Consider the following 70,821-nt stretch of genomic DNA (forward strand, 5'->3'; position numbering starts at 1 on the left):
CCCTCCCAAAGCCTGCATCTCATCCTCTGTGTGTCCTCCAGGGGAGACAACTTCTCCTTCTAACATATGGAGGCTGAAAGGAAGAAGTGCAAAAGTTGAGGTATCTTTGGCTGGCACATGATATTTGTACCTTTCTGAGGACTGCAGGGGACTCAGCTGAGAACATAGCAACTCAGTGCATGAATCAGGCCTCATCTCTTCATCTTATAGTGGTTGGGGCTTCCTGATACCAAACTCTGTCTGCGTTGTCACAGCTGGCAGGTGCCTCCAACCCAGCTGTCCTGTTGCTCACTGTTCAGGGCTGTGTCTCCCCAAGGTGTAACACATCACATACATGGCAAGAATATGGTCTGTTTATTTGGTCTTATTCACTATGTTGTAACCTGGGGGGTTGGTGGGGAAGAGAAGGGGCAGCTGGGGTGGGGAGAGTGTGGGGAAGTTGTGCAAACGGATAAACCAGTGCTACAGACCCACAAGAGTCTTTCAAGCCAGCAGAAGTAAAAAGCGCGGAGACTGCCACAAAGTACTGAGCTCCAGAATGCTGGAGCCATCGCTCTCCTGTGTGCTGGGCAGAGTCTGGCATCGGGATGGGGCCGGAATCTGTAGCCAAAAACATCACAGAGCTCATGAAAACATCTCAGCTATTTTCTTGCTCTCCCTCCCTCTGTCCTGGTGGTAGTGGGAGAACGAAAGGGCAGGGTCCCAGCTAGAAAGCTCCCACTCTCTCATCAGGTTCTAGCCAGCTTTGCCTCTCATCCTGAAGCCTCTCTCCTGAAGCATCTCTCCTCCCTCTCCTGCCTTGAGTTGAAGGGGAAAGGCAAGTGGGTACAACAGGAGGAGTAAAGGAAACCTGGGGGAGAAGCTGGTGCCTGCCAATGAACAGCAACATAAAACCCCCTGGAGGTCAGCGGGGCCTGGTAAGAGGAAGGGCCATTAGGCAACTACTACGAATAAGGAACAGCTTTTTTTTTGCCCCCCCCCTTTTTTTTTTCCTTTTTTCTTTTTTCCTTAGACAAGGGCTGTGGCTTCACAGCTCTCATAGCAGGTCATCCCCAGGGCAGCTTGGACACAGTTCCCTCTATGGCAGAAGGTGACAGACAGTTCTCTGTGAGGGGAGAGGTGGAAAATCCTGAGCCACCATGCACCAGGAGGTGAGGGGAAAACCTGTCCATGGGCAGGCAGCAAGGAGGGGAACATGGTTCAGGGATCCACATGCTCCACCATACCATGTCCAGTCCTTTCCCCAGGCAGGACTGCTGCCTCTCCCTCTCTGAGGCTGACCCATCCCACCAGGCACAGCAGGTCATAGAAACCCAGTGGCTGCGATGTTTCGGGAGCAGGAAAGGGCCACTGGTGTCACTCCCCAGGATCCTTTCAGACTTACTTGCCTAGAGGAGGCTGCACACTCGTTTCTTTGTCCGGGTGGGCTGTGGACAGAGGACTGCTCGGATGGCCTCGTCAAACACTGTCTTGAGGCCACGCTGCGTCAAAGCCGAACATTCGAGGTATTTCACAGAGTCTGTTGGGAGGAAAGCAGGTGGTGTAATGAGGAGGAAGGGAACTGGGGTAGGCAGTTGGGGTACCCATGCGTCTGCTGCAGAGGGTCCTCAGAAGAGAAACACACAGGAGGAATACTACAGATCACATCAAGCAGGAAGAGATGCATGTGCCTATACCACTGGTAGGTTTCTGGCTCACATCATCTTACAGCCACAACACCCTCCTTCCCCAGTGCCTGTTTTACAGTGTCCTGAAACATATACACACCACCTAAACACTCCCTCGGTCTCATCTTGAGATGAAGTCTTGAGTCTTCTCAGGGTTTGAGTGTCAAGCACATTTGGTGGCATCTCAAATCATGCAGCACCTCCCTTTTGGGACTCTGCACCTCTAAATTCTCAGAAACCTTGTGCTGAAGAGCAAGGCACTTGGATCTTGCCTGAATTGAATAAACACGGCTCAGGTGTTGAGCATTATCAGGACACACTTCACTCATCCAGGCAGTCTTGACTTCAGGGCAAAGCTTGCCAGCTGTATGAGACCAGGGTTTACCTGTTCTCCACCCTTGTAGCCAGAGCAGAGCCATTGTGTGAGGCTGGCTTTGTTCCCTGGTCAGGTATCCTCTCCGCTGAATTCCTGATGGAAAACTTTTCCCTCAAGCTGTGTTTCCCATCCCCTGTGCTGCCTCTGTGTGCTACATCTGAGAAGACAGATTACCTGGAACGGGCATTTGTGCTTGTCGCACAATACAGGAGAGAGCTGATGCCCCTGAGGTGAATAGTGGGGTGAGACATGAGTACCCGGGGTCGTGTGTACAAGCCCCAGCAGTCAGAGGCAGGACGGGAAGCTGCAGTTGCAATTCTTCCTGAGAGATGTTAGAAAACTCACTCTTCCGCCTCTTTCCGGATGTGGAGGAGAGGCCTCTGCCCACAGAGCAGCTGCGGCTTTCACAGAAGAGTATTGGCCCAGATAGAAAGAGCAGAGTAAAAGGGAAGGGGAATATACAAGCGTATATTTGTGTGTGTGTATGTGGTGGATGGTGGCCAAAGAGAGGCAGAAAACAGAGGCTTGAGGGTTTGAGTCTTCCTCAAGGAACAGGTCTCCTTCCTGACCCTCCTCAAGTGCACTTTGTTCCACAAATCTTGAAGTGTCTCCCTGTGTCCCTCACTGTGAGATACCTCTAAGAAAGCCTCATTAGGTTGAAGGGAAGACCATATCTTATGCTTCTTGCCTTCCACTAGGTCCAAGATGTAGTCCCAAGCACGTACCGATTTCCTTGGCCAGTGCAAGGCCCTGAGGATATGTAATGGGCGACAACTTCTTCTCCTTCAGCTTCTCAATGGTGTCCTTGTCATCACGAAGATCCAGCTTTGTGCCCACAAGGATGATGGGCGTGCTAGGGCAGTGGTGCCGCACTTCGGGGAACCACTAGCAAGGGAGCAAAATGGCAAAGATGTGAGGAAAGGTCACACATATGGGCATGCATGAGAGAAACAAAGAGGCATCCCTGAAAAAATGTCAGCAAGATAGCTAGCACCATCAATCTCACCCTCCTCAACCTCTAAGGACCAGGATACTTCTGTCTCACCTTAGCACGGACGTTTTCGTAAGATGCCGGGCTGACAAGGGAGAAGCAGATCAGGAAGACGTCCTGTAGGCATACAACCATGGTGCAGAGTTAGGATGAGAGTGTGGGGTTGCATGACAGGAGGCAGGGAAGGGAGAGAATAGCTGGCTGAGCAGCATCTTCCCTCTGCAGCAGAGGGTCATGCTGGGGAAAGCTGTCTGTCACAGTGTAACACAGTCCTGACTGCTGCCAGTTGCCTCTAGAGGAAAGAAGGATGTTTGCTCCCCTGACTCATGGTAACCATAGCCACCATTATCAGAAGAGCCAAATGTTTAACTGTGAGGATGGGGTTTTTGTGGTAGGCACACTCATCCTCATGGGAAATGGCCTGACAGCATCCTGCTCATTTCTCACAGAACACCAGGGAGCTATCAGGCCAGAACAATTTTGCCTGGTGTTGAGACAGAGCTTGGCTCAGCCCAAAAAGCGCACACGCAGGATGCAAATGAGGTGGAGTTTTGGTTATCCACGTAAGCAATTCTCCTGGGCATGGTAGAATTTAGACCTCCATTAAAAACCAAACCAGCTCTTCAGCGTTACATTTATTTCATCTGACTTCACCCAGCTAAAACAAGGGTGTCAGGCCCAAGCTATCAGTTTCTATACTTCTACAACTATCAGAGGCAAGTACCTTGGATTACATCCAAGTACCTTGGAAACAGTTCCCCCACCTATCCTTGGTATATGTCCCAGAGTCGGTGCAAGCATGTTGCTGAGAAATGTGACTGCTTGTTACGAACTGTAGAAGGAGCCTAGGCAAGCACCCTGTGCCAAGTATCTGACCCTTAGGTGGCTGAACCTAGCTGAAACAAGTAGTATCCTCAGTTCCCAGCCCTTTTGCTTGCAATGGCAACCTTCAGACCAACACCTGAGGCAGCAGAGTCTTTCTGAGCTTACCAAGAGCCTGCTTGGAACAGCGTCTGCTAGGAAAGGTGATTTTGAAACCCTGAAATCACTTCATTAACATGTTGAAAAAGTGGTAAATACAGTATGTGAGGAGAGGTATCCACTTGTTCTGCTAGAGGTGTGGGCTTAGTTGAGGCATCAGTAGATCAAATATGTGTCCACACATCAGATCTCTTTTAAAGGCAGAAGCCAGAATAGTGGGGTTCACAGAAATGTGGGAAGCTCCTGCCGTGGATCCTAAATTCCGTGAGCCACTTTAGCTTCGCGAGAGTGGGGCGTTTTTTGTTTGTTGTTTTTTTTTGTTTGGTTGATTGGTTGCTTTTTAATTTGGTTGTTTTTTTGTTTGGTTGGTTGTTGTTGGGGGAGGTGTTTGGGGATTTTGGTTGTTTGTTTTTTGGTGTGTGGGTTGGTTTTTTTTGTTTGTTTGTTTGTTTTCTGGTTTTTGGTTTTTTTTTTGCCAGGGCTAGGTAATGCATCTGTCCCACACTGGAATCAGTGTCAGCTGGGCTCATAAGTATCTTCGAAGATCTCAGTTTTCTTGCTAAGTTATCCCCATAATAAAGTTTAGATAGAGGTCAAAAATACCCTTAGATGTCTTTTACTTTTCGAGTTTCAGCACACTGGTATACCAACAAAGGTATTCTCAGTAAACTAAAGAGAAAGGAGGGAACAGCCCTGTCACTGTGTTATGGCAAATGTTGATTTTGCAGTGGGGGAAGGAGGCACATCTGAGGGAGGAACAGTGACCCACCGTCTGCGGGTAAGAAAGCGGCCTCAGCCTGTCATAGTCCTCTTGTCCAGCAGTATCCCACAGCCCCAGGTTCACAGGCTTGCTGTCAACCATCACGTTGGCAGAATAGTTATCAAACCTGAAATGCAGAGACAAGCCATGGCTCAAAATGGAGAAGAGGGAGCCTTTCTAGTAGTGTAGGGGACATTCACTAGGTACACTCCAGAGCAAAGCGATTCCTTTTCTCAGCTCACCTGGGTGATGCTGGTTTCCTGTGGATCTCCACCTTACAGAGTTCCCACTCCACATCAACCTCCTCCCCATCACCCAGCTGTCCTGGACAGGTACCTGGCTGCAGCTCCACCTTTGCCACCTTGTGTGCAGATCCATAAATCCTTCAGTTTCCCACTTCTTTCCACAGTATCCTTCCCACAACTGTGTCTGCTCTAGCCCCGCCCCTCTTTCTTTTGTGGTCTAAACACCAGCTTTCTTCTTAAAAGTGAAGAAACTATGTTTATGTATCTTCCTCAGAGCCTTGCAACAGCCCTCCTCAACACCCCGGCTGAAATGGAGGCCAATATGCCAAGGTGTGTCCCCTTACTCTTTCTCAACCAGCATGAAATATTTAAGAACAGCTGTCAGGATCGCATGCTTGGGAGCAAAGGCTTAAAGGAAAATAAGGATATTAAATCAATAGAGATGTTCCTCCTTTCATCCTAGAAAATTTCCTTTCCTGTTCCTTTTGTATTTTTTTTTTTTTCAGGCTAAGGTGAGGGAAACCAACGATAGGAAGGAACCAATGCAAAGACCTTGTGCATGTGCTCATGGCATACACTGCCATTGTAAGATACGCCATGCAGTCCAGGGCCACAAAATGGCCTCCCTTTCACATGTCCGGACACAGGTCTCAAACAGGAGAAATGGTGTGTGACACACAAAATGGGTGGCCATTTTACTGCTACATGCTAGGAAGGGATGACGCCTTTCCACAAACCAGCTTCTGAGAAGAAGTGGGTTACTGCTGCTGAAACCATCTTTTTTGCAACATGCATTGCAAATAGGTTTGGAGAAAACAGCGAGGCTCTGGGGTTTTCCTGTACCTGTCCTTCCCAGGGAATCTGAACCTGAGCTGGCAGTCTGATACACTGTGCCTAGCTCCTTTTCCCACCTTAGGGAGCACGTAGTTGTATTCCACAGCACAGTGATGTAGTATGAGTTCATGTGGTGTGCATCCCCAAACATATCCCCATGCACTGCAGGGAGACAAGTGCATCTGACCACTCATACTAAAGCAGCTCTAAGCTCCCTCCTTATTTCGACAGTTTGCAGGTCTTTCCCAGCCTCACGCATACATGTTCTGGATTCCATAGTGCTTCTACTGTGACATTGAACCGAATCTTGCACTCTTACCATCAGGGTTATTGGTACCAAGTCAAATGACAGTGGGTACCTTGGACAAGGAAGGAAGTGGGAACTCCTGTCCAGCCAATGGCCTTCTCTAGGGTCTGGCCCAGGTTTTGTAGCCTGATGCTGGGTTGTTTTGCCTAGCAGGACTCCATCTACTGTTTGCAAACTTTGCTGGCAGATAGACCCTTGGCTTGTTTTCTGTCTCCCAAATATCCCATTTTAACTAGGGTTTTATAAAGCCACTTGTGCTTCTGATGAAAGATGACAGATCCAAAGTGTAGAGGCACCTTCGATGGTTTGGCAGCCTCTGCCAAACCTGGCAGAGGCTTCCTCTGCTGGCATGGAGATTGAAACCCTGCCTTCAGAGTGCGCAACAAGGGGTTTCTGCATGCCTTTGCATGCTGCTTTCCATGCCTCCCACCCATCCCAGCACCTGTTTACGTATCACTCACACAGTGGGGATGTATTCTCCTGGGAAGGCATTGGTGGTGTAGCTGATAAGGAGACAAGTTTTCCCCACAGCTCTGGAAGAGAAATAAAAAATAGCAGGAAGTCATGGTAGTGCAGGTAGGCTTGCTAGGGTGAGATGGGGATGGGGTAATTCTTCCACACCTCTAACCTAGCCCTGCCAAGAGACTCCTGGAAGCAGGAGCACATTTGCAGGACCAAACAGCACATAACCATAAGTTAGACAACTGGCAGGAAGAAAGACAGGATGTCACCCAGAAGTGTTTGTTTTCGTCGAGCACAAAGGCTTGTTTTTGCAGTCTGGTACAGAGATCACTCAGCTAAAACACATCCACTCTGAGATGGAGGTAAGGACCCATTTTCCGGTGTGTGCATAGTGCTGTAGGCTCACAGCCGGGGTAGGTGTATTGATTCGGTTGCCATGACAAAGCAACCCAGCCAGATACAGCCCCTGAACACCAGCACTCCTGTGGCCAGGGGCTGGTAGCACCTTTTCTGGACTTAGTCACAGCACCTTCCAGTCTTGATTGTCTGTGGTGAGCTGCAGCAGCATCTGCAGAGAGAGCCATATGCAAGCAGCAAGATTTCTCTCCTCATGGGTAACAGATGCTGCTGGTGGGGTTTCTGAGCTAGAAGATGGTGTTTCCTTTCTCCTCAGTCTTCCCCACACCCATACTGCAGCCAGGGTGAGCAAAAATAAGCCAGGGTAGCAGCACAGTCCAGACGGCAGGGGGAGTATTGGTGTGAGGGAGGTGGGAAAGGGGGTAGTCAGGCTATCACGGGGAGGAAAAGGTGTTGTGGGCAAGGCAAAAGTTGTGATGAGGGAAAGAAGAAGAAGAGAGAAACTGGAAGAAGACAAAGCAGCCAGGACAGGTGTGGAAAGGAGAATCCTTCTCCTACTGGGCTGCTGTTTCTCAGGTCTGTGTGGCCTGGGAGGGTCTGGCCATACTTCTGTTACAGTGTGTGTGTAATGGAGGTGGTGAGAGCAACCTGCTGCCTCAGCCTATGAGCACAGCGGCAGGGTGAAGGAGACACCTTTCCTGGGGGGAAGGCTGGAATCCTGCTGCTGGGGACACTCTGACCATCTCAGCCGTCTTCACCCTGGTCACAAGGCACCTGCCTCGGTCACCGCACTGTGGAGCAGCTGAGGAGGAAACTGAGCTCTTCAGTGTACTCTGACACTTGTTTCTTCCTTCTGCCACCTCTCTGTCTTAGATCCTCCTTCCTCAGTCCCTTCTCTTTCCCCAGCTCCCTTGCTTCCCTCTTATAATAGAGATGTTGAGGGATGGCTGTGGAGGCTCCCTGAAGTTCTACAGGAGATCTACAGGGCTGCAGGGTGGCTAGTCGTGGAAGTAGGGGTGGTTCTGAATAAGTGTGGCTAATAGAGAGGAGCAGTAAGGGTCAGTGAAGGAATGAAGGTTACGGCAAAGCTATTGAAAGATGTGGTGAGGTTAGTGACACCGTGAGTTTCCTGGGAGTGAACGCAGGGAGTGTTAAGAGGTCAGCAATGCATGGTGGGAAGGGCTATGGGACCAGAAGGAGGCTATGGGGGAACACGAGGAGCTTAGCATAGCAATAACAGAAGGTCCTGTAGTCAGTAAGGTCGAGCAGAGGGAGGGTGACATGGCTGATATGGCTGGGAGGGTTGTGAAGGGGGGTAAACCAAGAGCTTGAAGTGATGGGGGAATGACTGGACCACTATTGTGTTGCAAGATGATGAGAGGGGAGGCTCAGTGTACAGAGAAGCAAAATGACAGGGCAGAGGACATTTAACAGGAGTTGCAGTCAGAGGGGTTGAGAGCAGGATGTGTTGTGGGGTAAGCCACAATATGAGGGGAATGCTGCCTTAAGGGGGGTTACAGAGTTGGTGCAATGTCTGAGGGGAAAACTGGGGGAGTTAACAAGGCAACAGATAGATGCCCAGTGAAGTTGTCCATCCAGCTCTAGCTTGCAGCCTCCAGGGGACTTTTCTTAGAGGTAACAGTGGTATTTTAGGGCTCTGTCCTTCCTTGTCCCTTTCCCCATCCCTGAGAATATGTCTGACATGTACTGTTGTGTTTGCAGACATCTTCTTCCCCAGGCGAGTTTTGAAGGAGGAAGTGACTGTGGGGAGCAGGGCTGCTGCAAATGTCTTTTCATCTGCTACCTGATAGCTGCCCCAGATAACATTATGGCCAGATCCCAGCTGGGAAGTGAATTAACCTACTTCATGCCAAATGTGGACTCTCCTTCCCTCACTTCCCCACATCTACTCATCCCGCAGGACAAGAGAAGGCCTTGTCTACCCCATCCCTCCTGCCCCCAGCAGCACTGGCTGCTTCCTTGTTGATGGTTTAGATCAGGCCATTTCCAGGGATCATGGGACAGAGGCAGTGATGCCATCATATTGTAAAAACAAGGTTGTGTTACCCCCTGCTCCCAAACTGGCATATACTTGTGCCTATCTCAGTGGAAAGAGCTTCTCCTCCTTGTGCCCACGGAAACCCCTTGCCAAACAATGTCCCCCACACTCCAGTACAGAGAAAATGTGCTTAGAAAAGCTGAACACAGAGATACTGGAGGACACCTCATCAGGATCACAGTGCTGTGCCCTCTCTCTGTCAGCTCTAGTGAGCAGGTGGCTTTCAAGGAGCCGTTCACCTGCAGGAGAGTGCTCACACCTTTTGTGTTTTAAATCTAACTCCTGCCTACAGGTTGCATTGTTGAATCTGGCAGCAACACCACCGCCTTCTGTGCGCGGGACAGATCTGGTCCACTTTCCATGCCTCTTTTGCAGATGCCCTCCAAAATGCCCTCTTTCACACCCTCCCCCGGGGGAGGGAAGAGCAAGGGAGGAAAAGAACACAGTCTGCAGAAGGTTAGAAGCAAAGCTGGGCAAGTTCCCTGAAGCAGCCACCTTCTTTCTCACCCCTTGTCACCACCCATCCCTCCCCGCATCCACAGCAAAGCAGCGGGGTACCTACCCATCTCCCACCACGACACACTTGATGGCTTGCATGTCTCTGGACCCGTGGTGGAGGACAGCGCCTGGGGCAAAGGAAAGTCAGGCCAAGGCAAACAGCGGGGAGAGATGGGCAAATTGGGGTATCAGTCCTCGTGCTGCCGTGAGCAGCAGGTTACAGGAAGGGAGGAAGTGGAAGAGGGAACTTCAGTCACACAACCACCCTCCGGTCCCTCCTCCCCTCCCACCGCAGCAGCAGCTCTGCGGCCAGGCCGTTAGCTGAAGGCGGGGCGTGCATGACTTCACGATTGGGATAATGACTGCTGTAATTATTTTTATTTCTCTCTGCATGTGTTTCACCCCCTCCCTTCCCATCCAATCCCAGTGAATGGCTGGGGGCACCAAACTGCATTTACAAGGAGCTGAATAAGGGTTAGAAGAAGGGAGTGAGGAAGTGGAGTGGTAGGTTACCCCTTTCCTTCTTAATCACCCAAACTTTGGAGGAGGTGTAAACAGGCAGGGGTATCTGAAGTGGGATGAGGCGGAGGATGAATGGCAATGAAGATTTTTCAAGTCTCTCCAGTGCCCCTGAGCATCAATGACAGAATGTCACAGGGAACAATGTGGAGGCTGAACAGGGAAGTTAAGCAGCCTCTGGGAAGCAGCAGCCACCCCGTGGCCCATTCTGTCCCTCCTCTCTTGTGGTGATAATGTCCTGCTACGCTTCCCCACTTGCTCAGATTACCAGTATTATACAAAGAAGCATTGTGGGAATCTGTGTGTTCACCATCGAGGGATGCAATGAACAGTTTTCTCTCCACTATAAGAGCCAAGGCTAGTGGATGGGAGGAGCCCCTGCAAACCAGCTTCTCCCTGTCCACTCTCTTCCTTACCTCTATGCAAAAGTAGCCAGTGAGGGCTGCTGCCAGACCTCTTCCATCTTGTCTTCAGAAGATAAGAGTTTTAGAGCTAAGTAACAAGGAGAAGGAAGTAATGACCCTAAGACAGAAGAATCAAGGAGCAGAAAGATCCCAGGAGCCTCTACTCCTTCCTTTCCCTGCTCAAAATGGGGGTCTGTCTCCTCTTCCTTCTCCTCCCATGCAACGCTAAGCCTGTAAAAGTGCATATGTGTGTGCACATCTGTGTGCTCCAGCCTGAACTGATAAGTAGGTGGGCCAGAGATGCATTTTATAGAAGGGATGTAGTGACACAGAATTAACTGGAATTTCCAGGCTTTGTCAGGGGGCCAGTTAGACCAAGAACAGTGGGTTTTCAGCTGGGATGTTCCTGAAGGAAGGAAGTTTAAGGGAAAGTGTTTCTCCAAAGGTTGGTGACCTTTGTACTGATGCAGCCATGGGAGGCTGTTGCAGCTGACCTGCTCAGGAGGATGCTTTTCCATCCATCACTCAGCACTGGCTGCAACCCAGAAACCTTCAGCTGTGGAATGTTTCCAAGTCTTGCAGCTATTTCAGAAGCACAAAGGGACCAGCTGTACTAGGTGTTCCCTCTGTGGGTGGTAGGGAAGGGAAAGGAGGGAAACCCACTGGCTCCTCTGCAAGCAAGAGCAGGAACGGGCCATAGAAATACAGGTCAGAGAAGGACAGAAGGGAGAGTGACCAAGGCTGCTAACACAAGAGCAGCAGCAGCAACTGGAAAGGGCAGTCAGGTGCAAAATATAGTGGACCAGAAGGTAGGGACTCACTCGGAAGAGAAGGCAGGTTTATCTGGCTCTAGAGAATGCTACTAGTGGATGGAGAAGAAACGTTACAGCTCCCTGGGCAACCGGACACATTGAGAGCTCTCTGTGGTAGACATGGGGGTGATGAGTGAGGCCCCAGGGAGCTGGAGCTGGCAGGGTCCTGAGGGATTCAGGGAGCTCTAGGTTGGGCAGCCAGCCTGGCACAGGCAAACAGGTAACTAACCCCTTTCTGGGCATTGGTAAAACCGCATTTGGAATCAGCTTCTCCAAAGGAACATTTCTGTTTTTACCAGATCTTTTGTCTGAAGGATTCCAATAACCCTTATGTGCCTGGGGAGATGCAGGGCAGGAAGAAACAGAGAGTGAACACCCAGGGTGGGAAGGATGAGGATGATAAGAAAAGATCTGGAGAGAGCTGGAGAATACATTGGGTCTTACCTGGGTCAAAGTAACAGTCATGTGAGGATACTGGGGCTGGGGATGGGATTCAGACTAAGGGAGACTGGTTGGAAAGCTGGTCGGTGGCTTGGTAGGAAATGGTGGCAGGGACAAACAAGAACCACTGACCTGCTGAATGCCAATGCATCCTTTTGTCCTTGTAGTCTGTCATATGGTCTTGTAAGACTGGCAGCATGGAAGGGCATGTGGAAGAAGACAAGTTAAATCAGTCAGGGAGGAGTTACTGTTGTTGGGACCCCATGTCCAGGTGAGCCCCGTGTCAAAGCCATTGTAGTTCTGTATGGCCAACAATGAGCTGTGGAATTCCTGGCAAGGAGGTATATATCTCATCTCCCTTCTGGGCAAGTTACTTTTGAAAGATAATTGCCTGTTACTGCTATGGATAGTTAATTCTTGTCCAAGTCAGTGGGCTGTGCTGTGAATCCATAAACATTCCTTCTCTGTCAGTACTTCTGTAGAGGGAAGATAGGGATCTATAGAAAGGCCTCTAGGGGTTTTCTTTCCATCATATTTAAATTATTAAAAATGGGATATTGCGTTCTAGTAACACATACTGTAATCGCTTTAAGAACAACTGGCACCTTCCAAATTAAAACCTCTTGGTTGAGCATGCTGCAGGAAAAGGAAGGAAACTGCAGAAAATAGGCTCATAACTCTTAACTGAGCACATACTGAAGTGTGGCTGCTTTGATGTCCTCTCACACCACCAAGAGGTGCTCTTGACATGAGTTTCCTTCTGCATGTGCAGTGGCGCTGGAGGAAGGCAGGCACCCATCTGGGTGGTGTTTCTTGTTCCCTTTGCTGAATTTAAGGAAGATACTAGTGGGAAAGAATTGCTCAGTGAGACAGTTTTGCTCTGAGAGACTTCCAGGGCCCTGGGCTGGGTCACCTCCAAGTAACCCATCTGTGCTGGGTTTGCACAGCACTCATGTGGGAGAGTGGGCAAAGGTGGAAATGTGATACCATTTTTCCCCCCACAAGAATCCAAAGCAGTGAAGAATGTGGGTAACTCCATCTCTCTCCCTCTTTCTGTGAGGTTCTGCTCCCTTAGGAAGGGTGGGAAAAGTGTGAGAGGGCTCTTTGAGAAACGATATTTGCACTTCACAGCCCTGCACAGGGGGGCAGAAGCTGGGCAGGAGCTGAGCAGGAGGCTTGTCCTTCAGCACAATCAGGTATCAGAGGGAATCCTTTCCTGGAGGGAACATGAGGTTCATTTCTTTGGACACTCAGTGCATGGCCACAGCTGGTATTCTCATTACCCTGGGCCCTGCCAGGATTTATTATATGTGAGCTATTGCTCAGGCAGTCCTGAGTGGCCATGAGAACTTCTTTGTGTATGCTGGGCCCCCACCAGGGAAGAGAGTCATTTGCTTCAGCCTGGCTGGGCTGCAAACTGTCCCTGTTTGCTATATTCCTCTTTTGTTTCTTTCCACTTCCCCATTCACACAGCTTTGTCCCATCTGCCCTCTGCTTTTAGTTCTTACTTTGCTGCTTCTCTTCTCCGAAACTCCCACTCCTCCCTGTTACTGTCCCCCTCACCCCTCACTGCTGTTGTTTCTTGCTGTCTGACACCCTTGGCTGAAAATCTCACCCTCAGATCACAACTGAAGTGGGGCAATGCACCTCAAGCCATGACGTTCTGCAGTCCCTGTTAGAGACGTTGTGGAGTTGCTTCATAGAGGGTCTTTTTTTTCACATGGCCAACCTAGGGCTTCTCTAGCCTAAATTTACTCTGTCAAGCAAAAGCTGGGAAAAAAATGAAGTTTCCAAACCAGCCTCACTGAACAGAAACTACCTACATTTACAACATGACTCAAAAGCAACTCAAATTGCTTTTACTCAGCTCAACTCAGCTCAACTAATGTTTACTTAGTCTTGGATTTGTCTGGCTCATGAGCTTACCTAGAGACCAGGCCTATTGCAATCAGGGGCAAGTGGTCCATTCCTAATACATTGTACCATGGAGGCTCGTCTATTTTCAGGCTGTAATTGCTCTGAGTCTTTCCAGTTTGGGGCAAAATAATGGGTCCAGTGCTCCTATCTGGAGCACTGAAAGAGGTTTACCTCTTGCACCTCTTTTCCACTACGCACACAGGTAAGCAGAAGACCATGGCATAAGCCTTTGGGCATCAAGTTCTTTGTGATGGCTGATTCACACTTGCACTTCCCTCAGAGAAGAAGTTGCTCACAGGCTCTAAATCATACTGGTTTTTTATGGCTTGGTCTTATCTTCTTCTCTGCACTTCTGCAAGTCCCCAGTGATTCTGATATCGGTTTCCATTCTTACAGCCATTTTGTTCTCAGTCAGCGACAAACCCCATCTTGCAGATACCAGTCTGTTACTTAATGGTGATAAATATAGATCAATATCTGATTGTGCATTCTTTCCTGCTAGGTTCTCAGATGGTTCAACAACATTTTTCACCTATCTATTGTAGAATGAAGGTAACAGGGACTAGAGATTACATGTGCAAATTCTAGATTGAGTATCAACTGCTTGACTCGGCACTCATACAGGCCAGCAGTCTTCATACATTATCAGATGTTAGATATACTAAGTGTTGTAAAAGCAGATCTAATACATATCTTTGCCTGGTAAACTGTGGTATCTTCTAGGAAGGCTGTAGCAGGGAAGTGAAAAAAGCTGTTTAGAGTACTGAGGAAATGATCTATAGTTACTTTGTTTTACAAGCCTAATATTTCCTGAACTACCAAAGTAAAATATTTTGCGATTTTTTGTTGTTGTTTTGGTTTGGGTGTGTGTGTGTTTGTTTGTTTGTTTTTTCCCAAAAGCATACAGTTTCATTTTTGCTGCACTTCTGAGTCCAACAAAAAAATCCCTCTGGCTCTTCATTCAAGTTTATCAGACGCTGAGTGGCTCTTCTGTAATCTTTATAGCAGCGGCGTTTCTTGTTTGTTTATTTTGTTGTTGGTTGTGGCCTTTTATAATCACCATCTTTCTATGTTTAAAATAAAATCCAGTTCCTTGAATTAGTAAAAGCAGCTGAAAATAGCCTATTCCAGGTACTCTGCACCAGTAGCATTACTTACTGCCTGCATGTTTGCACCCTGAGCTATTGCTTTGGCTGTCACAGTCTGCATTTCTCCTCACACTGGACAAGGATTATTTTATTTTAATTGTTACATTAAAAATTCTGTTATTGTATTTGCTCTACTGCTGTTCTACCTTGCATCAAAATACTGCCTGCACAGCTCATAATCCCCACATTATTGTGCAAGAAGTGTTATGCTCTCTCCATACATACTGCAATCCCTAAACCAACACGAATGGCAGCTGAAACCTCCTGAAAGAGCCATTGAATTTGTACAAACCTTAACTTCATCTCTCTGTGGATAGTTATAGGAACCCAGTTGACATGATCAGCACTGAGAAATATTTGGCATTGGCTTTGTCCCTTTGAAAGTAGTAGGAAATGCTTATACTTCCTTTGTACTTACACGATCATTTTAAGCCTATATCAACTAGCAGAAAAGGGCATCCATGGTGTTGGTTTGATATTTTCCTTTGTGACCAGCAGAACTGCAGATATTTTCAGGTCCAATTTAAATCTCTGTTTACAGACAGGGAGCATTCTTGGAGAAAAAAAAAAAAAAGGAGTCACAGGGGAGAGGAGTCACAGGGAGCAGCCTGGAGTACTGATCTGCAGCAGTCTGCCCAATCTGGCCATGCTTGATGAGATAAGGACTGGTGGTCCAGCCTGGGTGCCCACATTACACACACTCCTGCCTGTTGCCCAGCCTGAGCTACTCACAGCTGGGAAGGATGTGCAGTGGCAGCAGCAATTACGGGATCTAACTCCAGTTCTGTATCAGAAATGCTGATTTCCAGGGATCTGGTTCTTCCTGTCCCAACAATTCTGGAGGTACAGGAGAATCGCTGTACCTATGGGGTGGTGGATATGAAGAGGAGTGCTGTGAGGGACAAAAAGAGCCAAATCCCACCCCAATCCAAAGCAAGACACATATGACCTGTCACAGCCTGCTTCACTTACCCTGATATTATGTAGGCCGCTCAACGCCCTCTCCCACCCAGTCATCTTGTTCCCTTGTTGACAACTCTTCTTGCATAGCTCAGAGAACTTTGTTTGCACCTCTGAGCCAGGAATGTCTTGGAGCAAGGATTGGCCATTCTCATCTTTACTCTTTGCTTTGTTGGAATAACCTCTATCACCTAGAAAATGTTCTTCCTCCAGTCTCTTGCTTTTCCAAGGAGTGCATTGCTTGATGAGACATGGCCTTGATCTAACCTGGGTTGTTCTTTTCCAAGATGTTACTGCAGTCATCATAGTGGGTTTTTTAATATATAGACCACAGTTTTCTCTAGAAGAAGGAAGATGCCAGAACCAGTGCCTAAAACAAGAGTCAGTCCCCTGAATGTAGGTATCTTCTAGCATAAGTTGACTTTTGCTGCATGTCAAATTCTTTTTCTTAGTCTGTATTTGACCTAAGACGTATCCATGCTGGCCTTGTTGACAACAATTTTCATGCCCTGACCTCAGAACATGTGTTACTTACCTTAAGGGCATATCCAGAGGCATTGCTGGCTAGGATAGTGTTGATATCCACCTGAGTTCATGACAACTCTATATTGTCTGTCTGGGCTGCTCAAGCAAACTCATGTCTCATAATGGTCTAGGTTTCTTCAAGGGAGGAACTGGTTGTTTTGCTCCAGGGTAAGCCTAGAACCAAACTAGTTTGTGTGCCATGTGGATGAATGAGGGACTAGGGACTTGGAGAGGGAGATATACTTACCCTACACTTTGGAAAGCATGAGAGATGCTCTAGGCTTAGTTTAGTCATATGATCCTGTCTCACTTCTTGTGTACCCTCATGAAAAAATATCTCACAGGTGTTTCATTTTTACATGAAATAGACTCATGCAGTTTTTTAATGCAGCATTTCCCATATAGACTCTTCTGGTTAAAATTACTGAAAGTAAAGTTCATCAAGGCCAACCACTGTTAAAACTAAGGCTACCAGAACTAGCAGAATGCAGCTAGAGGAGTTATTAGTTAAACTGAATTAGTAGGTAAGGTTCCAAAACAGGACAGTCAGGGATTCCAAAAGAAAGGCTGTGGGAAGAAGGAAGCATCAAGAAGTAAAGAGATCAAGCAAGCATGGATTAGAGACAGAGGTACAGGTTTTGCATTGCTGCTTGTTGGGGTGGCTGAGAGTACTTCTGCAGTGCACAGAAACATCCATTTTGGTGTCTGCAGGGTGCTTGTGGTTTGACCTGCCCACAGATACATGTATAAGGAGAGCCCTGATCAAGCTGCCTATATATGTCTCCTACCCTTTAGGCAGGCAAGATCAGGTCTTTCAAGGATGTGTTTTAGGCTGGCGTATCTGCTTAATGTCAGCTGCAATACTGCTGAAACAACCTTTTTTGTTTTTCTTTTTGTGGAAAGCTATGGTGGAAGGACTGGAGGTGATAGGCTGGACCCAGTCCCAGTGCAGGAACTGGGAGACTGGGCCAGCCTAGGGCGGTGAATTCTCCTCTGGTGTGGCCCAGAAATTGAGGACAGAAATTGAGTTTACAAAGGGTGAGTTCTTGGGAAGTTGTGACCCAAAGGCAGGCGTCCGATAAATTTTAAGAATGGATGTTGGGTGTGCTGAGGGTCAGGGCAGATATGGGTGTGATGGTTTGGAATCAGTTTGCATTAATCAGTCGTGCTATCTTCTCCTTCCTTTTATCCCTCCCAAATAAGCCCCTAGCTGCTTCTTTGACAATGTTGACCCTGACCATGGAAAGAGACTGCTGAATCTTTGCCACTGTCTCTTCCTAAAGATCACAAGAGATTTCTGACCCTGCCCACAGCTCTCTGTGTAGATCCATTCTGGATTTCTGCCACACCTTGACACAATGCCTTTAAGGTCAGGATATCTCATACTCTTCATTGGAGGTTATTGGAGTGCTTGTTGCCTCCAAAACCAGCAGTGAACATATAGCATAATCACAGGTAACAGCAAGTGCAAGAGACTGAAAGGAAGCAAGGACAATCTGTGTCTTTCTATCTGAGGCTGAATGGCCCTAGAGCAATGGACCTTAGCCAGAGTATTCAGGCACATCCTACCTTACATGTCAAGCCCTTAAAGGGCCAGGCGTTCATAGAATCATAGAATAACAGGTTGGAAAGGACCACAAGAATCATCTGGTCCAACCTTTCTTGGCAAAAGCACAGTCTAGACAAGATGTCCCAGCACCCTGTCCAGCTGAATCTTGAAAGTGTCCAATGTCGGAGAACCCACACTTCCCTTGGGAGATTATTCTAATGACTGATTGTCCTCATAATGAAAAATTTCCTTCTTGTGTCCAACTGGAATATTCCAGGAGTCACTTGTACCCATTACCCCTTGTCTTTACCATGTGCCTCCTTGTAAAAAGTGAGTCTTTGTCTTCTTTGTAGCCACTCTTTAAAGACTGGAACCTGGTGATGAAGTCTCCCCTAAGCCTTCTGTTCTCAAGACTGGACAAGCCCAGTTATCTCGACCTTTTCACATATGGCAGCTTCTCAGTCCTTGGATCATCTTTGTGACCCTTCTCTGGACCCTCTCCAGCCTGTTCGCAACTTTCTGGACCCTCTCTAGCCTGTCCACAACTTTTTTGTACAGCAAGTACCAAAACTGAACAGAGTATTGAGTAGAGTAGAATAATGGCTCCTTAGTCTTTGCTGGTGATGCCCTTGTTGATGCAGCCCAGCATCCTGTTGACTGCCTTTGCCACAGCAGCAGCACGCTGTTCGCTCATATTGAGCTTCTTGTCCACCAGCACCTCCAGGTCCCTTTCCTCAGAGCTGCTCCACAGCAGGGTAGATCCAAGCCTGTGCTGCACTCCTGGATGATGTTTTCCCAGGTGCAAGACCTTATACTTCTCCTTGTTGAACTTCATAAGGTTCTTGCTAGCCTACTCTTCCAATCTATCCAGGTGGGTTACTCTCTCCAGAGGATCTCAGAACAGACTGAGTTAATGGGAAGCCTGTTCTAAACAGTGCTAAGTGTAAATAGATGCTAGCTCTGACCTGTTACACAGATGCTAGCTCTGACTGTGTAACAAGTCAGAGGGTCATTTATTTTTCTACACATGCAATGTCCTTGCAAACTCTACCATGCTGTCTCATGAAAATATGGTAGGTAGAAGTCTGGATCTGCTTTGCTTTCCTGTTCAAGGCCTGCTGTGAATACAGCAACAGGCGGGGGAGCTAAGCATATAGAGGTAGGTGTTCATGCATGGAGAGGAGCCATCCCCCTATAGCTTCAGTCCTGCTAGAGGAGGCAAGAACCCTGTTTGGGCATCACACCCGGTTTGAATTTTACCTTGAACTATTTATTCGCCATCAACAGTTCTTTCTGTCTCTGACTTGGTGCTCTTCTGCACACTCCTTTTTTCCCCACATTGGCTACATCAGGGATCTACCACATAAATCACATGTCGACCAAATTCAACTAATCCAAGGAGAAGTGTACAGCCTTCTGGGGCTGTGTGGAGCAGATGGAGGAAAAAGAGCGCCCTTCTGCCTCACAAATGAACAGAGCAGCACATGTTCCTTCCAATCTGTCCTGCCAATGCCAGCTCTCCCACTGGCAGGAGTTTTGCTAAGCCTCAAGAGAGCACTCCTCAGATTTAGGAGGTTTCCCAAGAAAAACAGTTTGTTAGCGGGAAAAAAAAGGAGTACAAGTCAGTTAGTGGTCAGCGGGGGAGAGAAAAGATGAAAAAGGCTGTCTTCTCATCTCCATTAACCACCTTCCAGTTTTGGAGTGTTCATCCCCCCCACCACTTAAAGGAAGAATCTTTCCTTTAAAATGAAACCACTTCCCGAATCGGATGGGTTTTCTGAATCAAGAAGTTCCTTTCCCCCTCCCCTCCTCCCCGGCTCTCAGAGTATCTCAGACAAAAGCCCGAGGTACAATCAGCCTCTCACTACACATTTCAGTCCCCTCGGACACGTGTGTGTTTGAAAGCTGCTGGCATGGGAATGCGTTTGTGGATTTGCGTTACAGAAGCAGGCAAGGAGCCCGCGTTAGCTGACAGCAGTATGCACACAAGGTTTCCTTCACTGATGCAAGCTGATGAGATGTGGTCGGAGGGACGAGGAGAGGAAGGGCGGAGTCACGGGGCAACCCGCCCCCCAGTGCGGCTGCGATCTTGGTCACCGGCTCCAAGTTGTTTCAGTTCTGTGAAGCATCTGAGCAAGCAGAAGGCAAGGAGGAGCACCACTTCTGTTGAAAATACATCGCGCTCTTCAGGATGGATTTTTGTGCTGCTGGTAAGCCTTGACCTTCTTGTGCCTTGTTTTCTGCGAGGGCTGTGCGCTCAGTTTGACAGGGCAGAGCACCCCACAAAATCCCAGCAGCAAGAGTGGGCGCTGCAGCTGGTGGCTGGAAGAATGAGATGGTGGAAGATCCCTGGTGGTGCAGTTAATTCTTGTCAGCCTTGAGCATTAGCCATGGTTTCCTTTTTACTTACTGACTTGTAAGCAAACTCCTTTCACATCGGGAGTAATTTTCCCACTGATCTGAATGGCCTTTGTGCTGAGAGTTTCTATTGCTGGTCATCCTGAGCTGAGCTGGAAGCTGACTCAGGTGTATCAAGTGTATATATGACACTTGGATTGAGCACCTATAAGCTTTGGCTTCTCTCCATGCAGCTCTGACATGGCTTGCAAGCTTCTCAGTGATATTTCCCTATAGCACCCAGGAGCTGGTTTGCCTTTGTTGGCCTCTCAGGCAGTTGGGTATCTCAGTGCAACATGCCTGCAAGGCTTTTGGTACTGGGGGCTCCTTTGCTTATGTCCATGTTAAAGGTAAAATACTATATTAGGGTTCTATCAACTCCAAGTGACCTGCAGGTGGGCCTGCCTGTTTCTGAAATAATCTCAAAAGGCAGATGTGGGTGGGGGGAGATAAGCCACATCTGAGGAACTGAAAGACAGCTCAGGTTTTATTTCCTACTTTGGCAGGTGATGGATAAAGAGGTTGGGATTCAGCAGGGAAAGGCATACTGCCAGACCAAACATTTCTAGCCTCTAGCTGAGGAAGCTTTGAGCATGTGTCTGATCAAAGGTGGTAGACAGGGAGACCTGAAGAGGAATGGGCTGAACAAGGGTCAGGAAGAAAAGGGATCATCTTGCAATGGCCCTGCTGTGTCTGACTGTCCTCGGAGGCTTTTGCATAGAGGATGTAGAGCACGGAGTGAAGGAAAAAATCAGTGCCCAGTTTCAGCAACTGTTCTGCACTTTTTAGCTCCTTAGGTGGGTAGACAAGGAAAGGTCACGCTCAAACTGCACCAGCCTTGCTAGTCAGTGAAACTGATGGAAACTGTGGGAGCTGAGCTCTCACCGACATCTAGCTATGCATGTTGGTGAAGGCAGACCTCTCCAGATCACCCAGCCCTCACCACCTGAAAGCAACCGTGAATAGACAGTCTGCAGGACAAGCTGGGCTGGAGAAGGGGTACTTCATGTTTTGCTGGGGTGTCCATTCCACAGAAACTGAGGCTTTCAGAACTGAAGGTCTGATGCAGTCATTCACTCAAGTTACATGTTACTGAGTTAATTATATCTTAAAAGTTACACACTGCAGTAGCATGATGAGATCCTGCTCAAGGACAATGTGGGTTTGCTCAACTCTGCATAGAGGCAGAGCCTGAAGACAGGCAATGCCTAGAGAGATACACTGGTCCTGACCTATGTCTTTGTTCAGTCCCAACCTGTCACTTCACACCTGGATGGGAAAGTGGGCTTGTTTGATGCTGCTCTAGCGTGGGAGCCAAGGCTGCCCTCAGAACACAGAATCACAGAATGGCTGGGGTTGGAAGGGATCTCTGGAGATCATAGAATCATTTTGGTTGGAAGAGACCCTCAAGATCATCTACTCCAATCCAATGCAGCTTCACAGTGAGCTTTGGAGCACTGCATGTGTTTCAAGTCTTGCAGTTGTGGCGTGATTTTCCTGAAGGTCAAAGGCGTATTTGCACCTTTTCCTGGAGCTGCTGCTTCCTGGAGATGCAGGGGTCCTGTTCGATACCTGTCTGACACAACAGTATCTATGGGGAGGCTGCTCTCCCTGCAGTAGATATTGTTTTCCAGCTTCCTTCAGAATCCTCTAGCAAATGTCTGGGTAATGCCACAGAGCCAGTATGCCAAATCCGTGAACTGGGTGTGTGAGACATGGGAGAGCAGGCTGGTTCCATGGTGTCACGTGCTAGAACACGTGGGGTGAGACCAACAGGCAAAATTGGCTGCAAGCTATCCTGATTGCTGTAAGTTGTCATGTGGGATAAGAGGACCAGGACAAAACATAAATTCTTCTTCACACCTTTCCCTCCATAGCTGGAATGTGCATATTAAACCTGTGTGAGGTCCATGTTGAATTTCTTCTGAAACAAGATGGAAGAGAATTGTGGAGCGGCTGGAGGGGGGAGAAAGATTGGGCTGGAGGGAACTCAGGAGCTGGAAGGTTTCCTGTTTTCTGCCTGGTACCAGCCTGGTACCTGCCTGGGGAGGTGATGATCTGTGCTGGAAATTACATAGAAGCCATATTAAAAAAATAATAATAATTTCAGGTGAATTCTTCCATCAGAGCACCTCATCCAGGCAGAAGGTGCCTATGAGGCTGCTCTGCTTGTGTGTTGTCATGGGTGGAGTTGGCCAAACCCTTTAGCAGCCACACTTGGAGCCTTACATTGCCTTGCAAATGGGTCAGCTGAACCTCTGCTGTTATTCTGTGGGTGAGTAGCATGTAGATGGTCCATGACAGTGTTACAGAAGCAGTTGTTCTTCATAACCTTGCCATGCTGTTTCAGCAGCCCACCCCTGCAGCTCTACTCCTTTGCTGGCCACGTGAGTACCCAGACTTTCGGGTAACTCCGACCTGCCCTCCAGACGGACAGACTGAGGGCGTAAGTCACCACAACTGCAATCGAACTCTGTGTTCTGAGTGACAGCACTATAAATACAAGCCTCATTAAGAACTGGCAGGTCTTTCCATCTGGGTCTGCCCTGAGTGTGGGGAAACAACCTCAAAAAGCAGGTGTGAGCCTCAGAAATGTGATGCTGATGTGCTTTCCTTTCAGTTTTTGGTGTCTGAAAATAAATTCCAACAGCAACTTAATGTCAGGCAGTGGAACAGGCTGCCCAGGGAAGTTGTGGAGTCACCATCCCTAGAGGGTTTTAAAGGCATATAGACACAGTTCTTAGGGACATGGTTTAGTGCTAGAGTTAGGTTATGTTTGAACTTGATGATCCCGAGGGTCTCTTCCAACCAAAGTGATTCTATGATTCTATAATTCTATGTTCTCTTTGGAAAAGATGCTAGCCGTTTTTTATGTTGTGTGTGACCTGTAAGACTCCAGTGCTGGTTTGGCTGACAGCATCGCCCTGAAACCTGATCGTGTTTTCACCAGGGTGAAATTTTCCCCTGTGCAGAGAACCCTGACCAGGGCTATGCTTCATCTGTGTCCTGACCTCGCCCTAGAGGGAAGTGGAACTTGGTGGTACTGAGGACTTTGGCAAGGCTGAAGCCGTTCCTCAGTCACCTGCTGCAGGGTTGATTTCACTTGGCCATTGGAAGCATCTGGAGCGAGCCAGGCTGTGCGTCACTTGGAGTGTCCCTCTCCTGCTGGCTGGGCTCATTCTCATCTTGGAGAGGGATGGAAAGGCAAAGCAGCCACTTCTCACTATCTCATCCACTGCTTGCTCAGCTGCCTCTGCTGCCTTCTCTGCCTTTCTGTGGATGGTTCCTCAAACAAACCTTTTGTGCTCACTACCCCTAACTGCAGACCCCAATGTGTGCAATAACATTGGTGAACAGCTTCAAAAAATCCTTGAGCAGAGCATCAGGTCTTCTGGTAGGGAAGCAGAGTAACATGCAAGCACTGACCTCAGAATTATTTTCCAAGGCAATCAGGGACTTAATCTGTTTAGGAAACCTCAGAAACCTTACAAGGACCCTCTCTGCAGCTCAAACTAATTTGCTCTGAAAGTTTAATCCATCAGTTTCTTCCTCCCAATTCCACCCTTTCTTTGTTTTTTATCCCTTGATTCCCGCCCCTTCTCCATGACTGGTATGCTTTTTCTCCCCCACCCTCCCCACACACAGTCCTTCCCACACTTTTCTCGTTCTGACACACTGCAGAGGTACACCCTTGGGAGTTGAGGTTTTCAGATATTCAGGAAGAAGGCATACTGAGTTATTTACAGACTTATTTGGGGTCATGTGGGTGAGATGGTGTCCTCTGGGAGCCTCATGCCTCTTTGAGATGCTTTAGGTTCCTTCAATAGACAAAGAACAACTGAAGCAAAGCAACCAGCCACACCACAGACTTTGCTAATGGAGGGGGAAAAGGGGTGGTTCCTCAAGTATGTCCTCCTCTGATGTTTTTGTGGAAAGAGATACAGGACAAAAGGTCTTAGTGATAATTTGTTGAGAAATCATGCTAGTGATTCCACAATTACCAGCTCCCATAGGGATGAAGGAGATAAAGCTGGGGAGACCAAGAGGCTGGCCTCATCTCCTGCAGATGTCAAAACCACAGGAGAGATGAAATAAGCTACAGGACTCAGGCAGCACTCACATATGCAGGGCTGACATTCAAGGGGAAGTCAGCAACCTGCCTAACAAGCCACAAAGCAGCTACACAGGGGTTTATTGTTGTTTCTGTTTGTTTGTTTGCTTGCTTGTGTGTTTTTTTGTGTGTTTTGGCCTCACATACAGATTTGGCTGTTGTGAATTGTGGGATGCCACAGGTTTTCCTCCTCTCTTGACTGGCTTCAGCTGTCAGACAACTTCTTTCAGCTCTTCACAAGGGCTGCTTGCAGAGCTGGGAGGTGACAGACACAGGTCCTTCCTTGTTGGCTCTTTGCCTACTGCTTTCTCCCAGAGGCTCAGCAACCTCTCCCCAGGGAATGCAATGCTTGAGAACAGCAGGAGGAGTGATGGGGAGAGGCTGCAGCCTGAGAATCACAGAATCATAGGATAGTTTGGGTTGGAAGGGACCTTCAAAGATCATCTAGTCCAACCCCCTGCAATGAGCAGGGACATTTTCAACTAGATGAGGTTGCTTGGAGCAGTAATAGGACAGACTTAGCACATTGAAACCCAAACAGCTGGGAGGATGGAGGAAAAATTAGGATTGGGGAAGGTAGGTCTCTCTGAGTTGTTGTGGTCATAACAGGAAAGAAGCACATGGACTCCTGGATGACTGTCCTTGTCCCCTTTTCCTTCTGTCTGTCTTAGCTGGTTCCTTCCCCTTTTTTCCCCATTCATATTTATAGCAGTTGTTTTGCATGTGAGATCCACACTAAGAGAATTTCCAAGGCAGCTGGTGCCACTTCCCCTTTTTCCAGGAAGACAGGACACCCAGGGAATTTTGGCTTATGAAACAGTGGAGCAGGACATCCAGCGACCTGACCTGCCTTTCCAGAGAAGCTTTGTCTCATAGTATTTAGGTGCAGCAAGTATCCTGACTGCAAGCTTTGCAGTGACCTCCCAGGAGCTCCAGTCCTCTCAGCTCACATGCCCCCTGATGTTTTTCCTGGAGCTTACCATCTACTTTATCTCCCTAGGGCTGCAGCCTCCTCCTTTTTCTTGCTGAGGAGGCTATGCCTCACCTGGATTATATTTAGCAGCAGTGCTGTCACTCTAATTCTTCTAGGTCTTTTATGAATCATTTTGTGGTCACTTTGGCTCTGCTGGTATCTGTTTGAGTTCCTGTACATTACAAGGAAGCCTACTCATATTTCTGCATTGTCTGTAGTCCACGTAACAACAGCCACCCACAGATGCTCCTTCTTCAGCAAGGCTTTCATTCCCCCGATCTTGCCTTCAGACTTGAAAAACCTCAATTCTCTCTCTTAATCCATTTCTGACTCCAGCTGCAGTGAATCAATCCATGAAGCCAATGGCTCTTCATGGGAGCTTTAAATGTAGATGAAGTATTTATGTCACAGCTTTACAGAGGTAAACGTATTGTCCATAAAGGTGCCTGACATTGAAACTGCCACAGAGCATTTGGTAAGATCTCTTCATTGTGCTTGTAGCAAGCAAAATTGGTTGAGTAGGTGGGGTGGGATGCTGCAGGGTTAGATCAGAGACTACCAGCACAGCATCTGGCTGCTAAGAGGGGTATCTGGGTCTGTGCTGCTTGCTCTGGAGCGAGAACCATTTGCAGGGCAAGACTGAGATGCAGTGGTTGCAACAGCAGGGAACGTAGATGCTGGAACACAGAAATCAGAGTTGCTGTGGCATGACCCTAGGAGAGTGTCTGAGGCAGATTTTCCTGTTATATGTTGGCCCCAGTACTATTCTCACAGGCATCTCTTCATTCTTCCAGGGTCATCTGGCTTGACTGAGGCTGAAGAGGCTGAAATAGAGACAATCAGGCAACACAGACAGGAGCTTTTGGAGGACATTAAGGTAAGTACCATCTTGTTTCTTCCGTCTGCTTAGCCTTCTCAAAAATGTTTTCGTCAAGGAGTGTCCTCGCTTAACAGTCGAGGCCATGTAGAAAAGCTTCTGCACAAGAGACACTTGATCTGGCATGATCCAACTTGAATTCTGGCCTTCAGGCTGCCCTGGCACATTTGCCACCTGTGTGCATTCAGCCTGCGGTACTCTCTGCTGCAGGAGTCATCAGCTACTGTAATGGGATATTTGAGAAAGGCTGGTCAGCTCATTAGCAGGGATGAGCTGGGATTGCATGTTTAGGATTAAGGAAATGAGTATGAGTAACCTGTACTGGCAGGGATCTGGCTTAGCATTTATGATTATTTTTAATTACTGATTACTTGCTAATGACATATCAATCCTAGTTACCTGCTGCATCCTCCTGTGTTTTTCAATATTTTATTTGGTTTGTGGATGTTCAACAACTCCTCCATGAAGGATCCTGTCTCTTTAAAGAGGTTTCATGGCAGGACTTTCCACATACATTTCTGTGATTGAACTTGCCTTTCTTCTTCCCTTTTAGCAAGCTCAAACATTTCTCCACTGACTCCTAAAACGTCTGAAAGTGGCAGATTTAAAATCAGTCAGTAATACCACATCACAGTCATGCGTGGTGCTGTACACTTTCTGTTCTGTTCTGCCTTCACCACCATGGAATGGGGGTTCCCATTTGTGGGAGCTTGTTGCACTGAATCATTGAACCTGCACTGATTTTCCCACAACATGAAGATGTCCGGATGTCTGGGGAATAGGCACAGTATTTCCTTGTGTAAAGATTTAAGCCAAATTACCTATAACTTCTCAGGCCTCCAGATACACCATCTCTGCTACAAAATCAGAATGGTATCTTGTCCTTCCTTGCAAAAAAGGTGCATGCAATGTGTATGTGCATGAGAAGCTGTGGATGCCCCCTCCCTGGAGGTGTTCAAGGCCAAGCTGGATGGGGCTTTGAGCAGCCTGGTCTAGCGAAAGATGTCCCTCCTCATGGCAGAGGGGTTGCAACTAGATGATGTTTAATGTCCTTTCCAGCCCAAACCATTCCATGATTCTCTGTGGTTTGCTTGCGTGTGATTCTTATTTCTTCAGTTTTTGGCACAGGCAATGGGCACTGTAGAAGGCAGAATATTTGAATAGGAGTACTACATCTTTTTTACCCACAACGGGCAGAGAAAAGCTGCTAGACTACACAGACCCATTCTCTAAATCTCAAAGCCGTTATCCAATGGGGTATGCATTGTCCAGCAGAGCAGAATGAGTTTAGGTGAAAGAGTACCTATAACAAAAGATGTTTTCCCAGGTGGATTTAATCAGAAAGTATCTATCAATACCCTTTAACACAAAGACTTGGGGGGATGTCTGGTGGTGAGAGAGGGAGGGTGGGTCTAGACTTTCCTGTTATACTGCCTGAAGACAGCAGTGAATAAAATAACAAAACTGATGAACATTAGAAATCCAGGGTTAAGATCATGGCTTTGTTACTTTTGTGCAATACCTAGAGCTTAGTAATGAACACTCCCAACTTTGGCAGACCGATGAAGCACAACAGAATGGAGGCCAGAGAAAAAGTGAAATCCAAAAGCTGTATTAGATCATGGATATTGACAAACTTCGAAGTTTTGCTATCTGGGTGCGTACTGTGGCCACACCCTCACTCCTTCTTGAGGCAATATCTGTCATAAAATAACCCATTTTCCCCTGCCTGTTCTGGTTTGCACAGGGAAAAATGTGGGTGATTCCTGGAAGAAAGTGGTGATACAGTCTGGCTCTGTGGGGGCCATAACTGCAGGATGTAAACAAGGAGATACAGGCATCTTGATTTCCTTGATCACACAGAATATCCAGCCAAGAAGGCCATGGCTTGTCATGGGCCTAAAGGAAACTGAATTCTACAATAATTCTGGTTTTATTTTTGTTTTTAATTTGACAATGATTACTCCTCTTTTATTCGTTCTCTCTTTTTCACCTAAAGACGGGTATCTGCTCACTGGTATTTGAATGATAGATATGTTAACTCTTGTGTTTCACACCATAGCCACTTCAGGTTCATGTTGACCTCACAGTTCCTGGTTCCACTTCCCTTTTCCTGGATGTGTGGCAGAGCTATGCAAAGTTAAAGCTGGAAGGAAATGGGCATGATGGAAGGAGCCTCACATCTGGCACTGTTTGAGGAACTGAAATCAACACTGGGGTAGAGTTATCTGACTCTCCACACTGGCTAAGCTTGATTGACAACAGACATGACAATATCCTTCTGCCCCTATCTCTCATTGTTTTCATCTGGAATCCATCAGGGTCACCCCAGAGCAGTGCCCATTTCACAGACATCCTTGATTGGTTGTGACCATCTGACCGGTCCTTTTCCTCTGATTGAGGGAAGAAGTAAGACATACTCTGTATGCATCTGCTGTTTTTCCCTCCATATCACCTTCATCCTTCTGCTATTTCTTTTGCAGAGGCTGAAGGAAGAGATTGCTGAAGTGTTTTCAGAGATTGAGTGCTTCCAAAATGCAGAGGAGAGGCAACAGGCAGACAACAATCCTGGGGAGCAGACCAGGCAAGTGGGATGAGATGGGTATTTCTTTGTTTACAAAGTCTCTGTCTTGATCTTGAGAAAACAAAAGGACTGATGGGATTTGGATCACAACAAGGACATGGAAAATAGGCCAGGAATACCCTCGTCTCCTCTGGGATTTCTCTTTATTCCTGGATAGGAATTCCTGTTCTGGAAGACATCTGTCCTTGAGATACCTGAGTTACCTTGTGAGGTAACCAAAACACGGCCCTTTATTCTAAGCTTGACTTTCCTTCTTCTTTGCAGCAAACTATCACAGAGGGATAAGCTTCTGTGCCTGGGCCGGAAGAAATTCAACATGGACCCTGCAAAGGTAGGATTTGCTCATTCCACCTATGAGGAGAAATCTGGAAGAACTTCTGTTGGCTACTGGTCCACTTGCAGCTACCCATGCCAAAGGAACTATGGCATGGGACTGTGGGGCTGGTTTCCTACCACACTAAGGGTCCAGTTAGTAGCACCTTCCTTCCTGTCCCTGAATAAAGTCTTCTGATATGATCAAGCTGTGTTGCCTCCCACCATCATGTGCCTATAGGCCATCCCATAAGATGCAATCCAAAACTAAGAGAAAAAAAGGGAGGATGGTTTAATACTGCCAGTGTGTCAAGAGAGCCCAGTCTCCTTCAGCCCAGCTCTTTTTGCCTGTGAGAGGCTAAGAATTTGCCATAGTGTGATAGAAGAGAATGAAGTAAAAAGAAGTTGAGATGTTTGAGAGTGTGTCAGGTTCATTGGCTCATTTAGAACTGAAGAAGACAAGCTGCCTCTGTCATTTGGGGTATAGTTTTTGTTTTGGTAGTACTGGTTGGATTTTGGAGTGAATCCAGGTTTTTCACTTTCTGGAACTCTGACCAGCAAGGTCCAGCCTTGATAGCTTTCAGCTCTCTGCAAAAAGCTCTAAAATTGTCATGATTAAGTAGAGAAGATGTGAGAAAGACAGTTCCCTCTTCCTTCCTCTTCAGTGGTGGGCCATTTTTTTGAGCTCTGTAAGGAAAACCACAAGCTGTGATCGAACGATTGCTCATCGTCAGCTAACCACCACAGCTAGCATCTGAGGTGGCTACTGGTCTGAGTGACAACTTTTCATGCCTCCTCCTTTGCCCCACCGAGATCCTCAAGATGCCTTTTCCCCAGTGTCCACACCACAGCTGGAGCACTTGCCAGCCCCCTGGATGTCCCTCTGACACCGGGAGCTGTCTCGGAGCAGTGATATCAGCACTTCCAGCCTGTGTGAGAGCAGCTTTCATTCTGTCTTTCCGTCTGACCTCAAAGGCCTCAAAGGCATCTGGCTGTGGCATTGAGCCATGCCGTGCAGAAATACCTGAACTAGTTCTGACCTCAAACTAGTTTAGCTTTGTTAGTTCAATGCTGATCAGCCTGGTTGAAATGTCATCCCATGTGCCTATATTATTTTTACTTTAGAATAGGCATATGCAGATCTCTGTTTATTGCTTCCCTTTTGCTACATGCTGCATAGGCTGACAGGTGCTGCAATGCAAGAAACTTTCTTTGCCCCTCCTTGCTAAGGTTACACTTCATCTATGCAATGCTGATACTTTAAATGAGTTCCTGTCTTCAAGATCTGAGAGCAAGTTCCTGAGGCTAGAAGAGGGAAGCATTAGGAATCTGGCTGAACAGAACCTTTTGGGAGAAACATATTCTTCTGGAAAATGGAGCCACATCATCGCTGCGATGCTTTACAAAATTAAATTGATCTTACTGAAATTCCGTCTGGGGAAAAAGAAAGGAAAACAGTGTGGAAAAATCTCGCAAATATTTCAATTTCTTCTTCGGAAACTGCTTTTTCTTTGGGACATTTTAGAAATAGTTTCTTATATATTACAAGGCAAAGTGAATTGATTCTGTTGAAGTAGAACATTTTGATGGATCTAAACCAATTTTCATTCCTGTATTGTATTTTGTGAGGAGAATTGCAATGTGGTCTGTAGAGTCGCAGTGGTTTTAGATATTGCTAAGAATCAGAACAAAAGCTGTGACTTTGAAATTCATGAAATTCCCTTTAAAATAGAATATCGACTCTTTTTACAGCCCAACTCAAACCCTCTGTGTTCCATAAAAACATACTCCATTCTTACTGGCTGGGGAGGATAGAGCTGAAAAGATTGCAGACTTCTCTGTTCTGTGGCATAGATGAAAATTTAGGAAAAATAACTTTGAATTGTCTCAAGCCCATAGTTCTGGCTGAGTACATTTTTATTGTCCTTTTTTTTTTTTTTCCAAACATTTGAGTTTTTTTGTTAAGTTAATTGAGAAAAAAGAGAAGACGTTTAGGGAGAGAACACTGAGATATTTGTATTGAAAATGTTAAAATGAACTATTTTGACTTTGCCTTAAATCTACTTGGCTTTTGGACTTTTAACCTACATTGTCCTTTTTTGTTTGCTTGAGTTTCCATCCCAGTGAAACATTTATCTGAATCTAGGGATGAAATGGAAGTGGGACTGATGCACTATGGTAGATTAAAAGGGATGGACTAAGGGTGGGAACATGGCTGTGGTCTCCCATTAAGGTCCTGGGGAGTAACAGAGGAGGTAGCATTATCAAAGCCAAGGAAGGCTGACATAAGGGTGTTAGGGTCCTACTTTCTTATCAACCCACAGAGATGTTTTACTTCACTGTCTTGCTTCTCCTTCCCCAGGGGATCCAGTACTTGATTGAGCATGAAGTGTTGTCCCCAGACTTGCAGGAGATCGCCAAATTCCTCCACAAGGGTGAAGGCCTGAACAAGACCGCCATTGGGGATTACCTGGGTGGTAGGTGAGCAACCCAGCCAGGATGAGGAGGCCCTTTGGAGTCCTGCCTGACCACTTTCAACTACTATTTTAGATGACCCCTGGCAGACCTCAGTCAGGTGCCAAGACTGAACATACCTCAAACTGCAGTGGGCTGGGTGGGCAGGACACTCCATCATGGGTGGGGCTTTGGAGTGTGACTAAGGCTAGCTATATGGGTTACCTGTCCCCCTGCTTGTAATGGGATCAGTCTTCCCAGCTAAGAGTATGCATCTTGGCGTCTTGTTGGTCAGAGGGAAGTGAAGGCTTAGATGGAGCCAGATGTATATCATCACACCAAGGGGCATCCAAACTAAGCAGGGTCAGAGCTCTCTTCTGACCTTTTCTCTGTCTCTCCCAGGGACCCCACAAACATTCAGATCCTCCAAGCCTTTGTGGCGTGTCACCAGTTTGCCAACCTCAACCTGGTGCAGGCACTGAGGTGAGTGAGCATGCAGGAGATGGAACAGGAGCCTGCTCAGCCACTGGGTCTTACCACCCAGGAAGGTTGTGAAGCTCTGCTGGGTGGAAATGGGTCTTCCCAAGGCCCTGCTGTATGTGTCAGCTCCAAGACTCTTGTCCTGTGAGGTGTTAACAGCTTTTCCTGGGGAAACTCTTTCATGGCCCCTTGACTGGACTTGCCATAGAGAAGCAAGTCCAGAGAAGATGGGGAAAGCAAGGTGGATCATCATGGATTTGATGCCTGAGGGGACAGGGCAAGTTATTTTTTGCACCAGGAAACGTGTCTGTCCACAGAGCCCATTATGTCAGTGACAAAATGACTCTGGTTTAGGGCATCTTGTCTTTTTATACACCAGCCTCCTGGCAGGACCCTTTCTCTTGAGGACTCTGCTGCCTTGCAGAGCACTCATTAGGAAAGAGTAGCCATGATTTCCAGGATGCTTAGTTCTGCTTCCTCCTTCAAGTATGTTTGAGACTGATAAGCCCAGGCAATTTCTAGCAAGAGGAAACCTCCTGCTTCATGCACTGTGTTCTCCCCAGCATGATGGGAATTCTTCTTTTATTTTCATGGTGCCCCATGGGTTGAAGGAAGGGATAAAATTTCCTTGCACACAATCTGACTAACTGTCTGTCGTGCTCCTCCTGATAGACAGTTCCTATGGAGCTTCCGGCTGCCTGGGGAAGCACAGAAGATTGACCGGATGATGGAGGCCTTTGCCAACTGGTACTGCAAGTGCAACCCAGGCGTATTCCAGTCAACAGGTAGTTATGGGCATAAGAAGCCCTGTAAAGCTGAACGCCACTGTTTGCTAGAGAGAGGAACTTTTCCATTCATAAACCACAGAGGGCATCACTTGGAAGTGTGGATGTTTCCCTTTAAGCTGAATGAGGCAGCCCAGTTCCTGTGAAGCTTTTCAATAGACTGATGGCCTCTAGTCCTCCTTTTGCTACTATGCTCCAACCCATCTCCATGGGCAATAGACTTGAGAAGTTCTCCCAGCCCCACATGAGGTATACATCATCACAGCAAGGATAGCACTAAGAGACACGGGTCTGTAGAAACTTTCCTGCTGGCAAAGCCATTATCAGGCCAGATCTACCCAACCTGCCCCATTGCCTTGGGAGGATGGAATCACCTCCACCATAGGAGATCAGCTCTCCTGTAGACCTGTCTGTCCCTCTTACTCCTAGCAGAGGGGACATCTCCCTTTTCCTCCTACAGTGGAGGGGATGAGGCTGCTCTCCAGTGACTGCAAACTAAGCCACCTGTTAGGGTCCAGATTGATCTACCCTCTAAAATAAGTACCACCCATCCTGGTTTTCTTTCTCATTGTCAGATACCTGTTATATACTCTCCTTCTCTATCATCATGCTTAATACCAGCCTGCACAACCCCAATGTGAAAGACAAACCTCCCTTTGAAAGGTTTGTATCCATCAACAGAGGCATTGACAATGGAGGGGACCTGCCAGAAGAGCTCTTAAAGGTAAGAAGACCTCCCATTTTCTCTGGCTTGGGGTCCACTGAGAAGTAAAGTTTCTCAGGTCTCAGTGTAATACAGACCTACTGACCTTCTGCTATACAAGGGGAAGAGCTGTGTGAGGAAAGAGAGCAGTATGTACAAAAGCAAAGCTGGAAAATGTGGAAACTGCTTTGGAGAGGGGCTGCACACGTGCTTGTTGGTGAGGACATGGAGCAAGAGAAAGAGGCTGGAGACATTTGGGGAATAGCAGTATCGGTTAAATAAAGTTTGTGTTTTTAAGTGTGTCTGTGTGAGAGAGGAACAATACTGTGAATATGTGAAAGAAGTAGACATGAGCTGCGGGTGCCTGTGTGTTGTGTAAGTATGAGGCTGTGTGAATGGGGCACGCACCTCTGTGGGAGCTAGCTGGGCGCCTGAATCTTTTGGCCATCTCTGGGAGTCCTGGCCCCTTAGGGGACTGTGTATTTCTTGTGTATCTGTGAGACAATGTCACTGTGGCCCAGATTACAAATTCTTTTCCCTTGCTCATGCCTGAATGTCTCAGCTGGCTGTAGTGTTCATGTCAGCCAGGGCACGAGTGCCTGACCTCTCTTACACCAGGATATATTTTTGAGTGGGTAGAACCAACAAGCCTCAATTGAGTACCAGGGTCTCTTCCAGCATCTGTAAAGCTCTCAGCCAGTCCATGGTGTCTCTGATCCCAGAAGATGAAGATGCAGAATTGGGGAGACAGAGACAGGGGAGGAATCCATTAGCAAAGCTGGAGCTGCCATTTTCCCAAAGGCTCATCAGGCATGGGACCTGCCCTGTGAGGCAAGGTAGACATGAGCAGCCTGCCTACATGTGTCTAGCTTCACCCAGACATCCTGGGGAGAATTACTGGTGTCTTCTGTCAAAGAGACAGCCTACATCCCACATTTGGCTTTTCTGAGCAGCATCCCCTCGGGGTACAGGCTTTAGATTTTTCTCCAGGGTGTCATTTCTCTCAAGCAATTTCAAGGATGTTGCATGAGACTGTAGTTTCTTCTTTTTTTTTTTTCTTTCTCTTGGCTTAGGACTTGTATAATAAATGTTCACAAATCCAATGATGTGAGTGACATTTTTGTGTCCCTTGAAAGCTAGTAACCTACCTCCCTGTCAGTCTGCTGTTACGAATGTCACTCTTTATGCCCCTCAGTGCAAAAGCCTTGGTTCTACAAAATGTGCCTCCTTGTGGTCATATAGATGTGTGCATTGCTCTCTACATATCAAGTTCTCAGTGGAGCATTTGGTACCACCAACCCAGAGCCTAAATGGGGCTGTGGTCTCTACTGTGTTGTGACCCCCCCAGTGCCTTACTACTCACAGCAGCATTTTGTGACATGCTGGCTTTGGTCACTGCAGCCCCTGTTGATATGGGTGCACATTTTTGTGTCTGTGGCTTTCCAAATTGGGTATCTTTTTTTGACACAGGATGTGCAGAAGAGCTGGTGATCCCCCGTGAGACCCTGTGAGGTGTAGACTGAGGGTTGTTGTACCCCCCGGTGCTCACTGCCTGTCCCCTTCTCTATTCAGCCTTCCGCTCCTGTGGAAACAGAGTGATGAACAAGATGGACCTAGGAGAATTGTGTACAAGCTTTGTCACAAATCTGTCTTTCTTTCTCTCTTTCCATCACCAATGCTCTGGGGCAGAATCTGTTTGAGAGCATCAAGAATGAGCCATTCTCCATACCAGAGGATGATGGGAACGATCTCACACATACTTTCTTTAACCCTAACCGTGAGGGCTGGCTCCTGAAACTAGGTAAGGGGGAGGATTCCCCTAGCTCTTCTGAATTCTGTGCCCGCCTGCCTCCCATCACAAATACCCACAAGAACCCACCAGCATCTCCACTGTCCTTCCCTCCTGTCTGCTGCGGTGGGGTGAGGCTGACACCTGCTGTTGAAACCAGCCACCTGCTCTCTCCTCCCAGCCCACTCCTGCAAGCTCTGACTGCTCAAAAAGGGACCCAGAAAGATAATCCCTCACCCCTCCCTGTTCCCAGCCCCATCAGAGCAAAACTGGCTGCCTGCATGTGTGTGTTCACCATACGGCACCACATCAGTGGTGAGCACCATGGATGCTTCCTTGGGGCTTATCTCCAGGGAGAGATGGGAGGGTTTGCCTGTGTGTGCACATCTGGAGCTTGTAGGGGGAAGGGAAGGATGGCAGAGAATGTGACTAATGGCTTTTGAACCTCTCTGCCTTTAGGAGGACGTGTGAAAACCTGGAAACGCCGTTGGTTCATTCTGACCGATAACTGCCTGTACTACTTTGAATATACCACGGTAAAGGCTTAAGTCCCATTTGAGAAACTGTGTCCTGGGTGGTTATGAACCTCTGAGGGTCCAGGGAGGAGAAGAGGGTAGAGGGCAACTTTTCCTTTCAATCCTGTGCTCCCAGACTGAAGTCAGACCTCCCTTCTCTCCTGTGGTGTTTCCTTGCCTCCAGTCTTGAGGAGAAGAGAGGCCAGACACTGCAGATGTTGCTGTGATCTCCTGTTAACTTAGCTCTCCATTGTGTAAATGGAGATGGTCTCCCCAGGCATGCACTGTTCTTATCAGCCCCCCAAAGTTTCACAACAGAGAGGCTGCGAGTTCTGGCATAGATTGGGGGAGCGTGCTGAGTGTTGATTCACGTTTCCTTGTCTTCAGGACAAAGAGCCTCTGGGCATAATCCCCCTGGAGAACCTATCAGTCCGGAAGGTGGATGATCCCAAAAAGCCAGTAAGTCTCCATTGCTTGGTCCTCTGCCAACACAGGTAGTCGGAGGGTAGACAGGGTGCACACATGCTACTTTTGCCATGCTTCTCAGAGGGAAGGTGCCGTTCCAAACTGTCTAGTCACCCATCTTAACATGATGGTATCTAAACATGACTGTATTTTACCAGGGAAGATCTGGTGAAGGGAAAGCTATCCTTTGGCTGGCTCATTGTATGTGTGCACATGTGTGTGTGTATAGTGGGGCCGAGATGAGTGCACACAGCTGACTCACTATTCATTTTGCACCAGGAGATGTGAGTTCAATCTCTTTCACCGGGACTCTCCGTAACGAGTTACAGCACATGTACAGCAGACAATGCTGTGGTGTTAGGAAACTTGCCCAGGAAGTGACACTCTCTGTCTGTATATCTTCTATGGACACCCACTCTTTGATGTGGCAGAAGTGCCTTCTGTCTGAGTGGTGACAGGCAGAAGAGAGAATGTTGCATCTACTTAAAAGAGGAAGAGATCTTCATGAGTGGAGCAGAGTGACAGATCTCAGAAGGTTTTTTCTGGTAACTGTTGATGCTCCACTGGAGAGAGTCCAGCGCAGGGCAATGAAAATGATTAAGGGAGTGGAGCATCTCCCTCATGAGGAAAGGCTGAGGGAGCTGGGTTTCTTTAGCTTGGAGGAGACTGAGAGGTGTTTACATTAATGTTTACAAATATATAAAGGGTGAGTGTCACGAGGATGGAACCAGGCTCTTCTCAGTGACAACCAATGGTAGGACAAGGGGTAACGGGTTCAAATTGGAACACAAGAGGTTCCACTTAAATGTGAGAAGAAACTTCTTCTCAGTGAGGGTAACAGAACACTGGAACAGGCTGCCCAGGGAGGTTGTGGGCAGGTTGTGGGCTACTCTGGAGACATTCAAAACCCGCCTGGACACTTACCTGTGTAGCCTCATCTAGGTGTTCCTGCTCCGGCAGGGGGATTGGACTAGATGATTTTTTGAGGTCCCTTCCAATCCCTTACATTCTGTGATTCTGTGTGACTCTGTGATTCCATCTCTCCACAAAGCCTGGTTTAGTGTCTAGACCTTCACAGGGGGAGTGTGTTTACATGATAGGTGTGGCCTGGAGATCTAATTCATCAGGAATATCTTGGGGTGGGGAAGGAAAGGCTCTGTTGCATTTCAGAGACAGAATGCTCCCTTCCCCTTTGGAAACCTGTCATCCATGGTTGAAGGCAGCATGTTTTCCTTGGTCCACCATGTCCTCCCCTTCTGTTCCATTTTATTCCATTTCTGACAGAACTGCTTTGAGCTCTTCAATCCCAACTGCAAAGGGCAGAAGATCAAAGCCTGCAAAACAGATGGGGATGGGAAAGTGGTTGAAGGCAAGCATCAGTCCTACAAGATCTCAGCAGCCACACCAGCAGAACGTGATGGGTGGATTGAGGCAATACGGTGAGGAGACCAGAACTGGAGGCCTGAGCTTGCCTTTGTTCAGCCTCAGGGACTGAGGTCATGCAGCGTATGTGGCTACCAGAACATGAAAAGGGGGGTAGAAATAAATGTCTGCAGTCTAGTAACAGGGGTACCTCTTGACTTCAAAGAGTTTCGAGGTCCCTTCTGGAGAGTCTCCAGCCACAGCTAAATCCTCTTCTGCGGACCTGCAGACCTCCAGTCCTGCTTTTTCTTGAGTGGTCTCTCTGTACAAGTTCAGTTAGGCTGCTTGTGCTGCTGTCCAGTATTTACTTACTTTTGCTCCCATTTCCTCTTATTTCCAGGACCAGCATCACACAGGATCCTTTCTATGACCTGGTGTCTGCACGTAAGAAAAAGATTGCCAGCAAAAACTGAGCCCTGACGTAGTCATTGACAGCACGGGGATGTAATTGTTGGACAACTTCCCTCCCATGCTGGGCTCTTCCAGTCAAGAAATTTGGGAGAATTAGTTCCCTCTGCCTCCCACTTGGCAGGAACATGACTGACAAGACAACTTGCCAGATTTGATTCTTCCTTTTCCAAACTGAAGGCAGAGGTGCAGGGTGCAATCCACTGAGGACTGTCAGAAATATGAGCATGGCATTTCCCACGTCTGAATGCAAAGGCTCAACAGCGACTGGTCTTTGGGTTCTCCCATATAGCCCCAGGCATGTAGGACAGGATCTGAGAAGAGAAAAGAATGTCTCCAGAATGTCTCCAGAATGTCTCCAGCCTCTCTTGCTATCAAACCAGGCCTGGGTATTTTTCAGTGAGGAACCATATGGATGCTCTCAGAGCAGCTGAGCATGGTCCAGTCAGCTGTAGAGCAGAAAAGCCCCAGTGGTTTATCTTCCACGAACAGATGTGTAGTGGTTGTGGAGAAGGGGCCACTGACTTTTAACACCTCACTGTGAAACCAGAGGCCAAGAGAAGATAAGAAGCCCTCTGCTCAGAAGAGAACCCTCACTACCTCTTCCTACAGCTGTCAGGGCTGTAATCCTGGGAAGTCCCTGCTCTGTAACTGAGTCATAGGTTTTAGAAAGTTAAAGATGCTAGATAGGGAAATAAGGGGTAACTGAGTGCAGAGAGGCCGTGGGACCAGGGAAGCAGCTCTGGATCTTTTGTGTCTCTGTTTTGAGACTCAGGGACCACCACAGGTCGCCCTAAGGAAAAAACCCAAACACTAGCTCTCCTCCTGGCTGATGGCCCCCCAACAAAAGTTGCTTCCTTGTACCATCCCAGAGGCCTGGGCTTTGTATCTGAAAGGCCTGCAGCCAGAAGGCATGAAAAATTAGAGGTGCATACACACCACATGGACAAGTACACACACACACAGAGTCATTCCCATCTTCAGACATTGGTTTCATCTGGAGTCCTTTTTTTTTTTTTTTTTTTTTTATTTTGTCTCTTGTGTCAAGAAAGAAATAAAAGTGCTTGAAACAAGCCCCAAACTCAGGGTAACGTGATCGTTTTAGTGATAAAGGCAGAGGATGCAAGATAGGAGCGTTGTTTTCCTGTGCTTGGCGCAGCAGCCTGAGCACCACTGCAGCTCTGCACTGCACCTAGAATGCAGGCAGCTGAGCACCGGGCATGCAGGCAGCATGGGAGGGAGCAGAAGTTAACAGGACAAGAGGAAAGGCACAGGGAGCTGTGACCCTGCGAGCCGGCAACAGCACAGAGGCAAATACCAGGGACTCGCTAGAGACAATTAGACCTGCATGGTCAGAGGACATGGTAAGGTATTGTTACTTCATCTGTTACCTTTCAGGTCTCTTTTAGTTAACACTGGTGCTGTCTCAGTCTCCTGCCCTTTTCCTTCCTGCAGAGGGCTCTACCTACCAGGCAATCTGCAGCAGAGCCAGTGCAGCCCAATTATTCATTCTAGTTATTTTTGCCCAAGCCACAGGAATGTTGAATTAATTTCAAGAGGCAGGGAGTGTATCTCGGAGTTGAAGCACGCGCTCACCCCGAAGAGGGAACGTGAAGGTTTTCTTCTACTTGCGCCTGCAAATGTCTCCTGTGTTGAATCTCTTTGTCACTGATGTGATATGGAGCAAATTTGCTGCCCACTGCTCTAGAGCACGTGTGCTCACACACACATTCATTCTTGCTTGGGGCTCAATGCAGGGAGGCAGGGTTGTGTCCAGGGTGGGAAGATAAATCAGAATATGGTCCCTTATCTTGGCAACATCTCCAACATATGTAAGAGAAATATAAATATGCACTTGGTTAGTGAAGGATGCCCCAGAGCCTAGGATTTGGGTGAGACATTTCTGTCCTGGTGCCTCTCAGGCTTGTGTTCTGTGTGACAAAAGCCATCAATATGTACCCTGGATTCTCTCTTCTATCTGCAATCTGATCTTGCGTGAGGAAATCCAGGCTAAGCCCTCCCCAGGGTTTACCTCTATCATTCCTATGACAGCAGGGTCTATCCAAGCTCTTCCTAGTCCTTCATCACCCCAAGTCCTTGCAATTCTCTTCAGGTTGCCTACGTTATTTCCCCTCTCTTCTTCTGCCAAATACCCATGCACTGCAGAGCAGAATTATTCCTAGTGGGGACAGAGTGGGAAGGACAACTTGTGAGAGGCAAAACAATGTAGAGACAGGAAATCGTGTGATTTCCAGCCATCCAACTAACCACAAGTGTCAGTAGCAGATGGACCAGGGTTTTTTTTTCTCCTAGAGACTGAGGTAAGTTTGAATTTTCATTGCCTTTCCTCGGCTCCAGCACAGAAAATTTGTTTCCAAACTCCTTGTTATACCATGTCCCAGTCTCCTCAGTACAGTGAACACAATGGTACTTGATGCTGCCCACCAGCAATGCAATATATGGACTCTCCAAGTGGTATACCCGACCTCATGCCTGCTAAATACCAATGTGTTTGGTGTTGGCCAGAGTGTCTCAGGACAGGTCTGTAAAACTTGATCATCCACTCATATCTGTGTGCTTTTACAGCTATGTTTGGAGCCCTTGCAGATTTATGATGGGAACAACTCATGCAACTACAGTTGCACCACCAGGGCATGTGTTGCTGGCCACCATCACACAGTCCCTTTGTTGAAGGCAACTGTGGTACCACACACATGAATGCAGACACACAGACACATGCAAAGCCTTTCAGGTACTAAATCTGACAAACTGCGATCTGGTAGATGTGTTTCTCTTTCTCATCATAGGCAGCGTATGGGGCCCACACAGAATACAGGCAGAAAACTGACACTCATTCCCTGCCTGCCTAAGGACTCCTGCACACACCCAGTAATTCATTTTCATAATAAATGTCCATCTATTTTAATAAACATGCTGGGAGGAGGATACTGCGGATGAGTGGAATAAACCACATAACTGCATCCTGCCTCGTCCCCCTTCTTCCCTTCCTCCTGTCCCATGTTTATCAGTGCCTTTTTGGAAGGCTAATGCATTTTAAAAAGGCTTTCTAGAAATCGTTTGCAGTGACAGAGACGGAGCAGCTGTGAGGAGAGCCAGCAGGCTCATTCCCTGCAGCTTAGGTATCCAGCAAAGGGTAGAGAAAAGCTCTGGGAGGTGGAGGGGAAGGGCAGTGTGCGAATGGAGACAGACTGGACTGAATTATAGATTCAGAGCCGATCAAAGGGCTGGAGTTGAACCCGTCTTTTTCCAGGGGGTGAATGACCTTGGTGACGGGAGCTCATGAGCAAATGGAGGCCTGTGGGAAGGCAGGACTCTGCAAGTACATTAGCCAGCAGTGCTGCTCAGTGGTGAGGTGAGAGCACCCATTTGTGATACAGTCCATTCCTGGCAGGCCTGAAGCTGCTCAGCTGTGTGTCACACACCCTTCAGCACAAAGGGAAAAATCAAGCACCTCTTTTCCACTAGCGAAACAGAGTTACCTGGAATGGGACTGCCAGCCTTTCAGCTCCCTTTGTGATATGCCACGTCAGCTCCCACACCTCACCCCTCCACACCAGTGCAGGGATTGCCACCAAGAGAGGTCAACAGGTTTGCCAGCTTATCCCATAAACCTGGAGGAAGAGAAGGCTGTTACAAGGGTCTCAGAGACATGGGAGGCAGTTGTCATATCCTCTGGGATCAGTCACTGGTATGGAAAGGAGCACAGCCCTGTTGTATTAGAGTTGGTTGGAATGGTGCAGTCAGATTTGCAGGGTCAACATCGGCAGTTCTTCCTGCCTCCCATCCCTTATGTATGGTGGCCAGAAAGCTACTTGTTACCTGAGGGTGGGGTGCCCATGGCTGCACTTTCTCCCTCTTAAAACTGTCTTTGAAAATGTGTTTCACACAGAAAGTCCAGAGCGCAAAGCTAAAGGGCAGGATGGCTCTCAAAGGTACCATGGCCTCTCTGCTGTACCTTGTTCTCGCTCACTTTCGGTTTCCAGCCTGATGAAGGACCAGTCTGGGGGGTTGGAGGAAGCCCAGGCAGACCAGGGCTGAGACCTGATCAGGGTTCCAAGGAGCATCACTGCTGTCACATCTGCAGTGGCTCTGCTCTAAGTGCCCGCGACAGAGGCATGCAGCAGTCTCATCTCACCACGCCATTTCCAATCCTGCTGCAGCCCTGTGATGAAGATGAATGTGTCCTGTCCCAGGTTATCACATTCCTGTGTGTGTGAGCTGGTGTACAGACAACAGTTTGCTCCTGGAGGCTGGTGCTATTGGGCTAACTGCAAGGAGGCTGTGTGTGGTTGGACAGGGGGCACTACAAGGAAAGAGTCAGGGAGGATGGAGGAGTCTGGGTCTTGTGCAGGTAGTTGATGAAGAAGGGCTTGCAGTGACAAGAATATGGCTTTCAGTTCAGCTCCAGAGCAGGGGTGGTGCAAATGTCAGGAACAAGGTTTGATATCCCTTGAGCAGCCTTCAACCTTTATCGCAGTCACTGTGTCACACCACCAAGGGGCACTCCATATCTCAACAGCTCTCCTCTTTCCATTGGGTTGAAGAGTAATGTCACTTAGACCTGCCAGTCCAACACTTCAGGGAAAGAGTGGAGATGGTGCAAGGCGGCCACCAAATCTGGGCCCTCAAGGGCACAGCATGTGCAAGGAGAGGGCCATATGCACTGCTAGAACAGCATGTCTTTGCTCCTCTGCCTTGCTGAATAAGTGGGATTACATGTCCCTTTCTGCATGTGAGTACAAGCACAGGTGCAGATGTGCATATGAGCATGCTGTGTCCTGCCTGCTCATGGTCACACATACTCAAGCACATCTGTGCATACACAAGTACACACACAGTCCACACACATCCCAGCCCATGCCTCTTCTTGCAGAAGTGCTCTAGTAAAACATTTTGTAAGGGAAGAAAAGAGATCACAGGGGAAAAGGGAAGTACAGCCCTTGTGAGGATGGATAGCAACCAGTATGTGTGGACAGGGAGACAGGACAGACTGCAGTGAGGTCTACAGAGACCATAGGACTCCTGTCTCATGGGGGCTACACTAATGGGAACACAGCCCTTCTCCTGAGACAGAATCTAGGGAAGGACTGTGGTGGCTATGTTAAGGGATATTGCAAGGTGAGGCATTTAAAAGTCCCCTCTTCCTTCTGAGGTACTAGGCTGACCTTAAGGCACCTACTGAAAAGACATTTTCTGCTGCCTCATTAACTACAGTGGGTGGCAACAAGACTCCTGGGGTTGGCTGAAGAGGTGGTGATTTGTGCAATTAATGTCTAATCAATTCTATGAATATTTATTGCTAGTCAGCAAGCTCCTGAGTGACAGTGAAGCCCTATCTGAGTGGCATCACATTCACGGTTAAAACAGAGCCTCCTTTTGGGTTCACGGGCCTCTCACCGGGGCAAAAAGTCCAAAAGGTACAAGCATCCTGCTGCACATGGGATGCATAGGAACCATTGGGAAAAAAAAAGTTGTATCTCTTTTCAGAGGAGGAAAAACTGAGGTTTTAAAATTGACTGATTGGGGAGAGATCCCTTGAAATAGTCTGATATATTAAAAAACTCATGACTGAGTTTGAGCTTGTTCTTTTTTTTTTTTTTTTTTCATTTATGATCTCTCATGTATCTTTTGTTGCAACAGGGGAGAGAAAATAAAAGAGAAAGAAATACAAACTCCTGCAACTTTTTGAAGAATCATGTAATAGGAATTTCTTGGAGCTTGTAACTGACCTGTCCTCCAACATGGCATAAAGCATACAGAAATCTATTATTTTTTTTCCTCAATAAGTACTACTATTTAGACTTTCTGTCATCATCAGAATTGTGATGCTTCTCAACTTTGTCCATATTTATGCTCTTCTCCAGAATCTCCCATTCTCCACCTTTACTTCCCCCTGCTCTAATCCCTTCACCTCACCTCTGTCCCTGACCTCTCTTTTCCCCGGTGCTTCTGCTCTCTGTGCATCACAGAATCACAGCATGGTTGGTGTTGAAAGGGACCTGCGGAGATCATCTGGTCCAACCCATCTGCTAAAGCAGGTTCACCCAGATCAGATCGCACAGGAATGTGTCCAGGGGAGTTTTTAATGTCTCCAGAGCAGGAAACTCCACAGCCTCTCTGGACAGCCTGTTCCAGGGCTCTGGCACCCTCAAAGTAAAGAAGTTTTTCCTCATATTCAGATGGAACCTCCTTTGCTTCAGTCTATGCCCATTGCTCCTCATCCTATTGCTGGGCACCACTGAGAAGAGTCTGGTCCCATCCTCTTGACACCCACCCTTTAGATATTTATAAGCATAAGATCCCCTCTCAGCCTTCTCTTCTCCAGGATGAACAGACCCAGCTCTCTCAGTCTTTCCTCATAAGAAAGATGCTCCAGACCCCTAATCATCTTCATAGCCCTCTGCTGGACTCCTTCCAGTAATTCCTCATCCTTCTTAAACTGGGGAGCCCAGAACTGGACACAATACTCCAGATGCAGCCTCACCAGGGCAGAGCAGAGGGGAAGGAGAACCTCCCTCCACCTGCTGGTCACACTTTTTCTGGTGCACCCCAGGATACCACTGGCCTTCACTCATCCCTTTCTGTAAACTCACGCCTGTCCTATAATCTTCAAAAATTCTCCCTCTTCCCTTCTCCTGACAAGCAATGCCATCTCCTGCTCCCCAGACGGTCTCTGTTCTGGGAGCTCAGTCTGCCTTGGCAAAGCTCTGGGAAAACCCCCCTATTCTCAGTGGAAAGTGAGTTGCTAAATCTGAGCCAAACTCCTTAGCTCCTGCTGCTCACCTGCAGCTTGGGTTTGTGCTGGAGGCACTGCCAAAAGACTGTTATTACCTAAATGAAAAAGATTCATGGCCCTCCCTGAGAAGGAAAAGACACAGATAACAGTGATTTGCCTATTGCCTGCTGCCTTCTGACTGGGAAAAACACCACAGATTCCAGCAGGGCTTCCAGGACCAGGCCTCCGTGGAAAGAAAAGGACAGAGACAGCTTCACACAATGAAGGCAATGTTTTCACTTTCTGCACAGAAAGGATCTGTGGCTTTTGCTGGCAGAGTGACAGAAGATCCTCTAAATTTTCACCACAGATATCCCCTTCCTCTTGCATGACTATACTTGGCCTTGAGCTAACACAGGACCAGGAAAATACAAAAATGGGAACCAATAATCAGCCCTGAATAAACAACAAGGTATCAGGGGAAAGAAGAGAAGGGAGGAGGGTTGGGAGGGTTGGTAAGCCTGAAATCATTATATAGTATATAAGGGCTCTGTTCTGCAGAGCTGTTTTCCTTGCTGCAGCCCTTGACTTGCCTCAACAGCTGCACTGCTGTTCTCTGAAGCTGTGATTTCAATATCCAGGAGCTAATGGGTTGCTTGGCCTCCTCTCCAGAGGTCATTTGGCAGGAGAAAGTGTCCTTCACACACAAAGAGGCTGGAGGGACTTCAGGGAGGCAGTGGGAAAGGGCAGGGGGAGCAAGCAGCTCAGAGCCACATGCTGCAGGGAAGAAATGCACCCAGACGTCCCTGGAAATTTCAGCTGACCCTAAACCCCAGACGTGCACAGCTTCACCTTGCACAGCTTGATGCTCATACAGTGATGCCTTTTCTGTGACACAGTGTAATGGCAGACAACACATTGGTGTGTGTAGACTACCCTTAATGAGAGGTGTCCCTGTCCTTATTGTACCCTTTCAGTACTTAAAGGGGTTGCCAGGATTTGTAGCGACAGGACAAGGGGCAACTATTTTAAATTAGAAGAGAGCAGATTTAGCCTGGATGTAGGGAAGAAATTTTTTATTATGAGAGTGGTGGGACACTGGAACTGGTTGCCCAGAGAAGCTGTGGATGCCCCACAAAGAAGTGTTCAAGGTCAGGTTGGATGGAACTTTGAGCAACCTGGTCTAGTGGAAGAAGTCTCTGCCCATGGCATGGGAGTGAACTAGATGACCTTTGAAAGTGCCTTCCAATCCAAACCATTCTATCATTCTATGAATACATGCACATACACACATATTTCTTTTCCCCTGTAGGACCTTCTTATACCCATTTATTATTTGTCCACATCTCATCTTTGCCAAACTAGGCCAAAATATCACAACTTCCTCAAACATAAAACTGGACTTCAAAAAAAAATTACAAGATTGTATTTCAGTGTCCAAGGGACACTTGCCTAGTTATATTTTGATGATATTTTGTCCCTCTGGAGAAGAGAAAGAAATGTGCTTCCCTCCTTCCTTTTTTGTATTTGGTATGAAAATTAAAATTGTCATTTGATTCCACTGACTCCAGGTGATGGGTTTTTAAGGAAAATAGTAAATATAATCATGCTTAGGACAAAATGGTGAGAGTTTGCATCGTTTCCATGGACTCCATCAGACACCTGTACTCCTGCTGCAAGGCATGCTCTTACACTCAGATCTTCTCCTAACTGCTTGCCCTCCTGTGTTCCTCAGCACCTGACAAAAACCTCTATGCAGCTATGGAGCTCTGCTTAGTCCTTTGCAATCATGCACAGAAATACTCTTTTCTTTTTTTTTTTTACAGAAAGGCCAATGTTTATCTTGCCACAGGGACAAGATACAGAGCCTCTTCCCAGCTTTCCCACAGGCACCTTCATGATTCCCAGCTTTGCAATAGACTCGTCTGTGATACCGCCTCATCCCTGTTTCCTAAATTCACCAGGGAAGCAACTATAGCATGTACTCTGAGGACACTCAGGAACTCAGAAAGTGCTAGAAAACATTCAGTGTGCTGCTAAAAAGATCACACGTCATTCAGTCTTATTAGAAGAAAGCAAGGCTACCATTTTCATGTCAAATCCCTACACTTCCACAGCCCACAGCTCAACCCACTTCTGAAAAATATCCGGCCTTTTAGCTGCAGGACACTGCCCAGCTACACTGTTGTGCTCTGGGCAGCTCTCCCACCTTCAGAACCTGGATTGTTGGCCTGAGCAGTGAACACCCAGAGCTGCAGGTGTAACCATGGGGCTCTGGTAACTCTTAGCAAAACCATGGGGTCTTTGCTGTGGGGGAGGAAGGAGAAAACAAAAGCCCCTGTCTTTTAGGCAGGTTTGGGAGCTGCTGGATATTTCCTCTCCCCTCCCATGAGCAGGCAGGCTGCTCCTGTGAGCTGGGAATTGCTGAGAGATTGAAAACCTGTTGCTGTGAATTTCAGAGATGCCTGACAGGGGCAGCTGGAGCGACGAAGGGTTCAGTGCATTAAACTCAGCATAGTAAAGCCATAATGGGATTTTGCATGCTTCTGTGACCAGAATACCCAAACCAGCTCAGCATCTCACTTCATCAGGCACGCTTTCAATACCTCATTCTTGCTGCAGTCCCCCTCCTCCAACCTGCAACGTGTGTCCCAACCCTAAGCCTTCAGGAGGATGTCAGTTTGTACAGGAGGAAGCGGGGCTTTACCCCTTGGGTCCATCTAACTCCCACAGGCTTGTTGGCTTCTTCCTCTGCTCATTTTAGGAATGTGATAAGCATCACTGATAGGTGGGAATATGTCAGTGGTGAAGGGGACAGGGCAGAACTGTTTCCTAGCAAGAAGGAGCAAGAAAGTGAGTTTCTGAGGAGGTGGGCCAGATGTATGTGGAAAGGAGGCTTGGGAAGAGACAGGTGAAATTACAAATGGGACATGAAGGAAGGGCATAGAGCAAAACTATGAGGAGGGAAAGAGATGGGAATGGCCTGGGGGGGAGGATGGTTTCAGAATAAGGAGGGTGTGGACAGGGGTCTGGGAGGAAGGGTACCCAGAGGATGGGGCTGTGAAAGGGCCAGGCACTGGATCTGAACACAGGTTTGCAGTCTGTGGTAAGAGAAGCACGGGGTCGAGGAGAGGTGGGGTTGCATTTAGAGGGGATATCTGCACTATTTCCCATAGGGTAAATTTCTTTTAGAGAAAGCCAGTTTGTAAACAGGAAAATGGAATTTGCTCTACTGGATCTGCCTCTCCTCTGCAAACCATTTAAGAGAGTTCATCTTGTTAAATCCTTTTCACTGAGGAAGGTGAGAAGGTTAAATGCTTTCTGGGGGATAGACACTTAGCAAAGCTGTTTCCCTACTGTTGCAGAGACCCTACACCATCACCACCATATCCTGCCAACCTCCATCCAGTTCAGGCTGCAATACATGAAAGGAAGAAAACAAGAGGAGAAATAAGAGTGGATGTGAGAGTGAACCCTCCTTCCATCTTGCATGGGATTCCAAGGCTGTGTACTATCACCCAAAGCTGATGGCACTACCTGCCCAGCCCCGCAGCTGCCCAGAGGCGGTGAGGGCAGGGAAGGTCTGAGGGTCCCTCCCAAACCCCATGGGCTGGTTAACACCCAAATCTGTTAGTAAGGTCCAGACTTTGAAGCAGAAGGAATATATAAAGGCCAAGTGCCTGAGGTGCCAATGCGTCAGGGAGATGAGAAGTGGTGGTAGGGCTTGCACAACTGAGAAGACTGGCTAGTACATCTGTTCCTGCCTGACTCTCTCAGTGTGTTTTGGATCAGGAGTTCTTCACTTCAGGCACTCGAGTGGTCTCTGTCCCACAGAGCTGAATCTGATGTGCATCTCAAGGGTTGGGGAACCTGCTTAGACCTGGAGCATGGGTCTGTTGGAAGCCTGGGATGGAAAGTAGGAGTATGGACAAGATTAGAACTGAAAGAGAAGATTAGCAAGGAAGAACAGATGAAGGAATAAGTGAGAAGAAAGAGGGCAGATTCACAGAAGGAGGCACCATGGCAGCCTGTGTTTACATTTATTTAGCGATGTTGCTGTGGACTCCTCCTTTGCCTGATCGTTTTAGCCCAAACATGTGTTGGCCACTCATGAGAGTACAGAATATGAGGCAGGAGGAAACCACCTCATCATCCCGAGAGGTTTTGACTGACAGTAGGAACTAAGACCTAACAGCCCCTTCAGAAACTCTTAAAATCAAGAAGGTTTTTTTACCACCTTACCTCTTGAGCACCTGAAGGCCAAGACTTCACCTTGAATTAGAAGGTGATAAATTCACCTATGGAGAGCTGAAGCTCAGACCTCCCAGTGTTGCTGGGGGTTAGCTATTTTACCTTTACTTTTTCCTTATGTTGCCTCTATAAAACGGAATGTTATACTGGAGTAAACCTTTTGCTTCTCCAGGGGTTGCCTCATCTACTGAGCTGCAAGTTCTTTGGGGTAATGTAGTTGCTACAGCTGCACAGTGCCTGCATGCAATGACACTGTTATTCTTGTTGTGGCTACTGAAAATATCTCTAACACACACAACTGAGAGGATGGACTACAGGCTCGCAGATGTCGTCTTCATCATAAGCACAATCACAATTTAAATCACTTTCTGGAGAACCTGACCCCTACCTATGCATATTTTCCTTCCTATTTCCACCTTGTTTTTCAGCTCTTGTAAGGTTTTGCCTGCTCCCTCTTTCCATGATTACTCCTTACCTCTCTCCTGAGCTCCTCAGTGGGATCGTGCTTGGCTGTTTCTTGGCCAATATGTATTCTCCTTCACTGCAATGAGGAGGTAGGCAGGGAGAATAGGAGGGAACTGTCATGCTGCCTGTGGGAAACCTCCGTACCACGCTGGTTTGGGTTATCTGACGCCAGGGCTTGGACATCGTGACAAAGTTGGACCTAGTCTCCCTCCCTCTCCAGCCCTGTCAACCCAAAATATAAGCAAGAGTGGGAGTGAAAGAAATGTGGCTTAAAGTAATGGAAGATTTGTCAGCATCAATAATTTAGTAATTTGGAATATTTGGGGTGGCTGCCTCTGACACAGTAGGCACTAGCACAAGGAAGGTGTGTGACCTTTCTGTGCACACTGCTCCTTTCCAGCCTAGAGGAAGCCAGGAAGGTACCTGAAGGTTTGCTCTTCAGCTTGCAAGGAAAACCGCATTGCTTAGGTCACTGACAACTAGACTGGCCAGAGCCCCAAGGGCCATGCTCCCCAGCTGGCTGGGTAACAAGAGCATCCATCTCCCGTGCTGGCAGTGTGGCAGTCAGCCACTTGGCGAAAATATGGATCAAATCATAACACAGCCAAGGAAAACCTGGGAGGGAGATGGAGTCCAACTCTGCCAGGCCAGGCTGTGGCTGCTTAGCAGCAGAAGGACAAAACTCAGTTGTGTCTTTTCTTTGGCACTCTGGAGGGTGAGGTCTAGGTGTGGATAGATTGGGGTGAATCCTAGTGTCACTGTGAGCAGGAGAGGGCTGGGGCATCGTACTTACACCTCATTAGCCTTATCTCCCAGCCCACAAATCAGACAGCAATCATCACCCCTGTTTTGCCAAAAAAAAAGTGCAATACAAATACAAGGAGAGGGCAGAGCAGATTGAGGGGAGTGGGTGGAAGTAGCAAAAGGTACATCACTCTACCTCTCCCTAAATGTTTCCCATTTTCCTTCTGACATCCCAAAGGCAGCAGTCTCCCATCTGCCCAGTGAGGAAAGGCAGGTGAATCCCTTCCTTTCACCACCTTTCCACAGAGGCTTTCCAATGGGGAATGGAAATATCTCATTTACCAGTGCTTTGCCACAGAGCAGAGAGGCAAGTCATACCTGACTGAGAATGGTACTACCACCAGGACAGGCTGGAAAGACCCAACTCACAGGCCTCCAGCCAGCAGACAGACACTTCTGCCATGTCTTCTCACTCCACTCCATGGGGCAGGGGAAGATGGCTCCATACTCAAGATTTCTCCTTCTCTTTGAGAGATGGACATCTCCCTTTATTCTTCCCAAAGACAAGGTACCCTTGGGCATAGAGGAGGAGAGCAGATCTGTGTATGTTTTGGAGAATGGCTTCCCACCTAGAAACAGGCATGGTGTCAGCCAGCAGCACTGCTCAAGATTGTCATCATGAGATGCGAAGTCACTGGAGTAAGCTCCCTGACAAGAGGAAAGGGCAACCCCGTACTCAGCACGTACAGTCTGCTGGCCCTAATTCCTCCCCTGCTCTGGGCTCTGCGTGCCAGGATGAGATGCGTCAGGAGAGGTACCATTTTGCTAAATCTTGAAGCTGACACTTTTAATATCCATTAGTGTTGCTACTCTGCCAGAGAGCATTATCTGAGATACACAGACTGTTTCCTCCCTGATCTCTAGTCCCAGCCCCTACTATCCATTTTTTGTCTCTCCAGCCCAGCCTAATGGCTGTTCCCAGTACAGAAAACATCAGTTATCTCAAGCTCCACCCCTCTCTTCAACAAATCTGTTATTGCCATCTTTCACTCCACTCCTTCTCAAGGATTTTTGTATCTTGAGGAAAGTGACTCTCTACACAATTGCACATGGACTCACACCCAGACACATACCTGGCAAAAGATGGAAGATGAGACTTTCTTCTGCCTCCAAGAAACAAATATGAAGTTACTAAGTGGAGCAAAGGAAGGAGAAAGTTTGAAATACAAATTCTGGCATTCCGCTTGGCTGCATTGCAGGGGTCAGCAACATACCCTGCCAAAATTTGTTTTTGACACACTGTTCAAATGAGTTGTCAAAACCATCCCTGCCATCCCTCCACTAGTTTGGACTACTGAGCATCCAAAAAGCAGAATAGTTGGTGCTCCTCTACAGAGGAAAGTGAATAGGATTTGTGCTGGATGTCTGTGACCTGATTAAAAGATGGAGCTGGCCCTCTGTGCACTGGTAAAGCTGCCACAGACTCAATGTGCTACTTGCCAAATCCAAGTGACTTGAAGCAGCTTATACTCAGGTAGTTAAACTCTACCTTCCTCTACCCAAACAAGAGGGCATGTAATGACCCTTGGCATTGGCCCTCCCTCAAACCAGACATGAACTTCATATAGGAGACTGCTGATTTCTGCAAGCCACAACCATGCTCAGGAGTGGGCCAACAACTGCAGTGTGGACAGCCTGAGAACTGTGCTCAAACTGCCCTGGATGGGTTCAGTATAGATGTAACCCCAAAGAGCTGGGCCCATCAGCCTTCAGAGTCTTCTAGGCATTGAAGAGTCTTTTAGAAAAGGGAAAAGGAGGGCAAGTAAGAGGAAGGCTTTCTGGAGAGGTTGTTTTAAGTGACTCAGGTAAAGAAAGGGAACTACTTAAAGGGGGCATTTTGGCCTGACCTTAAATAGACATCTGCAGCCATTGGTAGAGGATGTGTTGGTGGAATATCCAGGTGAGACTGGTCAGGGCAGTTAAGGCTCATTAGTGCACTCAGGACCCTGACACTAATTAATACCACTGAGTGCTATGCTTTGAATATGCTGGTTACTGCAGTTGTGACTAAGGAGGAGGGGGAGTGCTGGCAGTGGTTATGCAGTTATAGCATAGTGTGTGTCTATGATGAAGAAGTTTGTGTATGCATAATCTGTCAGTATGCTGATAGGAAGCTGTAGGGCTACTGAATTCAAAGGGGAAAAAAAAAGTAGCTGATAAAGCTGCATCCGTCTATTCATCCAGTGACCTGGTCTGATCTCAAAAGTAAGGGTGCGTTACTTTTTACCTTTGCTATTGCTTGCAGTTTAGATAAATTAGTGATGGGAAAATCTTTTCAGAAAGACAAACCTTAGCCTGAAGTTTGTTTAATTTCTTGGTCTATGGACTGTTGTATTTGACTGAGTTTGAATCAAGGTGTCTGTGAATCGCTGTACCTGGAGAAGTAATGGAATGCACAAACGTGCTTGGGTGATTTCTGTCTACAAAGATACTGGATAGTTTGTTAAAGAGTTTGTAGCTACACTAGAAAGTGAAGAAAAAACAAAACCCAACAAACCAAAACACAGATTGAGTTTTCTTGAAGGTGGGGAGATACTTTCTGGGATCTGCCTTAGTAGGATATACTAAGGCAACTCTCACAGTGAGAAAAAGGAAACAAAAGTTTCTTCCCTACAGGCAGATGATGTTGCCACATTGTCCCTATGCAGAGCAAAGGAAAGAAGGACAGGGAAAGAAAACTAATCAACAGGTGCTAAGGCACAGTGGCATGAGCAGAAGTCTGAAAGGACCACAGACACAGAAGAAGAATTGATTAGAAGCTCAAATAAAGGTGAGAAGCATTAATCAAAACACCTAGAAAGACAAAGTCTATAAAAGGTGTTACTATGTAAAAACAATTCTGTAGCAAAGCATAGGTGTGAAAAGTCATTATCTCATATAGAGACCTCTTGGCAGAACGTACCATGCTTTAGCAGCTCCATCCCAGCCCCAGTACAATGGCAGCTCTGGGCTATCTCTTGTAATGAACCCTGACCCTGCTTTCTGGTACAGGCTGGGACTCAGACCCCACCTTTGGCCCAGGCCACAAACCTCTCAGCTTGGGTCTCTTGACAGTATGCATTTTGGTTTGGCTTTCCTGTTTTAGACCCCTTCCAACCATACTTCTAGTCCTTATCTTCTATCCTTTTTACAGGATGTAGTGGATTCTCACAGACTGGGCTCTAAGCCATGGTGTTTGCAATACTAAGTTCATCTTTGATTCTTGGATAGTTTTCTAAAAACATCTGAAATTGTAATATGGTGCTTTCATTTTACTCTGTTGCTTTTCTAGGAAGAATCCAGCTATTTGCCTTAGGAGAATGAACTGGTATTTGCAATGTCTCCTATCCACATAGTGTTCAAGCACCAAGCAGAAAAATACCTGGGAATGAAAAAAGACAGGAACTGCTTCTTCTGGAGATGGTTGTGCTCAAGTCCCCTGGGCCAGACCAGAAATTTCCCTCCACGGAGCCATGGCCTGCTCAAGAGCAACATGTAAGATCAGACCTAGAGGACAGAGAAGGATGGAGGGTAGAGTGAGAACTGTTGCTGTCTGGCTTCTTTGTCCTCTTGTCCTCAGTACTGAGATTGTTGTGAAACCATCTCTTTTTCTCTGATTGTTCCTTTCCATCACTCCATCCCTTATAATGGCACTCTTCTGACAGCTTTTAATGGTGAGGTCTGGAGGAAGGATGGCCGGGTCTGGATTGCTGGAGGTTACCTGAGACTGGCAGGACTTCATGCCCTATTGTCTGCAAGCCAAGATCAGTGTGGAGGTACAAGTTGAGGTTGATGGGTGAGAGGGTCTGGATACAGCAACACAAAGAGTGTGAGCAGGTGATGCAAGAAAGGAGGAGTCAGAAAGATTTGTGGAGCCCTCTCAGCCCCCTGTGATGATACTAGGTCAGGAGTTCGCAACAGAGCCAGGAGAAAATGGGCAGGAAGTGATCTAGGCCTTTTTCTGAGAAAACCAAAGAACAGCAAATACACCAGCCTGCAAGGCCTTTTCAGTGGGCATGGCAGGCAGATCCTGGGACAAGGAAGAGCTCCAGAGCCAGGCACACCACCAAGTGTGTAATTCCTATATAGATACCTAAATTCCTCTTGATTAGATGGGAACTGCAAGCGTGAATACGAGTCCTTTCTGATTCCCTCATTGTGGTTTGTAAGGGCCAGATTAACACAGAAACAGACATAATGAATGAATGAAGCAGCTCTGAATTAATCTCCAGTTTAGCAACATGTTCCTTTTGTCCTCAGGAATTATTAGATAGACAGCACCCCAGTGCTGACCTCTAAGCTCTACCTGCTGCCACTCCAGGCAGCCCAAGGTTGATTTGCCTTGGATCTGAAGCAATTGCTGTCAATAATATAAACCTTAAGAGGTAACAAGCCTCCTCATGAGATCTAATTTTTTCCCCAACCACCCTGTCTGCTCCTGCAGCTTTAAATCCAGTGAAGGAATGAGTAATTTTTTTCTAATGATTGAAAGAGGGCAGATAAGAGGTAAGTCTTCAAATTAAGAATCCAAGACTTGATTGCAGCTCTTATCATATTTTTCCATTTTTCCCCTCTTCTTCCCAACAGAAAATAAATTGCTTCAATAAATTACATCTTTAATCTGCATAGGGGACCAGCAGGTTGGTCTCTTCTTTCAGTATGTTCTATTGCAAGATAATCAGCCCCTTCCTCTCACTGCATGGAGCAAACTAATAGATTTCAAACAATTCTGTTATTTGATTTTTTTCTACCATTATTAATACAAATTGCCTCCACTCACTTTCAATTAAAGCATTTTTATTTTCTAATAAATCCCAATCAGGTTCTCTCAAACACCGCCTAAACCTGAGGAGATTACCACACTTTCCATTTAAACGAAGAATCCGTCACACTCATATGCCTCACCTCCCTCTGTTCCTCATGGCTTTCCTTCTTCTAAAGTCTTCTTCCATTTTCTCCTCCTCTCTCTGTCAGGAGAACCCCTTTATTTTCTTCCCCTTCTGCTTTCTCATAAATCTAATTCTATGTTCCCATCTCTGGTAGTGAAGTCAGCAAGGCCACGTATTAACATCATCGATTTGTGCTCTTCCTTATTATCCTGCCTGCATTCCCAAGAGTGACATAGCTCACAACTGGTATGGATCTCCTCCCCAGGGACTCCTTTCTCTGTCCTGACACATGAAAATAAGAAGCTCCGCTAGCCTTCAAGTGAGGGTTTCCCCTCTCCCAGTGGCAGCTCTGCTTGCAACACCAGCTGCAGTTCCATGCCCAGATGTTTGTAATGCAGCTGTGCAAAGGTACCTCCACCCTGAAAGCAGAACTTCTGTGGTCATTCGAAGTGGAGAGAATACCTAGTCTTGGGGCAGCTGTAGAAAGGGCTGCAGGAGATTCTGTGGTTGTTGTTACCATTACTGTGTTGACTGTACCCAACTGCCTGCTGTCCTGCATGGACTCTTGGCCAGATACCGGGTTTTCATTCACCTTTTTGAGTCACTAACCACTGTATGGGTGAGGAGCACCATGCATGCCCCTACACTTGAACTCTCCCTCAGTAAGACACTTGGGTGCTCTGAGGTGACCACCCCAAGCCTCAGAAGGTTACCAAAGGAGTCCTAGCTGCTGCTCCTTGGAGACAAGGACACAAACAGGCCATAGGTTTCTTCCTACAACCCATCTTTTTTACTGCTGCTGCCTATCCTTCTGAGAGATATGTTGTCAGCTGCTATGGAAACCCTGCCTTGTCTGGCAAGGAGTGAGGAAGGATGAGACTGAGGGCAGGGATGGGAAAGGGTGTGAGGATAGATCATCTCTATGGCCTGGTTCAAGTTAATCAATATGCAGAGGTCATGAGCCTTCACCATCATTGCAGTGTGATTTAGCTTTGTCCTGATTTCAGCCGGGATGGAGTTAATTTTCTTCCTAGTAGCTGTTATAGTGGTGTGGTTTGGATTTAAAATGAGAATAATGTTGATAATATACTGATGTTTTGGTTGTTTCTAAGTAGTCAAGGGCTTTTCAGCTTCTCACACCATGTCAGATCCACAAAGCTGGGAGGGGACACAGCCAGGACAGCTAACCCAAACTGGCCAAAGGGATATTTGATATCATGTGATGTCATGCTCAGTATAAAAACTGGGGGAAGAAGGAAGAGGAAGGTGATTGAAATTATTGTATTTGTCTTTCCAAGTAACCATTACATGTGATGGAGCCCTGCTTTCCTGAGGATGGCTGAACACCTGCCTGCCTCTGGGAAGTAGTGAATTAATTCCTTGTTTTACTCTGCTTGTGTATGCACAGCTTTTGCATTACCTGTGAAACTGTCTTTATCTCAACCCATTAATTTTCCCACTTTTACTCTTCTGCTTCTCTCCCCCACCCAGCCGGGAGTGTGTTGAGTGAGTGGCTGCGTGGTGCTTATTTGCCAGTTGGAGTTAAACCACAACAGGACTGCAGGGGTTGCATGGCTGAAGATCAGGAGGAGGAGACTTCTGTAGGAGGGACAGGCATAAGGATGGGAAAGCTGCATTCCTGCACACTGATGGGCTGAACATAAACTCCCCATGCATGGCCTTCAGCACTTCAGCCATACACCCACAGCGTGTTACACACAGTGCTCCTCTCCCACCAGCTTTCACCTCCACCTCACCTCCCTCAGCCTGGTGGGTGGCACACTGCTGCTGCCCACCTACATCTGGTCTCCACAACTGTTATTTCACTATCCCTCCTTGACGCGCATAAACATCTTTGTCCTCAACTGCAGACGGGTTTGCAATGCACCGACCAGCCTTACCACACACAGTTCTGCAGCTGTGGAGCTGTGGTCCTTTATCCTGATGTAAACCCCACTCTGTACGTGTGATCCTAGACACATGCACACAAAACACCACAGACCCCATCCACACCCTCCCAGGCTTGGCCTCTGCCACATATGTTTGCATACACTGCCACAGCCAACTTTCCTTCTCCCCTCCCAGGCAAATTTGCTAAAAGTGATTGAGTTCCCCAGCATACATACACTCTCCCCTCCGCCCCAACACTCCCTCCTGCCACGCCAGCCAGTGCCAGCCACCCACGCAAAAACACATACATGCAGATCGAGAGCAACGGCGGAGCCCTCAGCGAGCTGCTGGAGCAGAACAGATGGCTTAGCAACCAAAAAAGCAGTCATTGGCTCCACAAGTTTCTTCCTCAATGTTCTGTTTGTTTTCAGAACACGTTCACCACCAGAATAAAATCCAGGCAAGATGGGATGATACAAACACCCCAGCCTTGATCCCATGAGTTGTGAAGTCCCACCTGCTTTTTGCACCCTTTTTTTTCACAGATCCACACTAACTCTTCCTGAGGCATCCCCCCCTACACTTTCCCATTTGCAACACCCCCCTCCTTGGCATACAGATTAACTTCATCTTCCCTGGGAGACAATACCCCCACAACTTGTCTCCTTCTTGTCCTCAGCTGGCAGGCATCCTTCGTACTTCACAATGCTCTTTTTTTTTCCTGTTTCAGGTGTGTACCTGACACAAAAGAGCACTTTGTCTCTTATCATGTGCTGGAGTCACCTCCCTGAAAAGCATTTGCTAACAGTTTGAGGAAACTGCATGGTGGATGGGGAAACTGCCAGATTTCTGGCAGCAGAGACAGTACCCATTAGGTAGCATGTGCTGCTAAAAGGAAAGGTTGAGGGTATGTTGTTGCTTCTCTGCTCCTACGGTGAATTCCTGACTGGGATTCAGGATAGCAGATAAGGAGGTGGATGCATATGAGTGAGGAAACTCTGTCTCTCATAGGCAGGAAGGAAGCTGTCATAATCTTCTGAATGCCCCACATCACAGCCAAGTGGGAGCTATATCTTTTCCCAAATACACAGGTCAATTACCCAGACTGGTGTCATCCAGGACCTATGGCAAGGGAAGGGAGAGTCTTTAACCCTACCCTTTCACAGGTCTCTGCCAACTGCGGGTGCTGGGGGCTCCCTATACCTGCCACACATCAGCATCTGAGCCCTCCTGTCCATCACCAGAGGCTTCTGGGTCACGCTGAGCAGCAGCAGAAGGCAGGTCTTTGACTCCCTCTAGTGATGTATCTGGAATAGGGCTCACAGACCCACTCCCCCCACAACTTCACCAGAAGTCAGTGCTGGGCGCTCTAGATGCAGGATCCAAAGTGCCCTCTCAGGTCAAACGAGGCTGTTTATACAAGCAAGCCAATTAGTGGCTCTTATATTCATTCCCACATTGAAACTTAATGAAGATGCCTCCTGGGAGAGCTCACCAGATGCGTGGCATGGGAGGGGGGAAGCCCTGGGAGAGTAAACAGCTGGCTCCAGCACGCTAGGAGGGCAGGGAAGCTGGGTTTGGTTGGGGCCACTCTGTGCATTCTAGACAAATTGTCTCAAACCTTCCATCCTCCCCTTAAATGGGAATCTCTGCCCTTGCGATGTTCTCCACTGTGAGGGAACTGCACATTTCTGTTTCATCGCTGAGGATGGACCCCGAAGTCCCAGAGTGCAACCAATTAGGAGCCGTGCCCGTGCACAAGCTGCCTTTGTATTTCTAGCAGCAGCTGAGGTAGTGCCCTCCCCACATGCCAGCTCTCCCTGCCCCCCTCCTCGGGAAGAAAACATAAAATGCTTCTGCAAGATGAAAAAGAATTTTTGAAAAGAAAAGCTAGATGAAGAGGTAAATGACAAATACAGCTAGCATGAGGAGAGGCCAGGAGAAGGGTGGGGAGTTGATGGATACTGAAAGGCAAAGGGTTATGTCAATATTTCATGAGAAGGAAGTGCTCCTGTGCTCTGGAGACTGGCATCCTCAGCCAGTGATGAAGGGCTATCCAGGCCAGGGCAGCGGGGATGGGAGGGTGTCAGAGTATAGATTGCTTCGTGTCAAAAATGTGGTCCAGGCAGGCAGACAGTGGGATGAGATGGGGACCCTGGCAAGGGAAGGAGGGAAAGGTTGAAAAGAGAAACTGTTCCTTTCTGGGAGATGAATGTGGGCTAGGAAGTGCAAAGGACACAGGGCAGGGTCTCTTAGCCCTAAAGAGAATTTGTGCTCCCACATAATAATGCTAGGTCATGCTTAGCTCTGACTAACCCACCTTTGTTGTACTTAAGGAATCATACTTACAGTCCCACTTGCATTAAATGAAGTAATCCATGCTGTGTCCAGCTTATAGGACAGACAGGTTTAATATGAAGACAGGGACAGGGACACTTCTGCCTCCCAACATGCTGTGTGTATCTGTGCATCACCAGCAGCTGCTGAAGGCTTGAGGTCTCCTCTGTGAGACCTCAGCTGTGCTCCTGCAAAGGCAACTGGGCTGCAAGGGCAGGCTGCAGCATACCTCAGTTTTCTCATCCTACGTTGATGAAGCCAGGGAGTATGTAGCATGTCACAGCTCCCTGCCCACATGCAACCCTGCCCTGCCACATCAGGCAAGCACAGGTGACGTGGTCTCGCTGCACACGGCCTGAACACTGGACAGGGCTATATTGCAGAGCAGTGAGCATAGCTGAGAAGTGTCCTGGAGTGCTGAAGCTCAAATGTAACCTAAAAGAGCTTTTTGCTTGTTGCCAAGGGCCCTTCCAGGGGAGGAGGACATGAGCGCCAGCATTGCCACCACCATGAAATTGTAAGCAGTTGTGCTATGCAGCACAGCAACAACTGTGAAATCCTGAGGGGAGTCACAGATTTATTATACTGTAATGTATCTGGGTCAAAACAGCACAAGGCAAGGGGAAGTGACAGGAGAAGGAGGGCCGAAATCCTTCCTCCCAGACTGTCTCCCCAATGAACAAGTACAAGCACCCACACAGGTTGTCAGAACCTGCTGCTGGAGCTGTCTGTGGCATTTGACGAAGACGGGGAGAGGTGTTGGCCTTGCCCCAGCACTTGCCAAGTAGGCAGGGTGTTCCAGGGCTGCCACTGCACTAGGCACCATGGTCGCTCTGTCTGTCTCCTCCTTTGGGCTGCAGCAGTCTCGGGAGGTCTGCAGCTGGGGCCAGGGCAGGGAGGGACAGCCACAGTCCAGGGAGCCCCGTGTGGGTCACTGCTGGCTCTGCCATGCCAGGTCAGGGCAGGGCAGGCAGAGATCATAGAATTACGCAGCAGTGTATGGTCTTGGCCCAGGTGCCAGAAGAACCAGAGAAGAGGGAAAGAAAGCCTTATTTCATGTGCAGGGCATTTCTTCCCTCCCTTTGTCTCACACACTTTTAGCTGACAGGCTTTGAAACCTCTCTGCCTCCTTCCTTTCCAGTTCCCACCTCCCTTCTCATAGTTCCAGGAGGTGACTGTCTCCTTTGTCTGTTTTTCTCAGTCTCTTCTTTCTCCCAAAACACTGACGAGGGGCTGTTTCTCCATATTGGATAACCCTTTTCCCACAAAATTGTTCTGGCCATGTGTTATTGCATATACTGTCCCCAGACACTAACCATAATGTCATCCAGTTGCTGAGTATCCTCACCAGCTGCCAGGTTGAAAGACCAGGGAGAAGTAGGAGTTCCCTGATCCTTTCATGTCTGGTCCCATGCACAACCCTCCATATGTCCCTCTCATCTAGTGATGACCGAAATTTCCCTTGCCTCCTACTTACACTGGTTTTCCCCCCACCTCCCAGGCTGCATTTCCTGGCAAATTCAGTCGAGGTTTAGCACAGCAGATCAACCCTTGGGCCTCCTGTGTGTTTCACCCACCCATACTTTTAAGCTCTTTCCCCTAACAGGCTTCCCTACAGATGTCACCCAATGTGGTATACAGCTGCTATTTCTACCACCGCAGGGCCACCTTCATTTTTGTTGCCTTTTCCTCCTTGATGCCCCCATAACCAAAAATTTCTTACTACAGAGGGCCGTTACGGATAAATTATCTCCTGACAGCTCTGACTACTGGGGTTGGGGAGGAAGCAGGAGCCTGTGTGCGTGGAGGCGGGGGAGGCTGGAGCTGTGCTCCAGCTGACAGCGGTATTCATCCACAGAACCATGCAGGACCTAATTAATGTGCAGCAATGCTGCCCGTGGCAGGTAGTGCCACGGCAGGACATCAGCAGGGAGGCAAACAGACCGGGAAGGAAAAGAGGTAGAGAGACAAGTGGAAGAAAAGGGAGGGCAGGAGAGAAGGGGAGAGGGGAAGGAAGGCAGGGAGATAAGGGCATCCCACTGCTTCTCCATCACCCTACGGGTGCTGCCTCCCCCTGGCTTCCCTAACAAATTCCTAATTGCAGCGACTTCTTGTTTTTCACCTGGCTGCTGTGAAGTGACAGCCCTTTTTGTAATGTTAATAATGTCTTTAAAGCCCAGAGCAGCAGCCGGGCCCCATGAGGTGTGGTGAGAAATGCAGGGGCGTGTGGCAGGGAGGTAAGTGGAGTGCGCAAGGATTCTTTACTCTTTCAGATGAATTCAGAAATTGGGCATTTAGTTGATAGAGAACAAGCCTGCTCCAGGTCTGGGGAGCCAGGCCTTGGCATCCCTGGCACACACCCGGCTGAAGACAAGAGAATGGGGGACAGGGAGCATGGAAGGGGAATGAAGCCATGTGCATGGGCACACAGATGTGGCAGGAGGTTTTTGGTGTGAGAAAGCCAAATCAGCCAACTTCATATAGTTGAATGGGTGGGTGATAAAAACCATGATGTGGCAGGGGGAGATGCAATGTCACACAACAGAAAACAAGCTGTACTTACAGCGACTGGGTGAGAGGGTTGAGAAAGACACTTTGTGATGAGCCAACACATCTTTGTCCACTGTGCACACACAGCTTTGTGCCCATGTGTCTCTATACATACAAACCTCTCGTTGCCCATGTGCCCAGGGTGTGTGTGTGTGTGTGTATGTCCACCCACCCTGTGCACCCAGTTCCTCAATGTGAGCCTGTGAAAGTTTAAGTGGCAGCCTGGATTTGTGCCTGTGAGGTGCAAGCCTTGCACAGTTGTGCAGCTAAGTGTGTGTGCATGTGTGCGCACGCGTGTGTGCAGCTATGTGCTGCTTCCCTTCTGTACCAGCTGAGTGCCCAAGGAGCCGCAGGGCACCCGATGTCCGGACAGCAGCTCTGTGCTCGTGGATGCTGTGAATGATACAGGCTAGCTGTGGCAGTTCTCAGCAGCTCAGGAGAAGGCTCTTAACTCACACAGACAGCCGGTGCTGGGGGCAGCTGGCAAGGGGCTGGAAGGCGATCTGTTGTGACAGCTGCTCTGTCAGGGGTGGTTGGGGGCTTCTCTCTTCCTGTTTTCACCACAAACTGGTTACCCAGTGTGAGGCTAACAGGGCCGCTGCTAAATCTGACAGAAATGGGATCTAAGAAGACAAGCACAGAGTGCATTAAGCAGAAGAGCATCAGGAAAGCAAAGCACTCCAGAGCTGCATGCTTCTTGGTTCATGCGCTACTGATACACATTCCTCACATGCTTACTTCTCTTCTCAGAGCCTGTCTTTCCTTCTATCTTCCATTGCTCTTCCTCCCCACCTCCACCACATCCTTCTTGCCTTCCCAAGCACTTTCCCCCCATGGCCCCACTGATCACCCAGTCAGGATACTGTGAAAGCTGACACATCCAGTGCGGCTGGGACTGGCTCTTCGGATATCTTTTGGCAAAGAAATCTGAGACAGAACTACAGTCATCCCCGACTGTTGCGACACTTTCTTCAGCACCCCTGGCCTTACTCACTCTCTGAGACCCAACGCCAGGCAGGTTGCCAGATACCACAAAAAACTGCTTTGTTTCTCCTTCCCAATAGGCTCTTGACAGCACTGGTGAGCCACATGCTTTGAATAAGGGAGAAAATAGTAATAGTTATGAGCCTACTGAGGAGATCCAAAGGGTGATGCCTCAGCATAAAATTCATCCTTGCAGATAGGTACAGGTAATAGGGAGGAGGGCTTGAGAGCAAGCACAGAACACCTAATGCTCTAGATTACTCTTGAAAACCATCCTGAGACTGCTCTGAGTCTTTCTACATCCCTCATGCCCCATGCTGACCTCTTCTCTGCAGGGGTCTTTTCTACTTTTCTAGGTCTTGAGGCCTACTTCTTTTCCTTCAGTCCAGTGCAGGAATGCTGGTCCTTTCTCCAGTCTCACAAAACAGTTGGAGGAAACAGTGAGGACCCAATTTTCTAGCTCCACAGATATTGGGTATAAAGAAAAAGAGCACAATGTGTGACTTGGCAGAGGAAGCAGCTTTGTCGCACATCACTCCATAAATCTCACACCTGACAGAGTTTCTAATGCTGGAGTCACTTAAAACCACGACATTGTATTGGGTTAAATTGATGAATGGCATCAAGAGAGGGGACAGTATAAAGTGCTGAACGGGGACTCTGCTGATGGCAGGCTCCCACTCTCACATTCTGCTCCCTCTCTGCACTAATGAAGCCTCATCTCTTTAATCAGAAGGTAAGTGCTCTCCAGGTTACTGCCTGAAATGTTCAGACACGCTCTTTAGGGAGACCTAGAAGCAGCAATGCTTGGCTTGGAGCCTCTTCAATTGGAAGAGGACAAAAGAAGGGAAAGGACAAGGAGGCTCAGAGGGTTCATATGTGAATGGTTGTGCCTCTGTAGTTGTCAGTGGTGCCAACAGCCTATCAAGTTGTTGGAGAAGCTCAATGCCAAACTGGAGCTGGCCAGAAGAGTAATGAGTATAGCAGTTCTCAGAAAAGGCCACCAGTAAAATAGAAAAAGAGAAAACCCAGAGTGATAACCTTCTCTCCTCCAGGAGAGAGGAGGGGACTCCTGCATCACAGTGCAGATAGCAGGAGATCATTCCAAACAGGACTCTGACCTCACTGCAGCCAGTGTTGGAGGTCGCAGTGCTGAGATCAGGTGAGCCCTTTCTCAGAGCTCTTCTGTGACTCCCTGGTTTCATCCCTTCTCAGCCTAGTTTGCTGATGTAAAGGAGAAAGGGTTTCTAAATATATCTGCTTGGTTTGGTGTTCTTTCCTATCCTGTGGTGTTCTAAGTGCTAAACCACGGCAGAATAGCCGGGAATCCTTTGAAAATCCATTTTTTACTTCCATTCTGGGATCAGACCTTTTGGCATTCAGACTCTAACCTGTTACCTGTGTCTGCACAGCACCAAGCATGAAAACTCTGAGTTACTTCACCCTCACTGTTACTCTGACCATCTCTCTTCCATTCCTCCTATTTGCCCCATCCTCCTTCCCTTGCAATTCCATGACCCCATCCCCTACTCTGCCACTGCTTCTCAATGGTGGCCTTCTGCCTTTACCTTTCATTCCCAACCTTCTCAGGTTCCCCTGCCAGGCACAATATTCTCTCCAGTTTGCTCCCACTGCATTTTTCCTCTTGATGTTCCCCAGGGAAATCCCCTTCTGTTCTTCACATCATTTTTTCTGCAGGCACAGGGCTCAGTAAGTGCCAAGTTTACTCATAAAGTGTCAAGTTTTCTTCCTCACCTCTTATGGGCATGTGCTGGTTGGGGACAGAAGCTTCTTGGGGGCACCCCAGCAATGGGGTGTGTATAGCCACCCACTGCAGATCTCAGCCCAGGCAGCCGGGAAGATCACTGGAATCTCAACCAAGCCAAGCTTTAATTGAGGACTGAGCCAAAGTAAACCCACCCAACAATTGCTAGAAAAGCAGCATACCTAGTTTAGACAGCTATGACCTGTGTGGCTGAGCATGCCTTTGGCTTTGCTGTTCTTTCGCAGTGGGTGGGCACAAGTTCCCTTGTACAACAGTAGCCTTGGAGCATGGGAGCACAGGGAATCTAGAGGTTCAGGAACTCTGTTTGATAGTTGCATGCCTTTTGAGCTAATGGTGGTTCACTGTGTTTTGGTGTTTGCAGATGGGATCTCTCATCCCCCCTTCAGCCTCCAGTGCCCAGTGTATGTGACCAGTCACCTACTCTCCAATTTGCATCACAAGAACACCCTCTGCATCTTTGGCATTTTTCATGTTTACCCTTCTCTCAAGTATCAGGCAGTTGGGGTAAGAATTCAGGATGACAGGTGAACTCTGCATGTGGAACAGCAGGAATTTTGTGTTACTACCATATTTTCGGAAACAAAGTGATCATGGAGAGGTCTGTAAATTCCCTGTCCCTTTCATAGTTACGGAGATGTTTTGGCTGAGGCTTTCAAAACAAAGCCCACTGTGATTTAGGTATTCAGCTCCCAAGATGACCACTAGTTCTCTCTCCTTTAACTTCCAGTCTCTGACTCAGCCTTGTCCTGTGCAACAGAAGCTCTGGGTGGCCATTCCTGCTCCCTCTTCTGCTCTTTTGGGACAACACAGAGGCAGAGTTTACCACCTTTTGCAATGCAAACAGGAGGATGATAGGGAGACTCCTAATGTGTTGTTGAGGGAGAAGCATTGGAATATAACTTTCATTGCAGGTGTTTCAATGGAGGTCTGTGAAATAAAGGCCTCTCATATACTGCTGTGTGTGGGAGCTCTGTGTCCTTCCAAGTCAGTGCCTCCCCATCCCCTTTGGCCATGTGTATCAGTGCTGCGCTCAGATGGCACAGATTCACTCCTCTTCATCTCAAGGCTCTGCCTGCCTATACCATTCACTGCTCTAATCTTGCTGAAGAGAGAGACAGGGCCCTACCCCTTCCCGAAACCAAGATACATTTCCCTATCAACAGTGAGAACATTTGGCTTCCACCTCCCTTCCCCTTTCTCTCCTCCTGTCTTTTTCTGTGTGCTACATTTTCTCTTCTAATGAGGGCAATACCTGCTTCCCAGCCTTGTTTAAATCCCTGAGCATCCTTCCCCAGCAAGCAAAACAGGACCTCTGTGAAAGGACCGAAGAGCAGGGAGCCACCACTGGAGGGTGGCTTGCCCATCCAAACGTTGGGTGCAGAAGGTGAACCACTGCAACAGCTCTCTTGGCAACAGGAGCAGGGCTTGCTTGTGCAGGGGACTTGCAGAACTCTGGCCCCCAGTCTCTGGGTGTTAGGAATCTAATGGTCATTCTAATCCTCCAGGGGTTATTTCATAGCCTGTGCACTTAAAGAGCCCACACTTCAAGTCCCTCAGCCTATTTAATCTGGGGGAACACAGATTTAGTACACATGCCACATCTATACTCTCTATGGGATCCTCTGCTCCTCCAATTACGCAGCCAGCCCAAGCAAGGGATGCCCAACGCGTCGGCTTCTCACTGCCTAGGAGAGCTGCGGGGAGCTGTGAACAGGGAGGTGGGGAGTCACTCTGCCTGTTGGTGATCCCTGGGAACCTGGGTCATGACTTGTTCACTGTGAGGCAAGACCAAAGGCTGAGCATTTGTGAGAGCAGCCCCAGGTACCAGAGAGCCTGTACGCAGCTTTGCTCTGAAGCAGAAGGCTCCATCTTTTCACTGTGCAGACTTGGATGTGCCAGCTGCCTGACTAAAACTGGTGACTGTGCTAATTGGGAGCACAGGGAGAGGGGCCGAGATGTGTCAGAGAAAGATGGAGTGACTGAGAGCGCAGACGAGAGTGGCAGCATGGGGGAGACAGTGAGAGGGAGAGGATAGTGTGGGGGTGGGTGAGGAATGGCAAAGAGGTTGAGGAGAAGGAGGGGCTGAGGGAAGTAGAGCATTTGGGAGAGCAGGCAAGCATGCGTCAGGGCTGCAGGGACTCAGGAACGGTGTCGCAGGCAGGGTTGAAATACAAATGGAAATTCTCACTGAGCCAGATCAATACCATATTGGTGGATGAAAAAGGGAGGCTGGAGGAGCAAAGGAAAGTGACATGGCCAGGGCAGCCCATCCAGCACCTGCTCAGGCACCCTCAGTAGCAGGACTCCACCAGTGGAGGCTGCCAAGCAGAGGGCAAGACAGCAAACTGGAAGGGGGGACTAGGCTACTGGTCATTAATAAGTCAATAAGGAGAATGAACAATGGCACACAGACATTTTTTTTTGTTTCTTTCTTGCCTTTTCTTCTATCCCACTCCCTTCCTTCTTCCCTGATCCCTGCCTGGACAGCTCTGGTACCTGTGCAATCAGCTAGCCCTCCTTTCCAACCCTGTCCCCCCAGCCTCTGCCTCCTACAGGATCTGTTTTGTGCTCTGGTATTTCTCATTAGGGCTCCAGGGATCCATCAAACATGGGGCTTTTACAGCCCCAGGTGCTAACACACACATGTATTCCTTAACAATGTAGTTATTCCTGCCCTTAGTCTGATCCTAGAGGGGCTGGAGAGGTTCGGCCCGACTAAGTGTGCTGCTCTTGGAAGAGTTGGGCAGCACCTGTCCAGCAGCTATAGGCAGACTGGTTAAGGTGAGAGGGAGGTAGGGGAGCCAAGAGCATGATCTCTTCAGCCAAGGGGACTGTGGTCTCCCTTGCAGGATGAGCTGGTCCCTAACCTCTCTAGCTTTTGCTCCCATTGCTTCCTCATGGCCATGTTTCATTTAATTTTGTGTTCTGCTTGGCCAGGGCTCCCTGTACCTACCAGCCCAAGTCCTACAGTCACCTCCAGTCCCCATCAGAAGTTGTGTGATTTTGTATAGTAATATAGAACTTGCTTAGCAGAATTTGCTCAGCAGTAGTAGCTAAATTTGCTGAAGCCTTGGGCTGCAAGCTGTGAACTGTCACCTAGATATGTTGAACTTTTACCTAGTTAAGTGGAAGAAGGTCTCAAAGCTGGTTCAAGCCAGAGGGAAGATACATTCATCAACAGAAGCTGCAGCCTTGGAGATAAGAAAAGAAAGGAGCTACCTAGAGACAAGGAAAGGACCCAGTGAGGAATGGGAAGACTCCAAATCCAAATATCACTTCTGGTCTGAACTGTCGCATGAAGGGTGGAGGATTTAGATTGTAAGGGTATAATTGCCCAGGGACTTATTTGTTCGAGGTCTCTCTTTGGAGGCACCCAGCTGCAGCTGTGGCACTATTAATAAAAAGACTTTACAGAAGAATCTCTTTTTGGCTTATTGATTCAGCAGAAACCTGGAGTTGAACCCTGTTATGGTGGCGGGCATGCATAATTTCTCTAACAGATCTGCCTTCATCTACCTCATTTAGCCATGCTGCCCTCTCTTCCCAAATTCTTTCTCTTTATCTAACACTTTTCTTCTTCTCCCATCTCTCTATACACTGAATTTCATGGCACTGGAGAGGAGCCTTAGAAAACAGTGCAGATTAGCCCCAAGGTCTGCCCTTTCCTACCATCTGTCTGTCCCCACTGCTCATTCCCCTGTGTCCCAAGAAGAAAGATTTCCAGAGCATAGGGGAACATCTTCTCAGACAGAAATATAAGTGCTGAGTGTATAAGCATTGCCACATCACTGGGGCCTGCGAGTTGGAGACTGCAAGGACTGAGCTGCTGAGAACAAAAAGACAGATGAGTGAATCGGTGTCCCCTTTCAATGTGTATTTGCTGTGGTCTCCTAATGTCACAGTCCTTACCCCTCCTGTTCACCAAGAGAAAGATGGTGAACCTCTGTGTTTGAAAGCTTCAGAGCCTAAAAGCAAAAGAGGTGCCACTGAGAGAAACAAGAGCACTTTACTGCAGTGGATTTATTCACATTGAGAACTTTCTGGCTTTCTGGTGACTCCACATAGGCTACATGCACAGGGAACAAAACAGAAGTATTCCCGTTTGATGTTGCTGAGGCACTGTGTGCTATACCACCAAACCTAGATCATCTGTCTGACACTGATGCTTGACAGAAGTTCTCCCTGGGGAGCAGGGGTCATCAGAGAGTCCCTGTGTCATCACCATGACTGCTTTTGTGAGCACCACCGTGCCAGGAGACACAGAGAGTTCCCCCTTTGTGTAAACAGCACTGACTCAGCTCCTGCAAGGTAGAAGGAAGGTTTGTACAGCCATTTCCTTAGAAAGCACAAACACGAGCTCTGTGGAAGGGTAACCCTGCCAAAGTCAGTCCTATGAACACTAACCACACTCACTTACTGTCCACATCAGAACCACTCATGCAGTTGCTAACAGGTTGCTGGCGCTCTGTGAAAGGGGTGTCACCTGCATGGGACACTTAGCAGGCCCATGGTCACACAGTTTGGATGGAGCAGGGCCTGTCCAAATGCTTGCTTCAACATGGTGGACCAGCAACACCAAAATGGGCCTCTGTCTAAGCACATGGTGGGTATATTAAATCAGGCTAGGGCCAGCAATATGGGCAAACATGGACCATTGCACACTTTGCAATGCACTCAAACCTCTATATGGCTCTACCAGTATAACGTCTTTCCCCCTGAACCTGAAGGTCAAGCTCCAGAACTCCAGTTTTCCCTGGGAGGCCAGAGCTCAGGAAACGCATCCACTTCGCTCACTTGTATCAAAACTGCTTGAGGAAGAGATTTCCCATTTGCCCCAAATCTATTCGGCACCTTTGACACTCCCTCTCCACTCTCCCATGCAAAGGAATGAAACAAGAACTTCCTACCCAGCACAGCACCCTCTCACCCCTCATCCTGCCTGCTATTGGTCCTCATGAGCATCACAGCCAGCTTCTGTGTCACTGGAGCTGTTTGTTTCTCTCTTGATTTTTCACAAGTGATTATCAAAGTCAGAATTCATCACCCACAGAATGAAAGGGAAATGAACCTTCAATCACAGATGTAGATCTATCTGCTGAGAAAAGAGGTGAGTGAGGGGTATGTGGAGAGAGAGGGCAAGAGAAAGGAAAAGCAAGGAGAAGAAGAGCATGTGAAACAGAAGGAAGAAACCAGGAACAAAGTGACCACGACTAGAGACAGGAACACAGAAACAGGTCAGGGACAGGGGGGAAGGTGAAGAGGCTGAAATGGAGAGGCTAAGTGAGGCAGAACAACTAAACAAAAAAGGGTAAAAGATAACATGCAAAATGGAGGAGCAAGGTAAGAGAGATCACTGTATCTAGAGATGGAGCAGTGAGATTTCCCTATTCTGCATTCCATCCCATCTCGCACCTGATCCAAACCCACGACCCTTATCTCCTCTGACTCCCAGCAGAATTGGTCTCTCTTTGGTGCTGCAGGGTGACTCTGCCTGTCCTTGAGCCTGTGCAGGGGCAAGGTAACCACTGGGTCTGGCTCTTCAGCAATGCCTTGTCCCCATCACTGCTGTAAAGCATGTTCACACAGACACACACAGTTATGTATGCCTCTCAGATGGAAAGATGGTTATCAAGCATCCTCTTAGTCATCACTTAGCAAAGCTAAACACATTTATTGCTTCATCTTCTCTCATCAGTCAGGCCTGCCTTTGCCCCTCTATCTGCTGTTGTGCCCTGAATCTTCTCCATTTTCTCTCCATTTCAGTTAATAAAGTGCCCAGCCAAGCATAGCCCCCACAGAAAGGGGACAGCAGCTCCCTGTTCCACGACTTGATGCTTCTTTAATGACAACCATTTTCCTCTCTACCCCCCTCCCTACACCACTCCATATCCTCCAAATAGCAGCTATGGATATTGTTTTGCAATCTCCTCTACCATTTCCTTCTCTAGCATCCTTGCTAAATTTAGCAATTTGCTTCCAGGTCTCTCAATGACTATTCTCCTTTAAAGAATCAATTACTGGTGTCAGATGAAGACGGAACAATTCTGAGTTCTCGAGAATTAT

General features: G+C 47.8%; 2 protein-coding genes across 3 annotated transcripts; one reads left to right on the top strand and one right to left on the bottom strand.

Moving 5' to 3' along the window:
• Positions 1 to 353: 353 nt before the first annotated feature.
• Positions 354 to 9,749, bottom strand: RAC2 (Rac family small GTPase 2). 2 transcript variants are annotated; one of them, XM_080354209.1, is made up of 7 exons: positions 9,602 to 9,749; positions 6,623 to 6,694; positions 4,785 to 4,902; positions 3,089 to 3,151; positions 2,769 to 2,928; positions 1,389 to 1,519; positions 354 to 600 (listed from the first exon to the last, which is right to left on the bottom strand). In XM_080354209.1, exons 1-6 carry the CDS (start codon positions 9,634 to 9,636, stop codon positions 1,389 to 1,391), a joined length of 579 nt encoding a protein of 192 aa, XP_080210335.1. In that variant the 5' UTR covers positions 9,637 to 9,749; the 3' UTR covers positions 354 to 600. The 2 variants fall into 2 exon arrangements, with proteins under 2 accessions (XP_080210335.1, XP_080210334.1); XM_080354208.1 differs by having other exon boundaries at positions 1,385 to 1,519.
• A 10,254-nt stretch (positions 9,750 to 20,003) lies between these two features.
• On the top strand, positions 20,004 to 38,092 carry CYTH4 (cytohesin 4; the record flags this gene model as incomplete). Its single annotated transcript, XM_080356784.1, has 13 exons — positions 20,004 to 20,022; positions 26,088 to 26,170; positions 28,654 to 28,754; positions 29,019 to 29,085; positions 31,429 to 31,547; positions 31,923 to 32,003; positions 32,673 to 32,785; positions 33,361 to 33,509; positions 35,178 to 35,289; positions 35,737 to 35,813; positions 36,180 to 36,251; positions 37,542 to 37,696; positions 38,020 to 38,092. The coding sequence occupies 13 exons, from the start codon at positions 20,004 to 20,006 to the stop codon at positions 38,090 to 38,092; spliced, it is 1,221 nt and encodes a 406-aa protein (XP_080212910.1).
• Between the last annotated feature and the right edge of the window lie 32,729 nt (positions 38,093 to 70,821).

This window comes from Nesoenas mayeri (assembly GCF_963082525.1).
Source record: "Nesoenas mayeri genome assembly, chromosome: 1".
Lineage (NCBI taxonomy): Eukaryota > Metazoa > Chordata > Aves > Columbiformes > Columbidae > Nesoenas > Nesoenas mayeri.

Coding starts and splice junctions, on each gene's coding strand:
- RAC2 (XM_080354209.1), bottom strand. CDS start 9,636: ATGCAAGCCATCAAGTGTGTCGTGGTGGGAGATGG. Junction 6,695..9,601: donor TGTGTCGTGGTGGGAGATGG/GTAGGTACCCCG, acceptor TTTCTCTTCCAG/AGCTGTGGGGAAAACTTGTC. Junction 2,929..3,088: donor ACGAAAACGTCCGTGCTAAG/GTGAGACAGAAG, acceptor CTCCCTTGCTAG/TGGTTCCCCGAAGTGCGGCA.